This window comes from Phragmites australis, chromosome 8 (genome assembly GCF_958298935.1).
Source record: "Phragmites australis chromosome 8, lpPhrAust1.1, whole genome shotgun sequence".
NCBI classification, from domain to species: domain Eukaryota; kingdom Viridiplantae; phylum Streptophyta; class Magnoliopsida; order Poales; family Poaceae; genus Phragmites; species Phragmites australis.
In genome coordinates this window covers 571,718-631,123 of record NC_084928.1, presented here as the reverse complement: position 1 = coordinate 631,123, position 59,406 = coordinate 571,718, and the positions used below count along the sequence as shown (strand labels likewise).

Sequence of the window (59,406 nt, the reverse complement as noted above, 5' to 3'; positions counted from 1 at the left end):
CTTGTCAAATACTCGTAAAAAAGTTCAAAATTTTCTGTGAAAAATTATATTTGTTAAACTAAGTTAAATGCATAGTTTACTCTTTGCTAATCAAAAATCATGAAACTAATTTTGTTAGTCTTATTACATGATCCTATGTCTTTTAAAAATACATGAACTCATGAATTAGTTATTGTAACATGCATGATTGTGTAAATATGTTGCAACTAGATTAATTCATAACTGACCCATCACACCTCAAAAATTAGTGAAACCACTTTCATTAGCTTATTTATACTATGATTTACGTATAAAAAATAATAGTAGACATGAAAAAGTTAATTACAGCGTTGTTTCTTAACATATTCACTTTATGCTTGTGAACTTTGTAAAAATCATAGAGAATTTAATAAAACTTTAAATAAAGTGAAATCAATTTTAAAGATTCTCTTAAAATACGTTTTACACAAGAAAAATATGTGTTTACATGTTACACTTTTACTTAACATGAGTTAATAACTGAGCCGCACGCTTCATTTTTTTTTATTTTTTTTCAAACTTTCTCCCTATAGAATATAATGCAAACGACATTATTTTTGAAAAAAAATTTCACAGAAGGTCTTAGAATTGTGTCTAGTTTTTTTTAAGATTTTTTTTTCGAATTTTTTGAATTCAAATTTGGTTTACCGTTCGGTTTTTAAATTGGATCGGATCGAAAAGGTCGGTAACCGCGATTTTTGAACGGTTATCGACGTATTTGTGAACCGTGTCTGTAGCTCTTTCTGTTCGAGGACGGACGGACGGCGATGGAGACTGTGACCGAGTTCAATCATATCTTTTTTTTTTAACGTAAAGTCAGCAGAGGTGTAGTTTATATTAATAAGAAGAAGCACCGGACGGGTGGAGAGTTCAATCATATCGCACTTGCATTGTTAACCGCGTCTGCATGTTGGAAGAAAATGAGACGACTGGTCCGGGAAATAAATTCTATAAAACATTATTTAGAAAGATCTTTATGAGATTTTATACATATTATATATTATATGATCTAATAATTAGACAAAAAGAAGAGAGAGTGAGTATACATATGATATTATAGTGACGTGTTATTATAGTGGAGAGGATTTCTAAATTTGATTCCGAGTAACCGCGTTGCATGGGATATTTGCATCATCTATCGATCATTGCATGCATGGGAACGCAACAACGGCCGTCAGCCCTGCACCTGGAGGACGTGGGCGCCACACCAGAACATGCATGCGTCGGGTCGGCGCGCATTCGCAGGCGCGACACACGCCACGCGACGGCCGTCTCGTATTTTCATTTCATGGTGCACATGCTCGTGTCGGTGCCGGTGTCTCGATCTCAGCTGCGTCCTCACCTGGTGGCAACCGTTGCTCCTTTTTCTTTCGCCACCCCGCACTACTGGACATGACGAGCTACATAGTAAACGATGCAGGGGGAATTGAACTAGAAAGTCTGAACCTAATAGGAATCCAATCAACATTGGTGACGACGAAGCAGTAGGCGTCAGTAAGAGTGGTGACGACGTCCGGACAGGTGGTAGGCGTCAACATGTCCTCTACATCATACTTTTTTATCAAAATTTTCATAACTAATTTGATATTGTTTTGAATTTTGAGAGAATTGAGCATAATGTTTTTTTTATTGAGTGCCGTCCAAAAGTTTATTTTTGGTGGAGCTCTAATATGAATTAGGGATGGTGTTTATGTTATCGATACTACAGGATAAAAATCTCTTATACCGAGTTTACTATTTCTATTTTGTTTATATTTTCGTATTTACTTACTTGCAATATACCTTCTTAGATATATTGTAATCTCTTTTAAACAGTAAAATATATACACTAGATAAATCTAGAACACATTTAGATAGAAATTGATATAGGTTTATATTGTAAAGTTTTTGAAGCCTGTTAGTTTTAAGTATTCTAATTCATCCATCTCTTAAAACGTCACTGATCCCTTCAATAAGGATGTGTTTGGTTGATCGAACAAGGTTTCGTAGAGCTGCATCGTATAGTCTAGATGATGAGAAGTAGGCTAAGTTGAGTCATATGTGTTGAATAGAAGAGTGATTAGTTGGTTGTATCTGAGGCCGCATGAGTGGATGCAATTAGCTGATTTTCTGTTTGGTTGACTGAATATGAGGCTGCATGAGCGGATGAAAGAGTTTAGATTAAGATTGATTACTCGTATGAAGATATTTTTATGACACTAATAAGTGGGCTCACCTATATGATCAGATGTAGAGCCTATATCTGCTCATTCAGGATGAGGAGTGAAGCATAAATCAAGCTTCACTCCTCAGTCAGGCTGAGCCATGCATTTGCATGAGTAGATACAGGTAGTAACAATAGATACAAACGATCAAACACGCTTCTTCTTGAGAACTTCACTTCTCAGCTAGGCTGAGGCTATGCATTTATATGACTAGATGCAGATAAGAACAGTAGATATAGACAACCAAACACGTTTCTTTTTGAGATTATACGCATCCCCTCATGCAGGCTGAAGCTCATTCAGAAAACCAAACTGACCCTAGCATCTTGTCCAACTCCAACAAAGCCAACCCCAAAGGAAGAAATATCCCACCCACCAAACTCCTCAGGCCTTGTGGCTCTGGCAATGCCATCGCCACCATATCCCTCGTCAAAACCACCCATTGTTGGTCTGTTGCAACCCTGACCTCCCTCTAAATCCCATTGGCCGATGAACCATACCCTAAATCCCTAACCAAACCCTAGAATGGTCGACTCCCACAACTAATATGTGGTGGATGGTGGGTGAGGGAGCGAGAAGATGAGGTTGTCGTTGGTCACCACGTGTCACGCGGGGATGGGCCGCTAGCTGGCTTTTGATGAGTTTGAAAAGGAATTGTGGGTATATTGTACAACACTCTGGTCTTCCTAACGTACCTTAGACGTTAAAAATAAATTAATCATGCAAGGAAAGATTAGGTTTTATAAAAAGTGGACTGTTTTGGGTAACGAATTGTAGTATGATGAGCCACAAGAGGATAGGATCGTCATAGCGTATATTCACTTGAAAGTATTGTTAGGTTATTAAATTTAGGGAGTTTGCTACATGGTGAATCACGCTCTGAGTCGTAGCATAGGGCTCTATGCAACTTAGAAGCAAGGTTTAAGGAAAATAAATAAAATACAAAAAAATTGATAAATGCAATAAAATAACAAGACCAAGGAAATTATGCAAGTATAACATAATACTTTTTGCAAACAAAGGTTCCTAGACTTTCATCTAATCTAGAGATGTTATAGGACAGTGGAATTAAGCACTCTATCTAATTGCTAACACAAGGACAAAGTTTAAAACAAGCGTTCTGTTTCCAGGTTCAATAACAGTTACATTGTAACCCTGCTCATATGCTGCATCATGATCTAACCAACAGATTAAGGAAAACCTAGGCTACGACATTAAACGATGGTACATCACGATTCCTAGGTATCAATGATCAAGGAAGGCGAAGCATAGTCTTTCACACATCTGCGTCTCATCCCATCACACTAAACTTTGGACGACACCTGACATATGGGCCTGAGGAATTGTGGGGCTCTAAGAGCATATTTGGTTAACGTCTAAGTTTATTATAATTAAGATTAGACAAGTGTGATAAAGAAAATATCTATCATATTTGTGTTAAAGTTTGGTAAAAAAATAAATCTATGACATACGAAGCAAGAGAATAAAAAAATTTAATGAGCCACAATTATAATGTTAAATTAAAAACATGTTTAAAAATATATGGCACTTCTAACGCTGTGACATTGCAAGTTACGACGAACAACCAAACACGCCCTAGATCTCATTCAAGATGGCAAATGTACGGTCAGGATCGACCCTTCTATCGATTCGATAGTCTCGTTTCGGCAGACCCGGACTGCGAGCGCCATTCCCGTATCCGATGCTGTGCGCTCTCGCCACCGCGTCTCCTCCCGCCAAGCCCAACCCCTCGCATGCCGCCGCCGCCGACCACCACGCGCGCCTGAGGGCGGCGGCGGCACGCTCCGACCTCCCGGGCGAGCTCGCCGCCTTCGCCGCCATGTCCTCCTCCTCCTCTGCCCCCGCGGGCGCGCGCCCTGTCCTCCGCACCTTCACCGCCCTCCTCAAGCTCTGCGCCGCGCGCGCCGACCTCGCCACGGGCCGCGCCGTCCACGCGCAGCTCGCCACGCGGGGGCTCGCCTCAGAGTCCCTCGCTGCCACGGCCCTCGCCAACATGTACGCCAAGTGCCGCCGCCCCGCCGACGCGCGCAGGGTGTTCGACCGGATGCCCACCAGGGACCGCGTCGCCTGGAACGCGCTCGTGGCCGGGTACGCGCGGAACGGCCTCGCTCAGGCGGCGATGGAGATGGTCGTCCGGATGCAGGTGGAGGACGGGGAGCGGCCCGACTCGGTCACGCTCGTGTCCGTGCTGCCGGCCTGCGCTGACGCCCGCGCGCTCGACGCGTGCCGTGAGGTCCACGCGTTCGCGCTGCGTGGTGGTTTCGATGTGCTGGTCAATGTCTCCACGGCGATCCTTGACGCCTACTGCAAGTGTGGAGCGATTGAGGTGGCAAGGGCGGTCTTTGACTGGATGCCACACAAGAACTCTGTGTCTTGGAATGCCATGATCAATGGATACGCCGACAACGGGAATTCTGCGGAGGCACTGTCACTCTTCAAGAGGATGCTTGGGGAGGGTGTGGATGTGACGGATGTGTCCGTATTGGCAGCATTGCAAGCGTGCGGGGAGCTTGGGTATCTTGATGAGGCGAGGCGTGTCCATGAGCTACTTGTGAGGATCGGTTTGAAGTCCAATGTGTCGGTGATGAATGCGCTGATCACCATGTACTCCAAGTGCAAGAGGACTGACCTTGCTGCCCAGGTGTTCAATGAGCTGGGCAACAAGACACGGATCTCGTGGAATGCCATGATCCTCGGCTTCACACAGAATGGATGTTCTGAGGATGCAGTGAGGCTTTTCTCTAGGATGCAGTTGGAAAATGTGAAACCTGATTCGTTCACTCTCGTCAGTGTGATTCCTGCAGTTGCGGACATTTCAGATCCACTGCAGGCAAGATGGATCCATGGATATTCTATCAGGCAACACCTAGACCAGGACGTGTATGTCCTGACAGCGCTAATTGACATGTACGCGAAATGTGGGCGTGTTACTATAGCTAGAAGCCTCTTCAATTCTGCAAGGGAGAGGCATGTTATCACATGGAATGCAATGATCCATGGGTATGGCTCACATGGTTTTGGCAAGGTTGCAGTTGAGCTGTTTGAAGAGATGAAGGGCACTGGCAGGTTGCCCAACGAGACAACGTTCCTCTCAGTCCTCACGGCGTGCAGTCATGGTGGTTTGGTTGATGAAGGACGGAATTTTTTTGCTAGCATGAAGGAGGACTATGGGCTTGAACCTGGGATGGAGCACTATGGTACCATGGTGGATCTTCTTGGACGAGCTGGGAAGCTAGATGAAGCATGGTCTTTTATCCAAAATATGCCTACAGAGCCTGGGATTAGTGTTTACGGCGCAATGTTAGGTGCTTGCAAGTTGCACAAGAACGTGGAATTGGCAGAAAAATCAGCACGGAGGATCTTTGAGCTGGGGCCAGAAGAGGGGGTGTATCATGTCCTCTTGGCAAACATTTATGCAAACGCTTCAATGTGGAAGGGCGTTGCAAGGGTGAGGACTGCTATGGAGAAGAAAGGCCTCCAGAAGACTCCTGGATGGAGTATTATTCAGCTCAAGAATGAGGTCCATACCTTCTACTCTGGAAGCACAAACCACCAGCAAGCAAAGGAGATATATGCAAGGCTGGCTAAACTCATAGAAGAGATTAAAGCTGTGGGCTATCTGCCAGACACTGATTCAATACATGATGTGGAAGATGATGTTAAGGCCCAGCTGCTCCACACCCACAGTGAGAAGCTTGCAATTGCATATGGGCTCATTCGCACAGCCCCTGGCACAACAATTCAGATAAAGAAGAACCTTCGAGTTTGTAACGACTGTCATAATGCGACCAAGTTAATATCTCTAGTGACAGGACGGGAAATAATCATGCGCGATATTCAACGATTTCACCATTTCAAGCATGGTAAATGTTCATGTGGAGACTATTGGTAGTGAAGTGTTGAAGGTAATCTGAATATGCATTTTCAGATTAGGGGTTGGGTTTGCAATGACTAAATTGATAATTCTTTATGAAAATCCAATAATGTAGCATGAGCTGGTATTATTCTAATAAAAGTGAAATCTCTGGCTCACGATTTTGTTCCACATGATCTCAAAATTACATTGAAAATAGAATCATAGTCTGAGGTGTCCTTCAATTTGACACATCTCGAACATTTATCCATTTATTGGAGAGGACGTGCGAATTTAAGCAGCAGGATTGCATATCATTCTGAACGTAATTTCCAATTGCTATATAGAGAACCTTTACAGTACACCATGATACTAAATGGTGAAGAGTATCATTATTGTGATCCAACCGTCCATTTTAGTAGGTATTATTGTAATTATCTTGATACCCTTAGGGGTAATTACGTCATTGACTGACCGGATTTCGGACCTTCGCCACCCATCATCGACCGACTGACGGAGGGTGGAAACTCTAATAAATAAAATGAACAGAATAAGTGAAAGCTTATATGAAAAATAAACTAACATTTTGACCTTCCCTAATTAAATATATAATTTACAAGTTTATTGTAGTTTTTTTTCCGATCCTACCCTTATGATACCCATGATACTCTTTAATGATACCCATGATACTGATGGGCGATAGAGTATCATTGGGCTAATCTAAACCACCGGATGAAAAAAATAGACGGCATGCACTCATTTAGGTGTACTGTAAAAGTCCTCGCTATATAATCATATTGGAGTGGTAATGGATGAGTATGACAGTCATCTTTTCTTCAGTTATTACTGTGCTGACACTGTTGACTTCTGCTTGCCAGCTGTAGTGATGAACTCCACTGCCACTTTTAATGCATTAATAGATGCCAGGTTCATCAGGCTTGTTGACGACCATGTTGGTTCCCCTCCAGCCAAATCAGATACTCCCCGGAATACAATCACAGGTACGCCAGGAGATGTTGTTGTCTGTTGAAATAGTGAGAGAGTTCTTTTAGTTGCAACGCTATCCTTAAGTTACACGATTTTCTTAAAATGATGAACTGCAAATATTGGGAGATATATAAATGAAAACTATGAGACATATGATATGTTAAAACTCACCATAACCACTGCTGCGCTCTCCTCATCGACTGTTGACACCCCAAATTCTCTGAATAGGAAGTTCCTGTATTCTGCGTTGTCTAGAAACATGTCGGCTGATGATCCTTTAAGCCCATAGACAACTTGTGGAGTTGTCGGCAAGCAGAAAGTGTCATTGCATCTTTCAAGTTTGACCTGCAGAAATTTCACAATTAGTAGGCTATAATTTGTCATGCACAAATGTGTATTTGTTGTGCTACCGATATATAGTTTGTATCTCTCACCTTAAGTTGTTCTGCGATTTTGAACCATGCTGAATCTACAGGTAGCCAGAAAACTTCTTCCATAGGCTTACCCACTGAGTATAGCTCCTCATTTCTGAACTTCAGGGATCCGAGCAGGTTCTCTCCTCCATTTGGGACGTTATATTCTCCAAAGCTTAGTTCTGCTGATGACTCTTTTGTTGATCTGAACTTCTGAAATAGTCAGAAATACCATAAATCATGCTATGGGGTAAGTTTGAAGTGTTATATCGTTGATGCTAAATTTATGTGCAAATCTGAAGACTACTTCGAACTTGTGCTTCGAAATTATCTTCTATTCCTAAACCAGTTGTTTCTGGCTGCAACTGGTGGGATCTGATTTTATTATTGTAAGTTGTAACACAGAAAATCTTCACATATTTCTTAAAGCACTGATCAAATTCTCCACTTAGATCCAACTTTATTCACGGGCTTCTTGAGTCAACAGTGCAAAAAAAGTAAATATTTTTACTAGAATCCTGGGTTGAGAGATAATCGGATTCCAGTTGCTTTGCATCTATATGCGCACTTGCAGGTTTACATCTTGTTGGGGGAAAAGCTAATTCCAGTCAGAGGGGTACCTTCCATGTCCAAGCGCCTGTGTAAGCAACGAGCTTGGGGACACTGACGTCGCCAAACGACATGGAATCATTGGAACTTCCTGCTGTGCCATAATGAACAATTCCAGAAACGCTAAAGACATCGATGAGAGTCTGTACAGTGACAGCTGCGTTCAACTGGAAAATCAAAGAGGTAGTGGTAACAGGTAAGCATGAAGGTAAAGATATACAGAACGTAAATGCACGTGGGCTTTAATTTGAGTACCCTGCGTTGTCCCGTCAATGCGTATATAACATTCACACCTCGAATGCTGCCGATGTGAAACCTTCGTCCTGAAATCCTATGAGGTCAGATTGTATTCTTGAAGGGCCATCAGGAGACAAGAACACACCCAATGACTAAGTGAAACATTCTCTCATGAATTTGAAAGTGAACACAATATATAAGCAATTAAGCAGGATTAAGAAAAAAGAGACCTGTAACAACAGTTTAGTCGATCTCTTTTGAGGCAAGCAAGTAGTTATGTTATTTTTCTCGTGCAGTTATTTCTTTTGAGGCAACAGTGAAATTGCACAGGTAATAATGTAGTTGTCAATTTATCTGAAAGCATATCATCTTGAAGGAACGTGTGGTCTTCGTTAAGTGCAATTCAAGCTAATTTGCATTGTGACTAAGCATTATGACATATATATGCAGCTTCAGCTTTCAGGTAATATCGTACGGACTGATAAGCATGTGGATTGAAAATGGAGGACCCAGATTTACCGTAGAGGTCAACGAAGGGGAGGACAGGCCACGGGCTGAAGTAGCCGGAGGCCTGCAGCGCGGTGTCCTCGTCGACGTACGACATGACGAGCCCGATGGAGGGGCCTCGCCGGTTGACCCTGTCGACCCGCCAGCGCACGCGGTCCATCACTGGCTGCGCTGGTAGCGCCATGGACGAGGCCGCGAGCAGCAAGAAGAGCAGGGCCAGGGGCAGCCTCGTCGCACTGGAGAGGTCCATGGCCTTGCCTGGAACTGACCAATGGGGATCTCTCTGGTGCTGGAGGAAGGGACGAGCTGTCGAGGTTGGTGTGTTGGATTGATGCTTTGATGGAGTTCGTGATCCGCGTGCTTCAATTTATATTACTAACAAGATTGGGGTGGGTAAACAAATACTCCTTCCGATTACAAATGTAGATTTTTTTGACTTATATATAAGAATTAAAAAAAGTAAATTAAATAACGTTATTGTTTCTTATTTATTCTGTATTGAAAAAGATAACTCATTTATTTGTGAGAGTAATAGTATTTATTAAACAAGAGTAAGAAGGGAAAAAAAAGAGAAAAAATACATAGAAATTTGAGAATAACTTATATTTAGAGAATAGTTGAGGAGGTTAAAACGACCTATATTTAAAATAAGAGAGAGTATATGTTTTTAATAAATGTGTGATGTTACATGATTGCGTGTGTATGGTGGTGTGATCAGGGGCGGACCTAACCTAGAAATCGAGCAGTGGCTTGCTAGCTACAGCAACGCTAGAGCTATAGTAAAAAATATCTACAGTTCATTAAACTAACAAAAATGAGTGAGACCTGTGCTCCACTCGTATACTGCTAGGTCCACCCTGGGTGTGATTGTGTGCATGCGTCACAAGTTGAGAAATGAAAAACCCAATAACACATGCATTTTGGACCTGTTTGGTTGCTGCCCTCGTCAAAATGCCTGAGCAAAATAGCTGTCCGCTCAGGTGTGAGGAGCTTGACTGCTCAGGCACAAGGAGAAAGAAGCTGTTTGGTGGAACAGAGAGAGGAGGACTCTTGTCCGCTCAGGTGTGAGGAGCTTGACTACTCGGGCATAAGGAGAAAGAAGCTGTTTGGTGGAACAGAGAGAGGACTTAGGCACGGAGCTCAGGCGCTTGATTTCGGATGTCTGAGCCTGAGCTCGTTGCCTGAGTCTGGCAGCACATCAGAGCACCAACCAAACACTACTTGGGAGCTCTTAGGAGCAAGCTCAGGCCAGGCAAATTTGATGAGGTCAGCAACCAAACAAGCTCTTAGTACATTGATTAGTCTGTTTGGTACTGGAGATTGATGAAGCTCGTGATTCGCATGTTTTAATTTATTACTATAAGATTGGAGTGGGTAAACAAATAGATATTTTTGACAAGTGTGAGATGTTACATGATTGCGTGTATACAGTGGTGTGACTGTGTGCGTACGTCTAGCCGTTAAGACATGAAAAGCCCAACAACCCATGCATTTAGTACATTGAATTGTTGTCTAGTGCTGGAGATTGATGAAGGTCGTGATTCACGTGCTTTAATTTATTACTACAAGATTGGGTGAGTAAACAAATGACGTTTTTATAAGTGTGAGATATTATATGATTATGTGCGTGCAGTGGTGTGAGATATTATATGATTGCGTGTATGTAGTGGTGTGACTATGTGGTTCCATCAGTTAGATATGAAAAGCACAATAACCCATGCATTTAATACATTGGATTGTCTAGTACAGGTGATTGATGGAGGTTGTGATCCGCATATTTTAATTTATGACTACAAGATTAGGGTGGGTAAACAAATGGACGTTTTTGACAAGTACGAGAAGTTATATGATTGCATGTGTGTGGCGCTATATCTCTGTGCGTGCGTTCACGAGTTACAGAAATGAAAAGCCCAACAACATATGCATTTAGTACATCGGTGGGTCTGTCTGGTACTGAAGATTAATGGTGGTCGTGATCCGCGTGTTTTAGTACTACACGATTGGGGTGGGTAAACAAATCGAATGTTTTCGATAAGTTCCAGTGATCGGGTCTCCAGTTTTCAGCTGGCGCTGCGTGTGTGCGACTGTGGTAGTGTGAGTGTGTGTTTCTATCAAATAAAAAATGGAAGCTCTGGAAAATGAAAAGCCCACGATACATTCTAAAGCCCAACAATACATTCTAAAGCGACTTGTCTGATAAGAAAAGCCCATGAGTACATGCCGGCTTTCCTAAAAAAAAAAAAGTCAGTGGCAGCCGGCGCTAATCACGAGGCGAAACCGCAGCTGCTGCGACGACACGAATCGCACCAGCCACCCCGATCGAGCCGCCCGCTAGGGTTCACGCCTCCGGCCGTGGCGGCGCCGCCGCCGCCGAAGCCGCTAGGGGTGGCGCCATGTCCGAGGCCCTCATCGTCATAGGTAATCCAACCTCCTCCCTCCCCGCTGCTTCCTCCCCTTCCAACGTGGGGCTGCTCACTTGGATGGTGGGGGTATCATTACAGCGATGCGGACGTAGGCGATGCCGTTCGTCAACAAGTTCAAGCTCGTCGGGGCGCCAGCCCACGGATCCACGTTGGTGGTTTTTCTTTCCCCCCTTTTTGGCTGTACTTCTGCATCCATCTCATGTTCATGGTGGATTGATTACCAATCCATTCAATTAGGGCAATAGCAGCTGCCGACTAAGGGAACTGTTACATGCGAACAAAATTGCAGCCAGTTTTTTTTTTTTTGCTGTTATAATACTAGCTCGGTTCTGCATGGGTTGTTTTCATCTCTAGTTGCAATTTTCACGCATGAGCAGACTATTGTGTTGCCGGAATGAATGATGAAATAGCAATTAAGTTCTAGGCTTTGTTTAACAGGTTCATTAGACAATTAACCACCGTGCCATTTTGTACAAGACTGAAAAGTGAAAACCGTTGCTGGAAGATCTGGAACTAGGAAGATGATGTATTATGCTATCTTGCTTTATATCGCCCTTAGCTTGCTTACTAAAGTTAATACTATGCGATTGGGTGACATCCATTTTATTATTCCACAGCAACATATCTATACTAAACTAATGATATCCTGAAGCTAACACTATTATTCATTTGCTTTATGGACCTACAGATTTCCTAAAGGTGCCCCATGGATTAGGTACAATGGCAACTACAAAGGCCTCCACATTGACCTTGTATGGCCTGGAGAAGATCCTGTTCTCGGTAAGTTCTGATTCACCTGCTAGTTTCACCAGTTTGTCAAGATACGTCCTTACTACCCCTTACAAGGAGATTTATGTACTTTAATTGACTAGAGCTTCCATCAGTACAACATTTTTTAACCCATGTAATGTAACTATCTTTGGGGGCAGTCCTCCATCAATCAACTTCATTTCTGAGTAAGAACTGCTTTCTTTCAGGAGTGGACAGTGTCGGTGCGGTATCGGCAGCTCTTGCGACTTATGCTTCATTCAGACATTGAAGCCATACCTTATCATTAATGCGGGCATGCTGGTGGCTTCAAGGTAGCGTTTGACTGCATTATATGTTTGGTGCCACCATCTATGTACTAGAACTTTGCTGATGTTTGCCTTCTATATTCTGGTTCTATGCTCTATTTGACAATTTGATTGCTTGTGTTGTAGGTGAAAGGAGCAAGCATTGGAGATGTCTTCCTAGCATCAGATGTTGCATTCCATGACACAGGAGAATACCAATACCTGCGATTAGTATATGTGTTGTGGTGGGATTACATTCATTTTTTTGTAACAAACTTCATTTGTGTGATTCATTGTAGTTAGAAATTAGCAAGTCATTTATTTGCCAAACAATATGATAGTTTTGTCTAATGAATATTCAAAATCCAATCTACTTTGCTGACTAATCTTGCTTACCCTCCTGCACCATCATGATTGATTATTTAGATTTACCATGGATATCAATTGCTTAAGCTTGTGGATAGAATTAGATTTTTTTAATTTTTATTTTCATGTGATCTCTCCTCTAGCTATTATTGTTTTTTTGTCATTCTTTCTTCAAACTTCAGTTATATTAATAAGGACTTTTTTGTGTGTATATGCATAGGTTTTTGACATGTACAGAATCGGAGCACGAAAAACACTTGCAACCCCTAATATCGCGAAGGAACTCAATTTGAACACTTACACCAAAGCCAAAAGCTTTGGTGTAACTCCCGACTTAGTCACGCCAAGCTCCCTGGCGTGACCGAGCTGCCACGCTGGCGGTCGCCCGACGCCGTGCCACGCGGCGTGCCAACGTGGCAGACCTGTGTCGCGCCAAGAGGGTTGGCGCGACTCCGGTCACGCCACCGGCTTTGGTGTGACACAGCTGCATATAGGGGGGGCGCCCTGGCCCTTCTCTCCCCACCGGCGCTTCTTCGTCCTCACCCGAGCACGACCAGCACAGACGCCAAACGCGCCGCCGACGCCCCCTCCCTCCAATCTCCACCGATTTCGGGCCCAATTCGAAGGGGATTTCATGGGGAAGTGTCCTAGGAAAGAGGCATACGCGAGGGTCCCTAGGATCTTGGATGTAATTTCACATTTCAACCCTGGGACAAAGTGGTTTATTTCAACTAGTGGCATGATGGGCAGCAATGGTGGTGTCATTAAGCCGGTCATGCAGCCCGTGTTTTGGTGCTTTCCTCAATGCGTGGAGGCCTTCAAGCATTGTCGACCCGTGGTTAAGGTCGACGTCACTTTTTTGATAGGAAAGTACAAGGGTGCACTGATGACTGCTGTTGGCATCGATGCAGAGGGGGTGCACAGTTGATCCCCCTAGCATTTGCGCTGACAGAGGAAGGGAGGAATAGTAGTTGGTCTTGGTTCTTGTTTCTGGTTCGCCGTCACGTAATTGGCGCGGGGCGCCAAGTCTGTATGACATCGGATCGGCACCAGGGTCGTCTTAATCCAGCTAGAGAACAAATGGATGGTTACCCTCCTCTCGTGCACCAGTAGTGCATGCGTTATTTTGCTGCAAATATTTGGAGAAGACAGAAGAGCAAGGATGTACTAAAGAAACTGAAGATAATTTGCAAAGTTAAAGAGGAGAGACAGTTCGACAAGAAGCTTGTAGAATTGGAGAAGATATTGAACGAGCCTGCGACAGAGTGGTTGAAGAGCGAAATGCCTAATAAGTCCAAATGGGTGCTAGCGTATGATGCGGGTGGTTGTAGGTATGGAACTACTATTTTGTCGATCGGTGGAAGAAAGTACGTTTAGGACTTGATGCTGGTGAGGTGTGGGGGAAAAGCTATCGCTAAGCACCTCACGAAGCAGGAGGAAATATCTGCTACACAGGAGGCTCAGCTCTTTGATACAAGGAGCTATGTTTACAGCGTTAGATCCGCATTTCAGACCAACGTAGGGGGTGAGGGCTCCGGCGGTAGAATCTATAGAGTAGACTTAACTACAGCTCAGTGCACGTGCAAGACCCCGCAATTGCTGCATATCCCATGCTCTCATGTTATCACAGCATGCCGGATGAGAAGAGTGGACTACACATCTCCCGACTACTTGACCCTAGTGTACTCTAAAAGGATGGCTCTAAAGACTTGAGAGTCCACCTTCGAGCCTTTACTTGATGCTTCACAATGGCCTGATTACAATGACGATGAATATGTACCAGATTGTGGTCTACTGAAACAAAAGGCTGGGAGGAGGAAGAGAAAACGTCTCCGGAACGAGATGGATGATAGCAGTAATGATTATGGTGAAGACATGTATGAAGCTAGCGACTTTGATGAGACGCCTATTAAAATTCGTTGCTCTATATGCCACCGGTTCGGCCACAGGATGGAACAACACAAGGAGGGCTCGAAGAATAAGCTAATTCGTAGGAAAAAGAGGAATTCTGGAAGGGGGGCAGTAAATCGCAGTTTGGTAGAGGTGAACTATTCAATATCGTTTATTTGTTCCATGTTTAAATTTTTATGTGCCGTCAATTATATTGTTTGTTCGTTATATAATGACTCTGTCACTATTTATATTGCATGACGATGGCGCACCCCGACTACGCGCTCCTTGAGACGTTTTACGACAGGAAGCACCGAGCACACCTGATGGTCAACGACGGCGAGGTAAGATTTATCCGTATTGGTTGCATCTAAGTGCTACGTAAAATGCAGGTGTAAGCAACATTTTCAAATTACACTGTTCCTTTCAGGTGCTATCACCCTTTCGGATTCACACTCACAGTCCTCTCAGGTGGGATGAGAGGTACGCCCCATACGTTGGGTGCGTAGGCTTCTTGTCGTTGGCCAGGTTGGTCACGGCGGGGTTGCCGATGTTCGACAACGCAGCTTTGACTGCGCTAGTCGACCGCTGGAGGCCGGAGACACACCTTCCACCTCCTTTGCGGCGAGCTCACGGTCACGCTGCAGGATGTGGTCATGATTCTCGAGCTACCAGTGGACGGGCAGCCTGTGTGCGGGAATGTGCAGCCTGCTGGATGGAGAGACATAGTGGAGCAGTTTGTTGGTAGTAGGCCATCTGAGCCAGCGCAGGACGCGAAGGACAAGACAACTTCTGACGTCAGCTTTGCCTGGTTGGCTTAGAACTTCACGGAGTGCCCTAAAGATGCAACGAAGCAGGTCGTCGAGAGATACGCTCGCGCGTGGTTGTGGCATCTTGTGGGCGGGTACTCATTTCCGGACGGGAGTGGCAACACAGTCTTGTGGATGTCCTTGCCGATACTTGGCGAGCAATGAGAGAACATCGGATTGTATAGTTGGGGGTCGACCACGCTCGCATGGCTGTACTGGCAGCTATGTGATGCATGCAGGCGCAGTGGCGACCATGCCAACTTTGGGGGATGCGCGTACCTGCTGCAGGTGTGGATGTGGGAGTGGCTGCCGGTTGGTAGACCCGACCGATTCTCTTCCGAGATAGGTATTTTTATTTCTGCTTAAATTGATATTGTTTGTCATTATTTGCAAATGTGATATGATGCTTTTGAACTGTAGTTTTGGCAGTTCGAGGATGAGGGCTCGATGACGACCGTTGCTTTTCTTTAGAGGAACGTCAGGGCCGTGACTAAAAAAGTAGGCAGGCAATACCTCTTCTACACCAACGAGCTCGACTGCATCATGCAAAGGCGAAGGAAACACGACGTAATGCGTTAAGTACGGTACAAACCATGAGTCAATATGATGTATCTATCACGGATTACAAATACCATGTAGTTGTGAAGCAGGGCACGCTCAGGCTGGCGACCGTATCAAGTAATCTGATCATACTCATCTACCAGGTCGTCCTCATCATTGGAGTCCGGCAAATCTTCTGCTCCAACTGCAACTCGAGATGGCTTGATTGTCAACCTGGAGTTGTTGTGCAGCCACCTAAAGTACTCACGATAGTTTGGGCTCGGTTGGTCCACTGCACCAAATAGTTGTGGTGGAGGTCTCGCCAATCTCTAGCACCCCTTTGCTTCCTCCTGTCAATCCTGCAAGATGGCAAAATCAGAAACAAATGTAACCTCGCATAAACGATACATGAACCACGCGACAAGTGTTTTTACTCATTTGTGCAAAGCCACGGACGTGGGGGTCATGTCTGGAGGCGTACGCTGTAACTTTCCAAACTGCCTCATCACACGGTTCGGATAGTGCATTTCAACAATATAGAAGCAAACAAGCGGCAGAACGGACCGCCAATACTCCCTGTCCCATGTGCACAATGTGCTAAAACCCATTGCAACGATCTCATGCCGGTCATATGGCTCCCACGTCATCTGAAAATGAACGACAATGTCAACTGACATATGCAAGTATATGAAAGAAATAATGCACAACCAATTGCACTCACGTAGCTTTGCATGATGCAGTCGAGCTCGTTGGTGTAGAAGAGGTACCGCCTGCATACGTTTCCAGTAACGGCCCTAACGTTCCTCCAAAGAAAAGCAACGGTCGGCATCGAGCCCTCATCCTCGAACTGCAAAACCTATAGTTCAAACACATCATATCACATTTGCAAATAATAACAAACAATATCAATTTAAGCAGAAATAAAATTCCCGCACACAGGCTGCCCGTCCACTGGGCCGGCCCGAGGCACGGCACTGTAGGCACGGCCCAGGCACGGCACGGCCCGATTACCGACGGGCCGGGCCGGCACGGCACGACGCCACGGGCCGTGCCTGGGCCGAGCGCGCGGCACGACGGGCCGGCACGGCCCGGCACGGTCCGGCCCGGCACTATTTTCTATTTTTTTATTTATATTTTTAATTTTTTAGCTATTTTTAAATATTTTTTATATCTATTTTTAAATATTTTTTATCTATTTTTTATATTTTTATCTATTTTCTATATATTTTTTATGTATTTTTTCATTTTTTTATTTTTTTTATCTATTTCGGCCCACCGGGCCGACCGGGCCGTCGGGCCGAAATCGTGCCCGGGCCGGCCCGGCACGGCACGGTCACTGACGGGTCGTGCCGTGGGCCGAGGGGAAGGCACGTGGGCCGGCACGGCACGGCCCGTTACTGTAGATGGGCCGTTTGGGCCGTGCCGAGTCGGGCCCGTGCCGGGCCGGCACGAACGGCCCATTTGGCCATGTTTAATGCCAACATATTCGTGCCCTCTCCCGCCGCGGGGGCGGATGGAGTCCTAGCGGGACAATGAGTGGCTATGCTAAAACCCAACTAGTGGAACCCTAACCCTAGCCTGGATGGGGAGGGGGCGGCAGGGTCAGTGAAGTTCAATTCACCCTCCCGAACTTGTCTCCAAGTCTGATTTCCCTCTGAACTTAGAAACTAGAAATCATGCAGCTCTTAATTCTCTGAACCAGACAAGTTACCCCTGGACCATTTTAGAGTGTTTTTTTATCCTACATGGCAGCGGTTTTCACATAGTTGCATCTATGTCATCATACCATCATCCTTTTTCTGCATGATAGGCTCACATGTCAGCCCCTCATCTTTTTCCTCCCAACCCCTCCCCTCTCCGTTTTCCTTCTTCTACTGGCCGTTCGCCACGTCGACACCAACGAGTCATGCATTTCTTCCGGCTCCTTACCGTGCTCGCAATTCGCATTGCTGACCCCCGCCTACCTTACAATAGAGATAAGATTGGACTGAGCGCGCGGTGGTGGGTGCAGCCATCCCCCACAAGTTCGCGCTCATGTTGAAGACCAAGAACATCGAGCTCTTCGTTGAGGAGGAGGATGATGAGTATGCCAACATATTCGTGCCCTCTCCTGTTGCAGGACAAGGAGTAGTTGTGCTAAAGCCCCACCAGCAGAACCCTAACCCTAGCCCAGACGGGGAAGGGGAGGGGGCGGCAGGGTCAGTGAAGTTCATGGAGTGAATTTGATTTGTTCCTTTTTTATCGACATAAAATCCACTAAGTAAACTAAAATGCCTCCACATAATAGGTAGTTTATTTTCTTCCTTTGATATAGAGGTTAAGATAGCGTTTGGTTGGTTGAACGAAGTTGAATGTGATGGTATCGTTCTGAGACTGGATGGTCCTGGATGAGAAGGTACAAATAGATTGTTTGGTTAGATGTATGTGATGATACGAGAATGTGTTTAGTTAGTTGTATGAAATGAGATAACTTGTTACAAGATTCTGTTTGGTTGTCTGAATAGGTTGATGCTGGATGAATTGTATATGATGATAAAAATACAATATTATAAAGAAACTCACTTTTTTACCATATAATATAGAGCTGAAAATAAATTTAAAAATTAGTCCATCATATAAGAAGAATATTATTGATTTTTCAGATTTTTGAGAATTTATTTAAGGCCTTAACAATTATTAGAAGTTATAAAAACAGTTTTTTTTAAGAATTTTAGTTTTAATTGTACACAAATTTTTTGGATTAAAATAGTTTGCATATGGATTATAGAACATATGAAAAAAGTTTAGGATTTTTAGAGGAATAGAAGATGCTATGAGTACTGTTCATATGGTACCGACGCGATATCAGATCTCATTCTGCACCGTGCATGATTAAGACATTCAAATGCCAGGACTAGAGCTCTTCAGGGTTTAGGATTTAGGTAAATAAACGTGAGTGGCTTCCTACTGTCAGGGCATTGGTTGCAATGTTAGGTCTAACATCAAAGCACTTCAACTCAGAGCAGCTATCTTTGTGCTACTGCTAGTGCCTACTAGTTCTCTCTCTCTCTCTCTCTCTCGGCACAGAAGAGCTCCCTGAAATTGCCTTGTGGTCAGTCGTTTTGCATTGTCTTCGTTTCCCTTGGCTGGCCTGCTCAGCTCAGGTACTGCGACCTTTGGAATCTATTCTTTCCTCCATTTTCTTTTCAGTATCTCCTTTGTGTTTGATCCAAGGGAAACGCAGTCTGGAGCAGCATCTCAAGATTTCTTTTTTTTTTTTTTCACCATCTTGTTGAATGTTGATCACAAAATATTGATTTTTTTTTCTTCTGGAAACGAAGAACCCAAACCAACATTTTAAAAAGATGGGAAAATAAATGAGGAAGATTTTAGTTTGTTGTTACTCTTTTTCTTTCTAGTATACAGATAACAATCTTTGTGAATCGAAATCTCCAAAGGAAACCAAGAGCTCATATCATCCTTGCGCTTGCAACCAGTTCATGTTTGTTCCCACATTGATCCTTGCCAGATGAGATGCAGACCCCTGCTTGTCCGTCGAAGCAGCTTGAGGCCGGCATCAAACCAAAGATGGAGCCCTCCGAGAAGGACTCGCCACTGCTGCCGCCGCCGGCTGCGGACGATGATTGGGAGGTCACCCCTCTCTCCGGCAACCACCCCTTCTTCACCATCGTCATGTCCAGGTCTCAAGTTCAGAAGTCATTTCAGCTGGTACGCAGGCAATAAAATGCATCACTATGCCCAATCGAAATGCAGCTCAAAGAATGATCTCTTCTACTAATAACCGATCAATGCCTCCGTTGTTCTTGTTGCCAGACCATCCCCATTCGCTTCCTCCGTCACCTCCCGGAGGCGCGCGTGGCCGCTGTCCTCCACTGCCGCGGCAGGTCGTGGGCGATGAGCTACTGCGGCGACCTCAAGTGCAAGAAGCTCGGCGCGGAGTGGAGAGACTTCGCCGTTGACAACCGACTGCGGGTTGGGGACGCCTGCGTCTTCGAGTTCGTGGGCACTGAATCCAAAGGTGAAGCCAAGAACAACAACCAGGAGATGGAGATTGTGTTCCGGGTGCAGGTGCTCCGCGGGGGCCTGCCGGAGGAGGTCACCTCCAGGGGCGCTACCTCCGACGAGCCCCTGGTCATTGTGGACTAGAACTGCTACTAGTGTGGTAGTCAGAATAGTAAAAGGATTTCTTGCTGCAGCAGCAGAGGAGATCAGGAGCTAGCTTTTGGAGTTTGTTTGCTCTCTGCATCCTCCGATGATCTATGTATCGAGATTTAACTTTCCTTTTGCCACTCTTCAAATATCACTCTCTTCATCGTGCTTAGCAATTTGCTATTCATAGGAGTGATAGGACTGTGAACAATGGCACTGGAGAGAGAAAGGCTCCAGGCGACTCTTTGGGCCAATGTTGATCAACTAGTACGAACTCCACTGTGTTATGAAGAGCAGCATGTATGGGCGCTTTTGGCTTGCCTTGCCAGGTTAGATAAGATTTGGTGTGTTTGGTTTCGTTCCGTGGTGCCTTGTTGCCTGCGCTCGCCTTGTCAGCATGGGAGAACAAAAATCGCTCTTTGGCAGTATTGTGTTGTGTTAATCGGAGAGGTTAGTAGAAAAGCTCTCAAGCGATTGCCTTTGACTACATCTTGCATCCTGAAGAATGCTTTGACTTTAAACCTTTGAGTTGTATAGTTTTGACTTTTATTTCCTACTTTCCAGATCCTCTCCAGCGTTCCATGGGTGACGGTCAACCTTAGCTTCTTTCCAGGAAGACCACCACTCGAAACGACAGCATTGTGTTCATTTTCTTGTAAATTGAAAGAAGAGAATCAACTTCTATCTATTCATTTTTTTTTTCCAAACTTTGGAGCATTTTATGAAGTGGCCACACTACCTGTCCTTGACTCTTGGTGTTCAAGGAATAGCACTGTCAACACCGTGTGCTAATTGCTTAATTACCAAGTAAGTTCGAAAGTAACAAAATAAAATTGCTACAGGAGATTATATGACAATTAAGTTCTGAAAGCTATTTGCTTTGAACTTTTTCCTCTTCAAATGTTGTTTTGATACTTTTTAAGTAGATTCTATAGTTTCAAACTAAATGGATTTATGGATCAGTAAGCCATAGTCAACTGAAAACAAACTTGGTCAAAAAGATTGACCCAAAGACTAATCAACTGAAAATAAACTGTTTTGCTACGAATAAAGAAAATCATAAACCCGTATATTGAGCATAGTTGCTATTTTGCCACTCAAAAGAGTGGGCTCCAATTATTCATTACCTAATACATATGTCATTAACTCAGATAGTTCTTAACATACATTGCTAGTGGCAATTTTTGAGTAGCAAATTATTAAATTTTCAGTCGTTGGACTCAAGCTATATGTAACCTACAAAGACGCTTAGTTGGAGTAATTGATGATCATGCATCGTTATTGCTATCATACCATTGAATATGTCAATAACATGTGCGATCCGACCTCACTCACAATCGATATAGCCTGATTGTAATTTGAAAACTTAAGGTTTTACTATATGATATTTAAATGATCTAGGCTTCAAAACAAAATTCCATGTAGGATAGCAAATAGGAGGAAATCTATTTTTTTGCTCTCGGAAATGCTTTTTCATCATTAAAAAAAAAGAAAACTAAAGCGGTTTTGGGAATGGGGTTTGGTCTTGGGTTCTTCTTCCTTGCCGTTTCAATTCTCCTCCTGTCTTTGTGCCTTAACACCCAAGTCTCCCTCCATTCCATATATTCCCCTTCCCTTCCCTTCCCTTTCTCCACCATTAAACCTCTCATCAGCTGCGCTAATCCACTCCCTAGTCACCATCTAATCAGGATCCCCGGCCATGTCGATGGCGGCGGCGGAGGTGCCAGTGGCGGCGCCGGTGAGTACCGCTTCTTCCCTCTCCCTCTCTTTCTAGGTTCCTCTGGGGTAGGTAGCTGGTGGTTCTGGATCCGCCGTGCCGGAGCGCGACGCCGTTGTGTTCGTCCGGTTTTGCCTAGTCAATCGCCTCTCACCGCTTGAGTACGTTCGTCGCCGCTTGCCGCGGTTGGGCGGGATAGTGTGAGCTTTGCTGCCGATTAGGGTTAGGGTTTGGTTAGATCTGGGTTTGATTGGAGTAATCTTGTTCATATGTCGCCATCTCCATGCGCAAATCGGTGGAACTGGAACAAGATACGCGAGGAAGCGTGCGTGCTTGTAGCCGTCTTGCTCCCCCTTCGCAACTCGAGATCATGGAACCCGTACTGGTGGATACGAAACGTTGTGGAATAGGTTGACAAGGTTGCTGGGAATAGGCTTACTATGCTAGCTGATATCCATGAATGATCTGTAACCAGTTCTAGGGCTTTCAGTTTATTATGTGGTGCAGAAGCATGCTTAGAAGTTAGAAGATAGTCCATAAACGAGTCTATTTGCTAGCAATTTAGGCTTGCAATCTCTAAGATCAGTGCCTTGAATGAATGCCTGTTTCAATTTAGGCTTGCAGGATGCTTTATGAAACAAGCTGTACATCAATAGAAAAAAGAGTTGGTGCATATTCAGTTTATGCTAATATTAGATCTCTCACCATAATAAGCATCTGTAAGTTATGGACAAATAACTGGCCCGTTATTGGCCTCTAGTAGTCATTTGATATGCTTTACTTCCATATGGAAATTCAAATCGATTGGTGTGGCTCACGTGGTTTTCGTAAGTCTTTGTAATTGATATTCAGTTTATGCTAATATTCAAATCGATTGGGGTGGTTCATGTGGTTTCGGTAAGTCTGTGTAATTGATATTCAATTTATGCTAATATTAGATCTCTCACCATAATAAGCATGTGTAAGTTATGGAAAAATAGCTGGTCTGCTATTGGGCTCTAGTAGTCATTTGATATGCTTTACTTCCATACGGAAATCCAAATCGATTGGGGTGGCTCACGTGGTTGTCTTTGTAATTGATATTCAGTTTATGCTAATATTCAAATCAATTGGGGTGGCTCACGTGGTTTTCGTAAGTCTTTGTAATTGATATTCAGCTTATGCTAATATTCAAATCGATTGGGGTGGTTCACGTGGTTTTCGTAAGTCTGTGTAATTGATATTCAGTTTATGCTAATATTAGATCTCTCACCATAATAAGCATGTGTAAGTTATGGAAAAATAGCTGGTCCGTTATTGGGCTCTATTAGTCATTTGAGATGCTTTACTTCCATACTGAAATCCAAATCGATTGTGGTGGCTCACATGGTTGTCTTTGTAAATGATATTCAGTTTATGCTAATATTCAAATCGATTGGGGTGGTTCACGTGGTTTTCGTAAGTCTGTGTAATTGATATTCAGTTTATGCTAATATTAGATCTCTCACCATAATAAGCATGTGTAAGTTATGGAAAAATAGCTGGTCCGTTATTGGGCTCTAGTAGTCATTTGATATGCTTTACTTCCATACAGAAATCCAAATCAATTGGGGTGGCTCACGTGGTTTTCGTAAGTCTGTGAGTGCCTTAAGTGCCATAGGCTGGCTTACTTGACCAACCTGGCTTATGAGCATTAAATATTTACCAAGCTTAACTGGCATGATAGAAGAACCATCTGTACGTGGTGTAATTTCCAATTAGTGCATTTATTTTAATTTAACATTTTGGGCTAAGGTTTTACATCTTTGTGAGTGAAAATCTCAAGTTTGAACTAGGTCAGTCAACATGTCAAGGAAAACCCACGTGTATACCCCCTCAACTTTTTAGAATTTTTCTTATTTATGTATACCCATATGCACTCTATCTCCATAATGATCACTTCTTGGTTTATTTCCTTAAATACCTATACAAATTTTATATAAACTTTTATTACTTACAGGTGAGGACTGTGAAGGTCACTAATGTCTCCCTGAGTGCAACTGTGCAAGACATTAAGGAGTTCTTTTCCTTTTCAGGAGACATTGAACATGTGGAGATGCAAAGGTTTGTAAAATTAGCAAAGCATATCCCCAAAATGCTTTCTCCCTTTTTTTTGCATGTCTAAATAATCCTTTGACTGGCATTCTCATTAATTTGTTTCCTTTCTTTTTGGCAGTGGTGATGAATGGTCTCAAGTTGCATATGTGACTTTCAAAGATGCACAAGGCGCAGAGACTGCACTTCTTCTCTCGGTGAGTAATTGAAGGCCTTGGTGTGATTCAGTGGAGTTGGTACAATATTTAATTCTCTAATTTTCAATATTTTCCTTTTATCTTCAATTGAACTTCGACATCCTTCATCGTCAGTTTATCAGCATTTGTTACCAGTTCTGGATTTAAAGTCCCCATTTTAATCATTATGTTTGCTTATGATGGTTGATCACCATAGAGCTACAACTAAATGCTTTGCCCAAATAGAAAGTGAAAGTGAGGATGCTTTAAACAGTATTTGCAAGGAATTTGTTGTCAATATTATTTTGTGCTCCTAGAAAATTTACATCAATGCAATTCTATTTCGTTGTCACAGGGTGCGACAATAGTTGATCTTTCTGTCATCATTGCACCTGCTCCAGCATATCAACCACCCCCTACTGCCTCTGCTCCACCAATGGTATGATATGCCTCAATTTTTTTGCTCACCTTTTCTGTATTTTATTGCTTATGTGATGTTGTATCTTGAAATGAAACATGGTATGCATGTATTTATATGAGGAAATTTGTGTTTTCCGTTAACTTAGTCTAAACTATGCCATTGTGGTTTCATTCTTTGTAGTGTCATTGGCATATTTCTGCTTCTTAACTACAAATTAAACCAATAGGTGCAATGTACATTCATCCTGAGTTCTAGTTGACAAGCAGAACCTGTGATTTTTTTTTACATTCCATCAGTTGGTGTGTTGTTAAGTAATTTTGAAGGGATACCCACGAAGTGTCAAAATATAATTCATTCAGCATTGTTAAGAATTAAGGTCCTTCAGGCCAAGTATAATGGTGAATTGCACATCTTCATCTATTTGACATCAAGTTTCTGCCACTTCTGAGAATTATCTAGTGCGATTTTCATGCACCAGAAATACTTCCATGTTTGTCCAAAATTGTATTCATGACAACAAAAGGCATTCCTTGTTTTAGCTGTCAGATAGGCACAATTGCAGTATGTTTTTTGAATTTCGTAGATAATAATTTTGAATTGAATTCTGTTCCCAGAGTGGAACCAGAGTCCCAGTTGGTGGAGACAATGCTGTCCACAAGGCTGAGGATGTTGTCAGCACTATGCTTGCTAAGGGCTTCGTCCTAGGCAAAGACACCATTGGCAGGGCAAAAACATTTGATGAGAAGCACGGCTTCACATCCACAGCTGGTGCCAAGGTGGCCTCCATTGACAAGAAGATTGGCCTGAGCGAGAAGATCACTACTGGCACTTCCATGGTCAGCGAGAAGGTCAAGGAGATGGATCAGAAGTTCCAGGTGTCAGACAAGACCAAGTCTGCATTCACCGCTGCTGAACAGAAGGTGAGCAGCGCTGGGTCCGCTATCATGAAGAACAGGTATGTCTTCACTGGTGCATCGTGGGTCACCAATGCGTTCAACAAAGTTGCCAAGGCTGCCACGGATGTCGGGACAATGACAAAGGAGAAGATGGCAGCTGAGGAACAGTATAAGGGTTCCGGCCCTTCTTCTGGGGGCCGCTCGTATGCACCTATCCAATGATTATTTGGTGTGCTGTTATGTGCCTCAATGGGTTGTATTGGTGGATGTAAAACATAGATATAGAACAAATCAGGCCTCTGGCCATATGTTCATCGTTTCATCTGCTAACTTTCGTATTGCAGGAATGTTGTTTCTGTAGAACAGAAGATATGCTGGTGGTTACAATGTATTCCGGTGGTTTATACGAATCATTTTCAGACTGGTTCTGGTTGGAATTTGCATGAACTTTTTGGTTAAACTGTGGGAAGTTACTGTAATAATATGCTGGTGTTGTTTCCTGAACCAACATGTTATCGGTTCTGCTCAATAATCGTTTGCAGTGGATTCATGTGTTGGGTCAGATTTCTTTCTTTCTGAATGAACACTGTATCGGCTCTACTAAATCTTCATTTGCGGTGGATTAATGTGTTAGGTCAAGATTCAAAAATGCTAATTCAAAGCGTGGGTTTCGTTGTTGTATAGGTAGAGCAATGGCCTGGTTTATTGTTAGTTCGTTTCCTTTTGGGCAGGAATTGAAAGAAACGATTGACCTTCCTTACACGCCTTGGCTTTGCAGATCCCAGTTCTGAAGAAAAGGTAGCCGTAGAAATCAGCAACAAGCAAGTTCTTGTAGTATAGTGGTGAGTATTCCCGCCTGTCACGTGGATGACCCGGGTTCGATCCCAGCGCAACGGCACTTAAGTTTTGCTCTCTTTTTTCCTTTTCCCGCTTCAATTTTTTTGGAGAAATAATTATAGAAAAGTGATTCTGTGATTGAAAATAATTTTTAAGGTAAATTTACTGTGCTTTTTTTAACCTTTCCGTTGCTTAAAATATTTTGGAGAAATGATTATAGAAAAATGATTTTATGATTGAAAATAATTTTCTATTATGAAAAAATGAATCAAAGGAAATTGATTTTTCCAACTCTTATTATCTGATTCGAAATCAGTCTAGATTTCACTCGGGAGCTCTGACAAACAGACCATTTGCTTCTTGACACTTCCACAATGGTTGACGCTATGCTTTGAATCCACGAGGCCACCACAGCCTTATCCTCTACGCTCCGCCTTCCTCCCGACTCCAATCTACCAGGTGAATGACTAGCAGCTTCTCCTCTCCCGTTGTCCCCTTCTTCTCTCCTCACGTCGTTGGTGAGTTGTAGCTAGCGATTCGAGTTGTGGTTTCGAGGATTAGATGGACTGGTTATGCCGTGTTTCGTGGCAATTCGCCTGTCGGTTCTCCAGTTCAGTCGCATTGCCGAATAGTTTGATGGTTTTGGGATGGTCTATTGTTACTAATTGCTTGATAAGAGTTAATTCAGCCAAATGCTGCGGGCTATTAGTGCTAATGAATCTCCCAAGGTTTTGGATTGAAACTCTATTTATTGTACTATATTTCGTACATTAGTGTAGAAAAACTGTGTAGGCATACCCGTGCTTCTGTTGCATTAGGCCTAATGATGCGCTGTAACTGTAAATGAATTGACTGTTTATGGGGGTTTTGGGGTTCACCTCTTTGATTTGTTTGCCAGTGAATTCCGAGAGGTTGGGTGCTTGCTGTCTGTCGGCGCAATTTGTAGTGAAAATGTCAGGAATGTTATGCACGTTGGTGACCGTTAGGTTGCTTGAAGTTTGCCAATATCGTTGGGATGGGTGAATAACATCTATATTTGAAGGTTCGTGGTCGTGTGTGTTATTTCTGTTTGCGACTGAGTAATCTACCGGACGATTTGGTTTTGATTACACTTTGAGCTCTTTTACGATGGTCCATACTACTTATAGGTAGGAGATAGTGTAAATTTAATCCGACTGTCCACGTGATTGGATATTTCTGTAATTATGACAGTAGTATTAATATTTACCCATCATACTATTGAAGGGTACTGTAATTTTTTTATACATAATCCCCCAAATAATTATTCAACTAAATAATCAGCATTCAGGCTAATCTAAACATTAAACCTATGAATTTGCACGATATAACTATCATGCTATTTCTTTTTTCTCAAAGATACTCTTATACTACTCATACTACCTCTAAATAACAGGTAGTATTCTAACAAATCTAGATCATCTGATCTAAAAAATAGATGGCTCAAATTCAACTGAGACCACCGTAAATTTTTTCTACACTTTTACATTGATACCTCGATACATTGGCAAATATAATTTTTTTATTATTCCATCAAGAGATGCAAAATCAATCATTTTAGAAATTCTATTAGTTCATCCTCCTTTGTGTTCACACAAAAAATATATTAAAAGCTTACTTGAGTTAGTGCCTCAGTGGCATGTGGTCATCTCTTATCCAAATTAAGATATGCTTATGATAGTCTCTGCTTGCAAGATGTTTGGATTGTGTATATATTTCAATTGTTTTGTCACACTAATGTGATATCTGTTGCTTAGGTAATCATGGCTTCAACAGTTGGTGCCACTTCTACCGCTGGTCCATGGCAGCTCCAACTGGTAAGACATCTTCATTATCTTTGGTGTCATCTATCTCCACTACCAACCGGCCACGAAATGCGCGCCTTCAGAGGAGGTCCAACTTCAGAGTAAAAGCAGCGAAGGAGCTGTACTTCAACAAGGACGGTTCAGCTATCAAGAAGCTCCAGGTGAGCTTCACAGTTCTTGGACATTCTATTTTATCTTGGTGACATGTTGGTGAGCCTTGACAGACGCTAAGTAGTTGTTTCTATATTTCAGACTGGAGTCAGTAAGCTCGCAGACCTAGTTGGAGTTACACTGGGGCCGAAGGGAAGGAATGTTGTTTTGGAGAGCAAGTATGGCTCTCCTAAGATTGTCAATGATGGTGTTACAGTTGCAAAAGAGGTACATTGCTATGTTATCATGTCAATGAACCTTCAGTGATCAGCATTGCACTTCCTTAGAATTTGCATGGTACATTATCACCTATACTTTCATTGAAAAGTTTGCTTCATTCTGCAAAGTAAAACATCGTGCTAGCAAATTACACACCTAAGTATCATTGTTTGACATGTTTTTTTCTAATATATATGTCAGGATGAACATTATTAGCTGTTGTATGTAGTATACTTATGGTGCGCCTTCTGTTTTCATCATAAAAAGTGTTGTAGATATGATGTAATATTCTTACTGAAGAAGTATGTTCTTGAAGGTTCTGGACTGTCGTGGAAGTCGTGTTTAGTTTTAAAATCCGGGTGTAGTTTTTAAGTAATAGTTGTACTGCAGGTTGAGCTGGAGGATCCTGTTGAAAACATTGGTGGCAAGTTGGTTAGGCAAGGTGCAGCTAAAACAATTGATCTAGCTGGAGACGGTACAACTACTTCTGTGGTCCTTGCTCAGGGGCTGATTGCTGAGGGTGTCAAGGTACGACACTAGTTGAAACTTATTGGTACCTGTAGATCAATCATGGTTTTGTAAGCTAAATACTCATTTGCTCTTGTCCAGGTTGTGGCAGCTGGTGCTAATCCTGTACAGATTACCCGTGGTATCGAGAAAACAGCGAAAGCACTGGTTGAAGAACTACGGAAGATGTCAAAGGAGGTAAAACTGATCGTTTGGTTATTATGCTTGCAAAATTTTCTATCTCCGGCATTCTGGCCCTTAGTCTTACAAACATTTAACATCGCTTCAGTCGAGTCAGATGATTGGTGCATGCATTGTGTGTTATCAGTTCCATTTACGAAAGCATTTCCTGCTTCAGGTTGAAGGTAGCGAGCTTGCAGATGTTGCTGCGGTCAGTGCTGGCAACAACTATGAAATTGGTAACATGATAGCAGAGGCTATGAGCAAGGTTGGGCGTTAGGGTGTGGTTACCCTCGAAGAGGGAAGGAGTTCTGAAAACAATCTCTATGTTGTGGAGGGAATGCAATTTGATCGTGGTTACATCTCTCCTTACTTTGTAACTGACAGTGAAAAAATGTCAGTCGAGTATGAGAACTGCAAGGTAGCATTGAACTGCAGGTAGGGTGATCTCCCGAACCGGCTTGACGGGACGGCGAGGTTGGAGCGCCCGGTGACGGCGCGACGGCGTAGATGGATGGTGATCCGGTGACGACCTTGACGAAGACGACCTGGATGGCGATGAACTATACGGCCACGGGCTCAATGGCGACGCCGTGGACGACGACGGGCTCGATGGCAAGGATGACGACGGGCTTGATGGCTATGGCCTGGACGGCGACGGGTGAGGGCTCGACAGAGACAGCCTCGATAGGGGACCCAGGACACAGTCTGAAATTTTTTCATCACTCTAATTTTCAGGCAGCAGAGCAAGAATATGAAAACGAAATAGTGAGGATCGATTGCCTTGAGCTACCCACTTAAATTGATTGCTAAAAACGCTGGTGTTAATGGCAGCGTTGTTACTGAGAAGGTACATCTCGTCTTGTCATTTGATATACTGTATTTCATAGCGTGGATCTGAATAACATGGAAAAATGTTGTTGCACCAGGTTCTTTCTAACGACAACTTCAGGCATGGTTATAATGCTGCTACCGGCCAGTACGAGGACTTGATGGCTGCCGGTATCATTGACCCCACTAAGGTTTGTTGCCCTGTAGCTTTCCTATCCTTTTGCTTGAATACCAGTTAGTTGATCCTGCAACTTTATCCATCAATACTTGTATCTTACGATCGGTCTTCATCTTGTTTCCTATGCAACCACTTTGTTTGTTGATTCCATTGTTTTCTTATATATGACCTAGATCTAACTGAAATGAATAAGGCAACCTAGTTTATCCTCAATAGCTCAATTCTGTATTATAACCAGAAAGAGATCTACAAAGAACTCTGGTAACTGCCAAAGGTAAAGAAGCAGCAATGGCCGGAAGAGATGAACATAGTAGTCCTTGCACGTGGTTGACATTGTGATTGTTACTTCTCTTTTCCCAACCTTGTTTCAAGACTTCTTTTCTGAAACCAAACCTTGCTTTTTGGAACCAAACCTCCTCTCAAAACGGTGATGAGCTAAAGGCATCCATCCGTTACTGATGATGAACTGCATGCAGGTGGTGAGATGCTGCTTGGAGCACGCCGCGTCGGTGGCCAAGACCTTCCTCTTGTCGGACGCGTCGTCGGTAGTTTTGTTTTGAGATGATGTGTGCGATTTGTTGTACCACCCAAGGCGATAAGCAGCAGAAAAACTGTTGTCGAAATTTGTGATGTGATTGGAACGGCTGTCGAATTAAGCAGAAAATGCTGAACTTTTTTTTTGCAAGTTGTAGCATTTTTTCAAGCTGTAACTTGCCAGAAAAATTTGCTCTTTTTTGTCCTATTTCTGTGACTCATTGGGCCAGACCAATTTAATTAGCGAGTGAGCCCAGGCCCACGACAAAAACACGCTCCCTCCTCGCTTTGGTTGGTGCTTTGCTCCTAGACTGGACACTGCCACAACGGTCAAGATGCAATGGCTCTCGCTCGCCCTGCCCATTTAGGCCATTCCGCGATATGGATGAATTATATATGGTGTGATGAAATTCAATGGAGAACGTATCCATCGGTGTGCAAGCTACCCAATTTTCTATAGACAACTTACATATCCATCCTCTTATTCATATCTTATACATCATAGTACAATTTGGCCTTATTTCGACTAATTCATTCCTACATATTGACAAGGCATGAAGAAAGATAAAGAGGCTAATTCGATGTTTTATAGTTAGCGCAATGACCTGTTTTTTTTTTTTGGAATACGCAGGGGAGCTATGTATCTTTGAATTAAGATGGAAGAAATAAAGTACCATACACAACGACCTTAGTGAGGTCTAGGATCAGGAACATGATTAGTGGAATTTACAGAATGAAAGGAACAACCAAACGAAAGGCAAAGGCGCAAATTAGGTAACAAAGTCGACGGCCTGCAACCGATCCATCAGAATGGTGAGATTTCTCGCCCCAGCATCGCACTATTGCTTGATGTCGTCTCGGGTTAGAGCCTTCAGGGAGTCGATGGAGACACGGTGGTTCTTGAAGACGACAGTGTTTCGCAACAATCATATCCTTCAACATATGAGAAGTATTAGGGAATCAAGGCCTTTCCTGAATCCGCTGTCCACCTTCCCTCGGAGCTCCGTCCACCAGTTCATGAGTGTCAGGTCCGTTTGTGGTGCCTGAACGCCCAACAGTCGCCACCATGCCTGCCGCACAAAACTGCAGTGCTAGAAGGCGATCAATGGTTTACAAAATATCCAAGCTATTAGTGACATAGATAGATTGATAGATAATTGTCACTCCTGGCTCACCACTCTCCACCATGTGTCCCATCCCATAGATAGAAAGCTCAGCTCAAACTTCCCTTGCCAAGCTACACAAATCCAATCATCAGCTAGCTACCGATCGATGTCCCAACTATGCTTGTCTTGGCTAGTCCGCTCCAAATTAACATCATACATGTGTTGGATCATGCGACAAGCTAGGTAGCCTCTTCTTCTCTCCTTCATGGGCAATCAGTTACCTTAGCTTCTTCTTACCAGCCCTCTGTTCAGGGATGGCCAGTCACAATCTAGGGTTTAGGGAGGACCGGAGGAGTGCGCATCACTGTCATTCCATGCTTCTCAGCTATGTCTTTGACTTGGGCTGCTCCCTAAACAAGTGATGTTCCTGCGTGCTAAATTGGCCAAAAATATCTAATGTATCCATGTAGGATTGCATGATCTCAAGGATCAAAATCTGGCTGAAGCAACATCGTTTATTGGATACAGTACAGTTTGATATATTTCTTTTTCTTTCTAAAACTAATTACTGTACTTGTTAGTTCAATAATTCTCTTAGTATCATGACTTGCTTGTGAATAATGGCTTTCTCATCTGTAAGTATCGTGTACACGTGCTTGTGCTGAGGTACTCACAATGATATAAGGAAATCCATTTTCATAATAAAATGTTATCCAGGTACTTTAGAACCTCCCAATTATGTGGAATTCTAAGAAGGAAGGAAGAACTTCATCGCTGGTAATTAAGAATAAGGCATTCCTGCCGAGATTTCTTTATCCTAAATGACAAATTTGGTGATGCAAAGATGGCAAAGAAGGAAGTTGACTTTGGGGATTATATGTATAACCCCATGGAGAGCTTGCTCAAATGAGTTTAGCAAACAACAGTAGCATCCGGATCCTGTGGTTACAAGTCACACAGCATTGTTTCATTGAAGCACGCAAGACAATAAAGCAGACAAGGAAAATAGCAGATGATCCATTTCATTAAAGCACAGATGTTATGCGCAATGGTTACTGTTCACACATGTGAACAGCACCCATGACACTGTAGCACAGATTGAATTAGAACTATTTAGAGATAAGTTATGAGTTAAAATTGAACTAGGATTGTAATTTTCTCTCTATATATAAAAAGGTAGCCAGCATATCCTTATAATTAAGCAAGAAAAGAATTAATCTAAGCCTCATCTCTAATATTCTAAGTCTCCTCGATCTATAGTCTAATTCCTCCTCTAACAATCGAGATCATCTGCAGTTGTCACTAGCAACTGTAGAGAGGCTACTGTAGCTATAGTAAATACATTAGCCCCGATCTGAGTCGTTGGTTTCGCGATGGACGCGTCAGGTCCAGCAATACAATATTGCTACAGTACCAAACACGATTGCATAGTAAACCAGATTACTGTTGCTAAAGTTAATAGCAATTACCTACTGCAGAGTACTGCAGCACCAGACTCATTTTACTGTGCAAACAGTGATCCTCTGCATTAATCTATCATTAGTGCAGAGGATCCGGGTCCCTCCTCTAATGGCTGATGCCGTCTGGCTATCCTCTATAAATGTTTATCCCCCTAATGATCATAGGACTATAATATCTGGTATCAAAGACAACTAATCCCAACCTATGGCTTTAGCTACACTCTCATCTTCATTTGTGCTGCTATTGGTTTCGTCGTCACTAACCCCATGGGTGACACCACTGAGGCCATCCTTAGCGCGATTGTGCCCCGTAGATCTCACCGCTACAACAATCTGTCACAACAGATAGATGGGTGACCGCAAGCAGCAGTACGGGCAAGATACTTTGGATAACTTAGTTCTCTCATGTGATGGGATGCCGACGCTACAACCATTCGTCAACGTTAGGATTTTAGGGACTGTAACCATGACCGCCAGTTATAGCTTGAGGACGAGCTGCTCAAAAGGAGGGGTGAAATGTCATGTCCATCCCATTAGGGTCGCTATTTAGATCGGTCTATCGCATTTGTTATGTGCACGAATACCGTTCATGCACATAATCAGTAACAGTGATACTGTAGCACAAGATCAAAGGAGGTTAGGATAAATAAGTTTGTTTCGAGATAAGTTAGAGGTTGGATTGAATTAGAACTACTTAGAGATAAATTTGATAAGAGATAAGTTTGGAGTTAAAATTAAATTAGGATTGTAATTTTTTCTCTCCGTATATAGGGACAGCTGCCCTATCCTTGCAATCAAGCAAGAGAAAAATTAATTTAAGTTTCTCTCAATATTTTAAGTTTCTCCCTTAATCCTCTGATTTATCTCTCTCTTGCACTACCCTAGTCAGGTTCGACCAATTTGAATCCAACACATTAATATTCTAAATCTCTTCAATCTATAATCTAATCCCTTCTCTAGTAATCGACACCGCTCGACTATCCTCCGACGAATATTTATCCCCTAATGATCTTATGACCATAACAAACTCATAACGGAGCATATAAAGTACACCAAGTTATATATTCTTTTGGTATCTCAGAAGCTGTGTGAGACTATTTCAGTTTCATACTGTTGCTACTTGTTTGTACTGGATAACATAATGAGATAGCTTGTGCTTGTTTTCCGGTAGACACGGACACAGAGGTTCAGGATTCAAACAGTTTCTTACTCCAGACTGGATTCCTTCCGTGCTATTTCTAAACAACTGCTGTTGCCAATTGTACAGACATGCTCTGAGACAAATCAGCAGCACAGTTTTGGTTCATCTACACGCAGAAGCGTCAAGTTGACTTGGCATGCACAGAAAAAAAAAGGGTTGCTCTGAACTGAAATTGCGTCACCCATTAATTCAAGCTTACATGTATTTACCGGAGTTAATGAATGAAGTACATGGGTATATCGTGTCCATCTCGCTCCATGAACTACTCCAATTAACATTGCGACGTGATGATGTCAATAGCAATGAGAAATCCAAACCTCGTACGCAAAATCTGTACCATTTTAGCTTTTACTGATAATTTACACCGTCTCCTTAGCTCTGCATGAACATGAACCAAGCTATGACCAGATGCGGCAAACATCATCACACCGCCCCCGGTTTCAGTAAGGTGAAGTCAACTTATACATGCACAATGCAACAGAGCCCGGCTTCTCCTAACTACCTAGTTTAGATTATGCGACAAATTGCATGAACATGTACTGTGCATCGCAGGCAAGAAAATATTACCGATAAATAAAATTTATCGAAGGTCACCGGTAAACAGGGTTTATCAGATATACGGGATAAAATTCAAACAAATACCGGTAAACACGGTACATTTTTCCTACCAGTGTCCGCTGTAAACCAGGTTTACCGCTGATTTTTCGCCGAAAAAGTTCTCCATGATTCCAAGTTGAATATCTGAAGAGGAAATGAACTGCATCTGCCCTTCAGTCAAACTTGCTCTAATTTATATAACTATCTATTCATCAAGATCCATATCTAATTTATCCAAATCAAATAATGCATATTGATCTGAGTTACGTGTGACCCCGATATCGTCTTTCAAATAAAGGGAAAAAGAAGCATGTAATTAACCCGCCATAATAACATATATGATTTTACTGATGGACATGATATCTGATCTGTTTATTATCTGGAAAAATCTGATCTGTTTCCCATTGGACGAGCAAAATGTTCATCCTATGTAACCAATGATGTCAACACGAAGAACAGATCAAGGACAGGAGTAGCGAATTCAGTCTCAAACAGTCTTTGTTGACTCGCTCATAATATCATATCCTACTGATGGCTTTCTACACGTCTGCATTAGAACAGTATACGCTCCAGTTGGATGCATACAATTGTTTAACCAAAATAATTAATTGATCCGACTTAGATCCATGCCCAAATTGTCATTAAGAGATGATAAGTATGCTCTAATATGGATTGTTTAACATGTAAAATGCGTGCCGAGCGATACACGTGAAGTGTTGATTAAGATCTACGTAGAAACTTTGACAGAAGCCACACCAAATTGCAACAACTACGTACAGTTTGCCTAACGGTGACATGTGATGAATAATTGGATCTTGTAAAAGATTTGGTCCCATTTCTTTATCAGATTCTGTTTACTAACTACTACAAGTCTGCAATATAATATACTCATGTTGCAATTGTTTAATCTCTCCCTGTTGGTCCAGCTTAACTTGCAATTCGTAAGCAAGACGTGAGAAGTCTATTTCTATATATATATGCATATATATTAAAGTTGCATTAGACTAGGTTAAGAACCTTATTATGTTAATGATCCCCCAAGGCTGTACAACAGTTTACATATCCAAGGAATCCTGTTCCATGTTTCCATTGGTTGACTTAACCGTTTAGAATTTGGATCCTTTTTTGCTTCTAAAACTCATCACATCTGGCAGTAGTTAATTGCTTGATCAGGCTTGCAAGATGCGACCATGGATTGCCTAATTGTTGCAACTGAAGAAAATAAATGTGTCATAAATCGCCGTTTCTGATTTGTTCAAGCTTCGTGTGTGACCCAGTAGTCCTCAATGGAAATATGTTATCCTCAAAACTCATTACCAGATCCAGCAGAGACTTTTCTTTGTTTATGTTTATGTGTGCTTTTGGTTATGATTACAAACCAGAAACCTAATTCCCAATCATGGAGAAAAAGATAACATCCAAAGATATTATCAGTGGTCAGGGGTGGATCCAAAGGGGGTTGTGGAGGCTCAAGCCCCCTACTGGTTGGAACGCCATTGAAAGAAAGAGGTGGAGGTGGAGGTGGAGGAGGAGGAAGAAGAGGAGAGTCCCCCTACATTTTGCCCCTGCATCCGCCACTGTCAATAGTGTACAATATAACATAATTGAAAAGTTGTTCTGTCACATTTGCAATGTTGTTGCTTCCTGTGATACACATCAATAAACCTAAGGCAGTACAAGATGTCGATATCAGATTTTCTTATGGGAACGAGTTGCTCTTCAGTTGAGACCACCAAGCTCTTGCGCAAACGCAGAAGGAACATAAAGGAATTTTTTTTGCAAGAGAGATCTAATGAAATGTTTATCCTAAATGTTCTGAATCTTGATTCTGCAATCCTTCATCTGATTAGTAGAAACATAAGTTATACGAATCTAGGAACTGATATACTATTTTGTAGGATGTGTCATCATCTATAAGAAATTTTCTGTATATTAGTACATTATGCTATAGATTCTACGTTAACATATACTTCTATAGCCATGCATGAATTGACCAGTAGCATTCAGATTTGTCATGTAAAAGTTGAAAAAAGTATATGTTGCCGTCTCAATGATAATAATATATAACAGCAAGGCAACCATTGGCGTCTTCTGATGTCCTAGTGGCTAGATCTCTAGCTAGGTACTTGTATATCTGAATTCTACTGTGACATGCTTGCAAATTCATCCATTACCAAGATTACTTGCTGAAGCTACCGAAGTGAAAACAAAGTTTCTTCTTGTCACAACTACTAACATCATATCATTGAGAAACAAGTAAATATTTAATGAATATCCACACAAAAATATATATAATACGAGTACGATCATATTAGAGTTACTCTCTCTCTTCTGAACATATCTGCAAGTATACACGACAAAACACATCTTTATAAAAAGATGTTGAGTAAACACATGACAATATCGAGTAACTTCTTCTGAACATGTCTGCAAGTATACACGACTGCCACACAAATAATTGGCAGCATACTAGTTTGCCTCTTTCATCAGAATCCGGGGTGAAATATTTAACAATTCACAATTCCAAGTTAGCAATCGCACCAAATCATATTATATAGTTTGGTTAAACAAGAGAGGCAATTATAAAAACCAGGTAGTTGAAGGGAAGCATAATCAACTAGTCCGCTTCACGCAGCAATGCTAATGGAAATCATGACAGATGCTCGCAGTTTAATAGGCTCTTGACAGTGATAGTGGTGCTCGTGGTGACGACGACGACGTCGAACGAGATCTATTACTATATGTATATACTATTCAAGCATATAGATCATATTATAGTCTGCACATGATTGGTTCATCCTGACTGAAACCTGGTAGCTGAAACTTCTACAGGTATGGACATGTGCGTGCATGCCCACCATAACCGTTTTGGTTATTGTAACCATGCACATTGGCACCGTCAAGAAGTAACTTCGCTTATTTGTTACTCTCGCCCATAATCATAACTCAGATGGTTTCACATTTCATTGATATGAGTGACATCATAATCAAATAGTCAATCTTTTCAACGGAAAATTATCAATTTATTCCCACATTGGGCGGCTGATGATGATGAAGTCATATATAAGAGGGAGGAATCGTCTTGCACACAAGTGTCTCCCCTGATATATCCTCTGATTTATGTTCTAAGCATGATAATTTGTACAAGGTGAAGCTGTAGTTAGTGATTTCTGCATATATAGCACAATGTTAAGCTTTCTCCGTACTTCCACTTCTGTTTGTGGTCTCTCAGGTTTAGTAATGTTCAGCATATCGCCATATATCCATAAAGATTGGCTGATTAGTTTGGTCAGGAGATTCAAGACAAGTTTTGGGGAAGGTCCATGCAAATTTGATCAATCAATATGCCCCTACGTCGCTCCCTAGAGCGGCTCGGGCGGCCCCTCCATCCCTGTGCCGCCACCCCTCTCCCTCTTTCCCACATCGCCGCCGCCTGAGCAAGCCGTCGAAAGCCCACGCGGCTGCAAGGACGGTGGCAGCAGGGCCAAATCGCGACGTTCGACCTCAGTGGTGGCGGCATGAGCTTGAAGCCGTCCAGCGATGGGTGTCGAGCTCATCAAGGCGTTGGCCCACGGTGGGCGCAAGGGCGTCAAGAGGGGAAGGAGTGCGGGGGTCTCCCGGATCTGAGAGTTGGTGGCGCCCCTTGCGTTTTTGCTTGGCTGTGGTGGAGAAGGCGGCAGGCTGAGCAGCTCTAGCGGGTGGCCACTGTCTGCACGTGGGATGGACAGATCTACCAGCTGGGTGGCCGGATCTGTTCATTCGAGGGGGCGACATGGTGTTGGCATCCACGCTCGGTGGCTGGTGTAGAGAAAATGATCCTATCAGGTCATGATTGTAATTTTGATGATTAATGACAACATTGTCAATGGACTAATATATTTATCAATAATATATATTAGTAGTTCTCATTAATGCAATACATAAAGAAGTCACCAAAATCGGGACAAAGTTTGAGCTGAATTGGACCAGTCCCAGGAAAAATAACTACACCAGAAGATCCAGTGTTACCGGAGTTATACACACTAGAGCACTTTCCAAAAAGATGGAAAATTTTGTTGAAATCAGATTGTACTCACCAGATGGTCCGGTGCTCAGGACTTTGTACAAACCGGAGTATTCCTCCCGGGTGTGTTATATTCATCAGATGGTCCGATGCTCAGAAGGCTATATACACCAGAATATTTTCACTCAGAAGAGGAAAATGAAGACCTCACTGGATGGTCCGGTGATCAGAGTACTACACACCGGAAGCCTACACCGGAACATTTAATAGAAACTGTGCAAATAAGGGAATGCAAGATTTTGACTCACCGGATGGTACAGTGATGAAGAAGTTAACACACCAAAGTGTTTTCCAGCAAGATGCCAAAGCCTCAATAGAAAATGAAGATCAACACACTGAAAGGTCCGGTGATCAGAGGGTCTACACACCGGACTAATTGCACAGAAAAGAAGTGGCTCGGCTTGGCGCAAGACAACACACCGGATAGTCCGGTGATGATAGTAAAGGATACACTGGACAATCTGGTGTTCATAATGTATTTGAGTGGGGTTTCAATGGCTAGTTGTTGAAGGTGTATTCACCGGATGATCCGATGCTTGTACTACTATTGTCACCAGATCATCTGGTGTTCACAGTAAAGTTGAGACATTGGGGCAACAGCTAGTCCGCGGGGTTGAGACTATAAATACCCCTCCACTTAGTCATTTGAAGCTGCTGGAGTCCAAAGGAAGCTCATACACACTTGAGAATACATCCAAGCCACCAAAGTGCTTAAAGTATTCACCTAAGAAAATTAAACACATAATTAGAGAGTGGTTAGTGCTTATAGGCCTAGAGAGAAGTATTGCTAGGTGATGCAACCTAGAGAGTGGATCAAGAAGTGATCCAAAAATCATGTATCGAGAGGTACATTGGTGTCTTAGAGTCTTGTTGACTCGCCGGTAACTTGTTGACCCTCTGACTTGGTGTGGAGCGGCGACAAGAAGATTGTGCGGGGACGCAGAGGCCTTTGTCTTTGTGACTAAAGCTCCAAAGTGAAGATGACGTATAAGTGACCGGAAGAGATGTTAGTGGTGAGACCTTGCCTTGGTGGTTTGGTGACTCATCATGCTTGAGGTATTGTCATAGTGATTTGGTAGCTCAAGAGCCGTGACTGAAGAAACTTGGTGACTAGGAGCTTATCCATTGTGGAGTTCCAACATGGACTAGAGGTGGCTTGTGTACTACCAATACCACGGGATAAAAATCCCTTATGCCGAGTTTGCCTCTCTACCTTATTTATGTTTTTGTATCTACATACTTGCAATTTTACCTTGCTAGAGTGTGTTGCAATCCTCTTGAATAGTAGAGTAGACACACTAGATAAACATAGAGTACATTTAGATAGAAATTGAAATATGTTTATCTTGTGAAGTCTTTGAAGCCATTAGTTTCTAAGTATCCTAATTCACCCCCCTCCCCTTATGATGTCACCGATCCCTACATCTGGTCCAGTGCGATGGTGTGGCTGCGCGAGTGACAGTGGACACACGAGGATGACGACCGACCGCACGTGCCAGTTGACGACAGCTGTGCGCGGTGGCCCGAGGGTGCAGTGGAGGTAGCTGCATGGTGGCTAGACGACGCAATGGAGTGCAGTGGAGGCGGCCATGGGGCTTGGCGACCTGTGGCTCAGTCATTGCCGCAGCGCATGCCAATGGAGGTCGGTTGGTGTTCAGCGTGGGTGCATGATGTTGGGTGGTGTGGAGGGTTTCAAGTGAAAGCCTAACTTGGATCTACCGATGTGAGCGATGACGATGCTCTTGGGTGTCGTTATCCTTCATGAATGTGTCACTATGAGATCCCTATCTCCCCCAGCCCGAGAGGATCCTCTGGGTGAAAACCCTGATCTCTTTTGAGATCGGGGAATCACTACTAGAGAAATCATTTGTACAGACGGTTCGGTAACCCCGTGCGGGACGCTTTTTTGAACCGTCTGTGGAAAAGAGTATGTACAAATAATTAGTACAGATGATACTAAATTGGAACCGTCTGCACTAATCATTTGTGTAGATAGTTCTAATTTTTAGAGCCATATGTATAAATGATTAGTATAGACAGTTCCAATTTAGAACCGTCTGTACTAAGACAAAAAATACCAAAAAAATAAAATTATGACCCAATTCATTAGACAAATACTTTTGCTCTAGGGTAGAGCATTACTCTAATGATCAGTTCTACCTAGAGTAACACACCCTCCTGCACTAGAGTACAAAGCATTTGGAACAATTAGTTGAGTGAAACCAGAAACCACTTTCGTAAGATTGCATGACTAACTGCTTCAACAGCAAAGCCAAACCAAACACACCCACATTCCACACCGAAGGAAACTCCATACAAAATCACTAACAACAAAAAACCTAAAGCATTCTAACCTCTCAATGATCTATCGCATTCGCTACCAAATTGTAAAGTTCTTTGCAATGCAACAATATGAAGCTAAACTATGTTCTCTAAGAAAAGAACAAGAAGTGAATGTGCCGCGGAAGGGAAAGACGGTCTCCCAGATCCTCTCGACAATATCGACGGTGTCAACATCGAAGTAGGGCTTGTACGCCGCCACAGAGAACATCTGGAACCAGCCGCCCTGCCCGGCGTCATCAGACCTTGCGTTGCTGCCTCTGGCACCGCCACTGCCGCCTCCTCCCCCGGGTTTGGATGAGAAGGTGTTTGCGCAAAACCCAAAATAGCCAAGTCAGATCCGAAGAGAAACGCAACGGAACACAGGGGAGACTGTGAGATCTGACCATCGGTGTCGGTGGGTGGGTGGTAGGCATCGGAGATCTTGCCCCTAGCCTTAGACGATGGGAACGTCTAGAGTTTAGAGTCGGTGAACCTGATGGTCGGTGGGCTGACCCCATCACCGCCTATGAGGAGGGGCCAGTGAGTGAGGCGGTGCCACGTGACAAGGAAGGGTGCGTGCTTCTGGGACAAATCTGGAGGCCTTGGGGTCATCGAGGGTAGAGTACCCACCACCTGACATCATCTTCGCCGGCGACGACGACAAGGCAGATATGTTTTGCAGCGGGAAGGACGGGTGGGAAGGGGGGTACGCAGGCCGGCCGCGTGAACAAGGGGTGGATCCGTGGACGGTTTATGTGCGATCTCGCATTCTTGCTGAGGCTTCGGCTTTCTAGGGTTCTGTCGAAGGAGGGAGAGGAGAAGGGATGCATAGGAGGTGAGACAGAGGAGGGAAAGGAGAAAGGAGGCAGAGGCGTGGGTTAGAGAAGGTTCTGGGACGGTGAACGTTACGTGTGGGTGCAAGCAGGACGCTCCAGTTTAGTTCAGATGGTTCCAACCGTGTGGGTTCAAGCGGGACACTGCATGTCAGTTCAGACGGTTCCTAAATGAGAACCGTCTGTATTACTAGTACAAACGATTCCTAAATGAGAACCATCTGTACTAAAGAGTCCTACTTCATGGGAATTACTCATCATCATTTTTTCAAGCGATTCTAGTTTGGAACCGTCTGTGATACCCTTTTCATAGACGGCTCTGAATATCCGTCTGTATAGAGACATCCCACTAAATCATTTCTGTAGTAGTGAATGGCGGTGCCCTTGACGCTATGTCCTCCGTTGAGGCATTGCCTTGGAGCTCCCTGCCCTACGCTGGCTAGGACTAATGTTGAGATTGGTGGCGATGAGGTTCAGGCTTGGGGTGATGATGAGGCTTCTACTTTCTTGGAGTTGTGCTTCATGCTTCATGGCTGGCGGTTGACAAGCTTGGGTTGATCGTGTTGGTGTGGAGTCGGAGATGCTTCGCAATTAGGGTGCGATGAAGCTTGGCAATGATGGCACGTAGTACATTCTCGAGGCTATTTTGGTGGTAGCTGTGGTGGTAGCTGTGCGTGGGTGCAATGATATTGAGGTCCGTCGTGAGAAGTTGGAGCAGCTGTGTTGCTATTGTGATGAGCTTGACAACGATAACTTATGTCAGACTCCATCATATGTAGGTTGTTAGTTTGTTTTAGCAGCATGTTGTGGTGTTTGGTTTTTATTCCTACTATTGAATGAATAAACAGTTCTGCTGCTTTTCATAAAAAATAAATAAATATATATGGCTGTATGCAGTAGACCAAGTGAAAATTGCACTCTGTTCAGATTTCTCTTCTTCCTTGCAGTTCAAATCTTCGAAAGCCAAATGCCATTCCAGGTGTCCCTCTATCTAGAACTCAAAATTCTGAAATTGCACATATTTTTTTTTAACAAATAATCACTGATCTTTTCTTTGACATAGACGGAATCTCGAGAGATGGTTACAAAGGTATGTGTACATTTGGAGCAGCTGGTTAAGAAGCTCTTTACCCGGTATGGATGGGGGTCTAGGTCTCGGATTTTTAATCCACCATCTTAATTTTACTCATTTCCAATTTTCAGTTTCCACTGTTTACCAGAAATTCGTGTGATTTTTTTTTTCACCATCCTCCTCCTTTTTCTTTGTTTTTTAGGTTGTGTGCATCTTAGTTATGTAAAAGTTGGAATTGAACTCTCATGAGATTGTATCATTTTAATATAATAATGAGAGTTAATAAAAACTTTCTTTATCAAAAAACAGTATTGTGATGTGTACATGTCAAATGTTCTAACCAATATTCCTTTTTGCTTGTGGTATTTCTGGCCACTGCTCACAACCAAACTGGTATGCATGTGGACCACAGGATCATTCCAATTGCACAACTAACCTTCTCAAAAGGCCTTAGTGTGGAAGTACACAGCTACTATACGTCCTCCTTAATACTACCAAAAAAATATGGAGGGAGCAAACTAGCTATCACATATGCGTACATAAGCCACTTATCATTTACAACTTTTTTGTCCTGATAGAACACTAAATTTTCAAGAAACTGATAGCTGGACCCACACCCTATAGGCGTATACATATTCTTGTCGGCAAAATTTGAAGTGGCCACGTCTTGCAGATCTTGGAAGAACTGAAAATGCAGCACTTGGCCTTTATTATATGTTTGATGTACAACGCCTAATCAACTACTGTGTATATACTAGTCATTGGTCTACGTGCGGTTGTCAGCCAGGAGCTGCGAGAGGCAGTCGACGTGCATGGTGAGCAGCGTGCTGCGTAGGCGGGCTCGCGAGCCAGAGGTGAAACGCGGGACTAGGATTTCTGTGAGTATAACACATGCAAGCGGAGTAGTAGAGATTGAGTGGCATAAAGTAGGTAATTTCTGCGAAGCGTAGGAGTAGTTTGCAGTACTAGAGGCAGGATGTACTACCTGGTATGAGAATCACTACGTATGACGGAGAGCAAACTAATAACTAATTAATTTGACAATAAAATAAATATCATGTAGCTAAAAAGTTTACAACATTGCTTTGTGCAACTGTGACTTAATTTCGTGCTGTTGTACTCGATCGGTCAAAAAGTTGAAATGTGACAGCCATATAAAAGCATCTTGACCAAAAAGGATGCATGGATAACGGGTCAAGGCACATGATTTATGCTTTTATAACGACGAATTGTTCTTACATGCATGCATGCGGCCGGGCACTATAACATACAAACAACATGCGCACACCAAGTGAAGCTAGCATAGGTGGACAGACCATTCGAAGATGCATAGATTGCTAAGGAATTGAAGTGGACAGATGGTAGATATTCAATGTTGAAAATTTGGGATGAATCCATCGATCTCTAGTAATTGTCAACACTGACAGCTGGGCTTTATTAATTCTTCCGTGCATATATATACAGATGAATCGTGTGCGCACAGTATTCACCTAGACACTTAGATGTAGATAGGCTATCACCACGTGACTAGCGTTTAGGCTGTCTAGATGGTGACTAAATGGTCTAGATAATTTTATATTATAGTAGTGAAAATGTAAATAACTCCGGTACCTTGTAGCAAGCTAGCAGTAGCATGCAACAGAGTACACAAATAAAGTATAGCACATATAAGTAGTAGCAATACAGGCAATAGAGAAAAACACACAAGCCGTACCACGTGAGTAGAAAAGAGATCTAGAGGAGGAGCACATATTGGGGAGTAGAGCAAGTACATGTCCACATTGGAGGAGCGGGCAAGCAGGGAGTTGATGTTACATTATGAGTTTTAGCATATAAATTAATTTCAAAATTCACTCCAAATTAAAAAAATTCTAATCATTTGAACCAATATAAAACCAAGAAATATATATTTGAATTGTATATATACTTATGTATGTATTAAAATATATTATTTGGGCTAAGTATTCCAAATAGCACCAAGATAATTTTTAAATTAATCCCTGCTTTAAATTGGTTCATATGCTTCAGTTTGAGATTTTTATGGTTCTTTGTGTGGAGATTTGAATTTGAATATCTCTCAAATTTAAATCTACTCTTAGATTCTATTCAGCTCAAATCTAATTCTAATTCAAATCCCTTGATTCAAATCATCTTAGGAAGCTCAAGACAAATCATAATTCAAATATATTTATTTGAAATAATCCTAATCCAAAGTCAAATTCAAATTCAAATCTCTTATTTAAATTTAATTCCAAAACCAATTTTCTTTTCCTTTTTCTTTTCTTCCTCGGGCCGGATTCTTCTCTCCTTCTCTGTTTTAGCCCAAGCACTAGCCGGGCTGGGCCTCTCTTCTTCTCCTCTCTCTTCTCCCTGGTGCGGGCCAGCTAGCCATTTTCTCCCGCGTGCGCTCGGCCCAGCTCCCATACTGGCCCGCTCCCACGCGCGCTCGCCCGCCGCTTGGTCGTCCGCGTGTCCATGCATCGCCCATCTGCGTCGCGCCCGCGCCTCCCCCCTTTCTCCTCCCTCCAGCACGACGTGCTCGTCACCAGCTACCGTTTTCCCCTCTCCGAAAAATATCCCGCACGCCCGACCGGACTCCACGATCTCCGCTCTCTCTTCTCTTGCTCTCTCTCTGCCCCATGCTCGCGCGCTCATATCCTACCATCGAGCGACTCCTGTGTCCACGATCGTGCGTGGATGGCGCAGAGCACCCATGCTGTGGGAAATATGGTGGGAGCCACTCAGCCACCTCACCACCGTGTTGCCACCGTCGATCGCATGACTTCATGCGCTGCACCGTCTTGTCATGCTCCCTCTCCCTCTATAAATAGAGCCGTTTAGTCTCTCTCTCTCTCTCTCTCTCTCTCTCTCTCTCTCTCTCTCTCTCTCTCTCTCTCTCTCTCTCTGTTTCCCCAAATCTCCGCCACAGCTCATGCCATCGCACCATTCTCTCCATCGCAACTCCGTCGTCGCTGACCTACCACCACGTGATGCCGAGGAACCTTAGGACCTTGTCGTTGTCCTGTGTCATCGTCCCTTTGCTGGAAGCCCAACGGTAGCCCGCCCGCGTCAATAGCTGAATAGCGCCGCCACCGCCTCTTCGACGGATCACCAGCCGCCGTCCCGCCCCTCGCCTTCTTGCGCTCGGTGAGCCTCCTAGTCCCCTCGTGCGTTCGCGTAGATAGCATGTTGCCGCCCTGAGTCCTTTCTTGCCCATTTTGCCATGCGCCACTATGTGTTGCCTTCCGCCACCGTGCTTTTGCTCATCGTCGGCGTGCTGGAGCTCCATGTGTATAACCAGCCTTCGTGCCGTGTTGCCTAGGGACCTTAGGCCATGTTTCTTTGCAGGTTGGCACCTCCCGGTGCAGGGGAGGTGCTGCCATTTTACTAGCACCACTGCCCTCTCCTTCGGCTGCCGTCTGGTGCTGTTCTCATCGTCGGTCACTGTTAATGTGCCCCTAGACTTGTTTCTTGTAGTGCCTAGGTCGCCGACGTGAGCTTCCCGTTGAAGAACTCCGGCGGGGCGCGTCTCCGGTGAACTCCCCCGTGTGCGTCGTCGTGGATTCCTTGCCGCATGCCATTTCTCCCTCCCCTCCACCGATCGTGCCCCCGCGCGCTTGCGTGCTCACGCGGCCCAACCAAAGGGCCATAGCTCAGCCTGGACGAGTGGGCCAAGGCTCGGCCTAGTGGCTGGCTGGCCAGCCTGGTTGGCCCAGCCGCCCAGTGGCCGCGCCCCGTGGGCCGACCCAGCTTCCACGCATATAACCAGCCAGCCCAACCTGAGTGGGCCAGTATTGTATAGCTCAATACTGTGCAGTCCAAGCCCAGTTCGACCCATACAGGCCCAAATCTAGCCCAATCTGAGGCCAATTCGGCCTAACCAGTTACTATTCATACGGGTCCCACCGCATTACTGTTCATGTGGGCTCAGGTTACTATTCAGTGGGTCCCACCTATGAATAGTGCTATTTCATAATTTTTTATTTTAATTTTTGATTAAATCTTTCGAGAGCCATAACTTCTCCATTTTGGCACCGATTTCAATAATTCTTTCATCGAAATTCTTCTAAAATCAAGATCTACTCATTTATCACATTGTGATATCTATTGGGGCTCATTTGGATTTCCATTTGGTGTTATTTGATTCTTCTCTTGTATAGCTATTATTGATCGTAGTCGCAATTGCAGAGAAATCAGAGTTTTCGAGTGCTACGCGGGAAGTGTCGGGAGCGAGGAGGATCCTGACTACAACCAAGAATTTGAAGAGAACTTCGAAGAAGTCAAGTCCTATCTCCTTGATCATATTGAACCTATGTTTTCAAATAATCTACATGATCAACTTAAAAGTGGACTTATATCGTATGTGCTATGTATTGCACTTTTACGAACTACTTATAGTAGTTAATCCTATTAAACACTCTCCGTGCCATAAATGTTATCATCTAAAAAATATATCACCCTAAGATTACCTGTTGTTATCTATATTAATGACAGACAACGTCTTGATATCTAGCATGTTTAGGATTGAATATGTCTCCTCGGAGACATCACTTTTAAAACACCTCTACTCAGAGATAAGATTTATTGTTATCAATGATAACTCATATACCATGGATCCATGATAGTTATGAATTCCGTGATGGTTGTGAAATCCTTGATGTCATGTGGGATATGGTGGGAGATGTGTAAAAATAGGTGAAAACTGTTTTGGCAGGGGCAGGTGGAGTAGTACTCTAGACGAGAATGCTCTTGGTGGATTGAGTTACCTTTGTGGTATTCATTGCTGGGGACCGAGTCATTTCAGAGCCATATCATAGCAACTCCCGTGCAACCATATGTCTTGAATGGGCCGGACTTGACTTCTCCTTCACCGAACTGAGTTGAGCATCATACTATGAGGCTGGGAGCAGCGAGCAGTCAAGTGACCATATGTTCCTCTATTTGGAGGTTGCTAGTACTGACCTAGGCTTAAAAGGGGAACTGGCCTTCAGTACATGGACTCTGGTGCTTGTGGGTAAATCTCGTAGAAAAATCCGACAGGAAAGGTGTTTGGAGAGTCTTGGTATGATTCGCTCCTCTGCTTACAACAGTTGAAGGCTGAGCATATCGTATGGGTAAAATTGTACAACCTCTATAGAGTGTAAATCTATTCGAATAGCCGTATCCACGGTCATGGACAAGCGAAGCGGAACCTTTTTTACTAGACTCTGGTGCGTGTGTCTTGATGAGTGAGTGTGTGAACTAGATGTCCGTATCATGGGGTTGCTGGTTAAATCCGTCAGGATTTGTGTAGTACTAGAGGTACATCAGATGTGATGAAAGGTACTGCGGAGTGAGGTGTAACCCCTCCTAGGACCAAAAACCCCCCATATATAGCTTGTTACCTGGATTTGAACTATTTAAACTGTTTTAAAGTCAATCATAGATGATACAATTGAATACCTGCATAAACTATTACGCTTAAAACTATACCGTAAAGCCTAATCTTTGAATCACCCCTTTATGCATCTATCAAACCTTTGAAGTAGTATAGGGCATGTTGAGTAACTTTCATACTCATTCTTGCTGTCATTCAGATAAGGAAGCCGATGTTGATTTCACCATAGGTGAAGGCAAGGATGAAGAATAGTCTTAGAAGTCGTGCCTACACCATAAGCTGCTTATGGTTTGGGCTTTTGCTTTCCGTTGTGTTTTGTTGGCCTCTCAGTCAGGTTTGTAATATATAGTATGGTTTGTAAATCTTTGTACTCTGAACCATAATACTTATATATGAAGTTTGACTGTGATACTACTATTGTTATACTGTACGTATCAGCTACTTAATCCAGGGACTGATACAGGAGGTAGAGGAAATCCTGGGTTCGGGGTCTTACAATTGCAGAGCAGAGGGACGATAGCTCAAGTGCAGGCGATGGTGTAGGCATGCAACTGGTGACACTGCATATGAGACAAAGATGGCAGATGCCAGACGGGGAATGATTTCGGTATTTGTGTAGGAAATAGTTTGGCGGGGCCAAAATTTCCTCCCATACGGACCTGCCACACACCAAGGGTCTATATTGCCAAGACAGCAGACTAGTCGTTCGCGTAGCCACCTAGTCACGTCTAGGAACAGTCTAGCTCCACCGACTAGGATGTCTTTTACTAAAGTTGACCATCTAGACGGTCTAAACGTCTAGAGTTGCATCTATCTCTGAACTGGACGTTTGAGCCTTCAACTAGTGTCTAGTCGTCAGACAACCATCTACACGAACATTGCATGCATATATATATATATATACATATATATATATATATATACATACATATATATATACATACATATATATATATATGCGCGCGTGCATGTGTGTGTGAAAATTTGATCCATAACAGAGTATATATATAGATCATCAACATTATTTGAATTAATCACTTGAAAAGTCAAATTGCCATGCGTTGTGGGTAATAGTAGCTAGTACAGTACTAAGTACTCCCATGCCCACATGCCCGTGCAATGCAGATCAAGTCCAAAAAATGGTGCGAGTCAAACCATGCATGCATGCACAAGTAGGACGCCCGCGCTTTTATTTTCTCTACGAGTATGAAGTTTCGTTAATCAGCTAGCTAACTAGATCATCACTTGGCAATTGGCAAGCCCGGTTGGCGACCACACAATCCATGTGGGTCCCACACGGCTGCGTCCACGTGGGCCCGGGCAGCCTCCAAACCCCTGACATGTTGTGTCGTGTCGTCCCGGATCAAATCAAAGTGAGATGACCAACTACAGTACTTAGATTGCGCGCGTGCGTGCGCCTAGAGCTGCGAATTGGGCTGCCCGTCGTGTCCAGTGCCATTTACTGTCATGCTTATTAGACATGATGGAACTATAGTATCGTATAGTATCGGTATGAGTTAACTTAGAAAGGTTTAAATATGGTTTTCAGCATATCGTATTCTCGTCGTGTCGTGCTGATTCAGTACGACTCTGCTCTATATTATCTGATAATATTTATATATTTATCTTTTATTATCTCACATTTGTATCTCTTGTACTCATACATCTCTCATGCTTTATATTACTTGATAATATTTATATATTTATTTTTTACCATCTCACATTGTCTCTCATGCTTACATATTTATCATTTACTGTATCTCTCCAAATAAATATGATCTTACCGTCTCACACTTTGTATTAAAGAGATTAGAGAATAAGTAAAAAAAATAGTCAAATATATTATGTCGTACCTTTTTTACCACGCTGAATATGAGCACCACCTAAACCATCGTGTCATGCTAACACGAGCACAACCTAAACCATCGTGGCATATCGACACGTCCACCGTACCAAAGTACCAAACACAGCACTCTCATATTCGTACCATACTTACTGATCCCACTTAAAATATTTCATAGCGTATCAAGCTTTGGGCTATACCAAAAATCGTGCCGTGGGACACCAGGGAAGGGAAGGGAACAGGTAGGTAGTTCCTGGTTATTTGCGCCTTGTTGGCCGTCACACGTGTCAGCTCACACGAACCTAATTCTCCTCTGCCTCCTGCCCACGTGGCCACTCCCTGTTCATGCATCTGTCTGTCATTTCAGTGCCTCAACAACGCTCACTACCGGAGACAGCTTCTTTGCCGAGTGCCTCAGGCACTCGGCAAAGGACGATATACACTCGGCAAAGGCTTTGCCGAGTGCTACACTCGGCAAAGGACGCTCGGTAAAAAATTTGTCGGCAAAGACCTCTTTGCCGAGTGCACTTTATCGGGCACTCGGCAAAGGCTTTGCCGAGTGCAATGCCATGACACTCGGCAAACAGGCCATCTTTGCCGAGTGCCTGTGAATCAAACACTCGGCAAACAGGCCATCTTTGCCGAGTGCCTCACCTTGGCTCTCGGCAAAGCGGAGGCCTCTTTGCCGAGTGCCTTACCATGGCTCTCGGCAAAGCGGAGGCCTCTTTGCCGAGTGTCATGGCCATTGCACTCGGCAAAGTGACTGAAAACAGCCTTTTTTATTTGTTTTTGACATCCCATCCAAACAAACAGATATATATATATATATAACAAACATCACCAACATCACATATATATCATCAACAGCACATACATATCACCAACACCACATATATATCACAAACATCACATGTCTCACAATATATAACAAATAAGTTCACAAGTAATCCAAGTGCTCCATCATCTACAACCATAATTGCAAATAGAAGTACCATTAACAACTACAAGTATCATCACCAAGATGGTCAATGAAACTGATTTGGTGAATGATTCGCTGAAGCATGAGGATCGTTCGATGCCGCCGATTGATTCTGCACAAAGGAGAAGAGATTGCATGTGTGAGACAAGATAAATATATACCATACATGAATAAAATTTTCATACTCCACTAGGTTTGACCGTAAGCATGAACATACAAACTAAAACATTTATACTCACAGGAGTAGAATAGTGAGGAGGTGGAGGTGGAGGTGGAGCGAATAGCGAAGGTGGCGGAGTCACACCCGTAGCGGCGCCAATGTACTGAAGAATCTCCACCATCCTCCGCTGATCGGCCTCCATCGTCGCCTGCATTTGCTCCCGTATCCTCCTCTCTTGTTCCAGCTGGGCCTACAATATATTCACCCTAATGTTACAATAATGCAAAGGAAAGGTATGAAAAAACCAATGAACGACGAATAAACCAGAAATAACCTCGAGTGCCTCCACCCGGTGGTGTGAAGTGTCCTTCCGAGGTCGTATGGCCGGGCTCGTGCTCGTGCTGCTTGCTCGAATCTGGGAGAGACTGGGAGTAGCGGCCGAGTCGATTGCGCCGTCGCCAATCCAGTATCGCCCATGCTTCTTGCCTCCTCCCACCCTCATGACGACTTCTCCATCAAGGTCCTCGGTGCTCGGATCGTACTCTGGCCCATGGACCTCCCTTGCCATCGATGTGTACTCACTAAGGCGGTTGTGGACGGTCGCATTGCTGTACGCCTCGGGCCCGTCCTCCGGGTTGTAGTCGACGTCGGACGTCGCCTTGCCCTTGTGGGCCATAGCAAATGCCTTGAAGATGGAGCAAGGCTGGCCACCATGTGACGCCGACTGCGAGAAAAACAGCAAGATGATTAGAAATCATGCAGAATTGAGCGTTAGAATAAATAAATGAATTCGCGTACCCATGTTTCTGCGTATCCGCTGAGGTTGCGGCTGCCTTGATGGTGTGCTACACCTGGCATCATCAAACGCCGCTCCCGGCACAAGTTGTGCGTCTCCTCCCACTCGCGTGAGCACCACTTGTCCACCATCTGTTCCCAGCACTGGGGATGCGCGGCGCACCAATAAGGAATCATCTACAGGCCATCAAGATGAAATTAAGCCTACTTAATCTCAAAAGGAATCAGTATTAATGTTCTGTATTTACCTGCAGGTACTGGTCCCGGGTCAGCGTCATGGTTCTTGCGTCCCTTTTGGTGACCTTCGTTCCAATGACGGTCCCGTGGTAAGTTACGACGGCCTGGATGCGCGCCTCGTAATGCATGTCCACGACGAGTTTTTTGCAGCATTTGGTAGCCACCGCATCCGCCCTGGCCTCATGTCCGTCCTGGCATCTAAAGAAATCCTGCATACAAACACGATGTATCCATTCATTATTTAAAGAATGTCCAATAAATACGATGTATTGAGGAATGTAGTGCGAGGAAGACTTACCCACAGCTCTTGCTTCACCCGCTCCGCCTTGTTGTTGAATACCCTGTGGGCCCGATCTGCAGCATCGGGGGCGGCGGCGTAGTGGTCAAACGAGTAGGCCGGCCCCGTCACTCCGGCGTACTCAACCAGGCCAGGGAAGTGCTCCTTGCACAGAAGACCGAGGATGCCATTGACTTGGCGTGTGTGAGCACCTCCACTCGCCACAATCGTCCAGTTCCTGCCCAAGTGATTAACAATCGTCCAATTTCTATTTTGATATTCAACATATCATATAAAGTAGTGATAACATCTAAAGTTACTTACTTTTCCCCCTCGGGTCGAATCAGCGGGCGTCTCTCACGAGGTATCGGTCGCTGAGGGAGGCTCGCGGGACCTCGCAAGTAGACGCTGGACGAACTAGAGGAAGCGGAACCCCCTGCTGTCGCCTCCTCCAGCGCGTCCTCCTGCGCCTCCTCCTGCGCGTCCTCCTGCGCCTCCTCCTGCGCGTCCTCCTGCGCCTCCTCGGCGTCCTCCTGGGGCACCTGCTCCTCCTCCTCCTCCTCACGCGACGACTCCCTCCTGCGGCTGCTCCTCCTTGTCCTTCGGTACAAGGACGTTAGCTTCCTCATCCCACCGCCCACCATCTTTGTTCAATCACCTGCAATTAAAAAGAGTAAACCAATAAGCACAGATAAACAAGAAGTACTTAGAAAGAGATGCAAAATAAACAAAACGTAATTACAAAATAACATAGTATTACATGTATTAGAAATAATCTTCATGATCGGGATTAGCTGGATCATAAGTCTCATCATCACTATCAATCATGTCGAAATAATCAACACTATCCGAATGAGCAATGTTGCCATTGTCATTGTCTAAATGTAATCGCTCAAGCATTTGTAAGTCTTTCACATTTTGCACCTCATCTCCAACGTCCTCTTCAATAACCGTTTCATTGTCTACTTCCATTCCGATCGCTTCAGTTAAGTCTATCTCAAACCTCCCTTCTAGTCCCTCTTCTTGAAAGAACTCTCCGTCATATGTGTTTGGGTCTAAGTTGTAATCTTCATCGTTTGGGACAGGCACTTTACCGTGTGGCGATACCCTGTGCACAATATCCCAACCCTTAAGATGCCTTATGGTTTGACACGCATATGGGAGATAATAAACTTGCGTGGCCTGTTGGGCCACAATATAGACATCGTCTCCTGGTAAGACAGAATCCTGTCGAATTTCGACTAGCCCAAGATTACAATATGTCCGCCTCGTTACTTCAGGATCAAACCAATGGCATTTAAATATGACGGGATTAAAAGGTTTGGAACCATGAAACTTGAGTTCGTATATTTCTTCAATTCTTCCATAATACTCGACCTCATCAACGCCGGGCGTAAAAACTCCGGAACTTGTGGTTCTTCGATTGGGCCGACTCTGCTCGTAGCTTGTTGTGCGAAAGCGATATCCATTCACGTCATAACCAGAAAATGACCTGACCCTATAGGCAAAGCCATCGGCAACCTGTCTCAACTCGGCACACATAGACGCATCCCTCTGGCCCTGCAAGCTCAAGCAGGATACATCGTTATATTATTCGCACGTACGAGTAACTTGGAATGTCAAACTACGTACGAGCTAAATTAGACGGTACCTTCCGTTTGAACCAAGAAATGAAATCGGGCATTCCATTTCCCGCACCCTGTCTAAGAAGGGTATCTACCTGCTGCGGGGTAGGATCCCTTGATTGACGCCAGAATTCATCCAGAAATTCCCTGTACCAACGAGAAACAAGGGGGTTGGATGCAGAATAGTGATGGCGTATTTAACAAGTTCGTTGAGAACTTACTGCATGTACGGTGCCACTTCGTCAAGGTTGGTCAACACGTATAGCATGATATGGCGCCACTCTTCATGATTCAAGGTCTTGGGGGTCGATGCACTTGCGCTTCCGAGTTGGCCTCGGAAAAGGCTGAGGTTCGATTCATTTTCGCCAGCATTGTAACGAGGGGGTGGATTATGCACGCTAGGGAGGTGGTCACCATAGTATGTTGTTGTGAAGTTCGCCACCTCCTCCAGAATGTATGCCTCTGCAATGGAAGCCTCGATTTTGCATTTATTTCTACATTTCTTTCGAAGAACCTTTAGACATCTCTCGATTGGATAGCACCAACGGCCCTGCACGGGCCCCCCCATTCGTGCCTCGTACGGGAGGTGCAAAATCAAATGCTGCATCGGATTGAAGAAGCCGGGTGGAAATATCTTCTCCAACTTACAGAGCAACACAGGTGCCATTCTTTCCAAGTCAGCAATCACGGTCCGAGATAACTCCTTGGCACAAAGCTGGCGAAAGAAATAGCTCAACTCTGCTAGCACTAGCCAGACATGCTCAGGGACATAGCCCCGAACCATCGCCGGAAGAAGCCGCTCAATCCATATGTGGTAGTCATGACTCTTCATCCCTAAGACTCGCATAGTAGATAAGTTCACTCCCCTCCTCAGATTAGCTGCATACCCATCAGGGAACATTAACGTCTGGATCCATTCTAGTACTTCCCTCCTTTGAGGCTTGCTCAAGACAAAATCGGCCTTAGGCCTTCTCCATGTCTTGCCGCGACTAGGAGGCTTCATATGTTGGTTTGGTCTATCGCATATCGTTGCCAGATCCACTCTAGCCTTAACGTTGTCCTTTGACTTGTCAGGAATGTCCATGATTGTTGCCCAAAGTGCCTCGGCAACATTCTTTTCAGTGTGCATTACATCAATGTTGTGTGGAAGGAGAAGGTCATCAAAATAGGGGAGCCGAGTCAAGCCCGACTTATGAGTCCACATATGTTGCTCACCATATCCCACAAAACCACCTTCTGGATTGACCACGAGACCATCTATCTTTTCACGAACCGTGGCACCAGTCATTATCGGTGGTGCAGGGTCTGTCACTACGACACCTTTCGTAAAGTTCTTGATGTCTCGTCTGAATGCATGGTCAAGAGGGAGGAATTGCCGATGTTTGTCGAACGATGAATACTTGCCACCCTTCTGCAACCAAATGAACCTCAGACCTTCCTTGCATACTGGGCATGGGAACTTCCCGTGAACACACCAGGCGCAGAATATCCCATACGCCAGGAAGTCATGCAGGGAGTAGTGGTACCAAACATGCATTTTGAAGTTTTTCTTTGTAGCTCGGTCGTATGTCCATACCCCTTCCTCCCAAGCACGGACCAATTCATCAATCACAGGCTCCATGAACACACCCATATTATTCCCCGGGTGTCCAGGAATTATCAACGACAAGAATACGTTCTGTCGTTGAAAGCATATGCCGGGGGGGAGATTGAGGGGGATAACGAACACGGGCCAACATGTGTATGGGGCAGCCATCATTCCATAAGGATTGAACCCATCTGTTGCCAGCGCAACACGTACATTACGAGCCTCTTTAGCTTTCTCATGATGAATGCCATCGAAGTGGGTCCATGCTTCACCATCGGATGCATGTACCATCCTGTCAGGATTGTATCGTTTGCCATTTTTGTGCCATGTCATCTGTTTCGCGGATTCCTCGGTCATGTATAGCCGTTGGATCCTCGGTATGAACGGAAGGTGCCGTAGGATTGTCACGGGAATGTCAAGCTGCCTCTTCTGGTCATCACCAGAATCTACCTCCAGGAACCTAGATGATTTACACTTTGGACAGTACTTTGCTTCCACGTATTCTTTCCTAAATAGGACGCAACCCTTCGGGCAAGCATGTATCTGCTCATACGGCATCTTAAGTGCACGAAGGAGTTTCTGTGACTCGTGCATGCTCTTTGGCAGAAGGTGACCCTCCGGAAGCAGGCTGCCAATAACTGTCAACATACCATCGAAGGCGTCTCGACTCAGGCTATACTGGGACTTCAACGCCATTATGCGTCCAATGGCATCCAGTTGAGAAACCTTTGTCTGGCCGTGAAGGGGTTTCTGTGCCGCGGCAAACATGTCGTAAAACGCCTTTGCGGTTGCCTCTGGCTCCTCCTCCGTACGTCCTTCAGCGAACTGTGCCTCGTGATAGTCATTTAACATGTTTGCTACCCCGGCCTCAGCATCATAATCCTCGACGCGTGGCCTCACCACCTCCTCTCTCGTACGATCGGCTTCACCATGGTAGACCCACCGGGTATAGTCTGCCGTAAATCCATTCTTCCAAAGATGTTCCCCCATTACCTTCTTCGTTTGTCTTTTCCTGTTTGCACATTTGCTGCAGGGACAGCAAATTTTACTCGCTCCTTTAGCAGCCACGCCAAACGCCCGTTCCAAAAAAGCATCGGTCTTGTCGATCCATTCATTGGTGACCTGACCCTGACTTGCGCGGCCCGTGTACATCCACTCACGGTCCTCCATCCTCTAACATATATAGCGGCGAGTAATATAAACATCAATTGCATCTACACGACGTTCCTACTATCTTATAGGTGAGGTTAGGTCCTAATCCCACACGAGGATCCGTAGATGAGGTTAGTTTCCATTCTCTACTCCTATTCGAGACAGAATTTCGGCAGCACCTCCCCGCTGTTCTCCAAATACACGTCCTGCTAGGGAGAGTGTGTATCCGGAGAACAACAGGGAGATGATGCCGAAACTCTGTCTCCGATCGGAGCAGATCATGAAAACTAACCCCACCTACGCATCCGCGTGCTGTCCAAAAAACGTGGACAATTCAAAACAGATACGGTTTTAGATATGCAAATATCTGCATATTTCCAACCGTATCTCTTTCGAACGGGAGACGCCTAACTAGGTTACGTGATCTACAACATGATACGGAAAGATGGGTTATACCTAGGGTGGCGGTGGAGTCAGGCGACGTGGTGCAGGCAGTCTCGCAGCGCCAAGGAAGGCGATCGGGGTCACCGAGGTACTCCGGCGCCGCTCCGACTGGCTCTTCTCTGCCAAAAAAGAAATATAAAACTGTTAATACAAAATTTCGGCAGCACCTCCCCTGCACGGTGAGGTTTCCAAAACCTGCAACAAAACCAACGGCACGATAGCCGACATGCACATATATATGAACGGCACGATGGCCGACATCCACAAGATTATATCCAACCGCATATATATAACAATATCACAACCACTCCTACGACTACTTTGACTACCACCACAACTACTTTACCACTACTACTACCGCAACCATTAGTAATACTACGACGACGATGGTATGGCATACCTAGTGATACGGAAACGTCGGGAACGTGACAACGACGACCGGAGCGCCTCCTCCTCCTCCTTCTTCTTCCTCCTTCCTCCTCCTCCTTCTTCTCTTCCTCCTTCTTCCTCCTCCTCCTTCTCTCCCTCCTTCTTCCTCCTCTCCTTCCCTTCCTCCTTCTTCCTCCTCTCCTCCACCCCCTCTCTTTCCTCCTTCTTCTTCCTCCTTCTTCCTCCTCTCCTTCCCTTCCTCCTTCTTCCTCCTCTCCTCCTCCTCCTCCTCCTCTCTTTCTCCTCCTCCACCGGCGGCGCGTGGCGGCGGGCACGGCGGCGCTGGCGCAGGCGCAGGGGCCGGCGGCGGCGGGCGAGGGCGGCGCGGGGGCCGGCGGCGCAGGGGCCGGCGGCTGCGGGCGCAGGGGCCGGCGGCGGCGGCGCAGGGGCCGGCGGCGGCGGGCGCGGGCGGCGCTGGCGCGCTAGCGGGCGCGGCGGCAGGGGCCGGCGGCGCGGGCGCGCTGGCGGCCGGCGGCGGCAGGGGCCGGCGGCGGCGGGCGCGGGAGCGGCGGGCGCGGGAGCGGCGGGCGCGGGAGCGGGCGCGGGCGGCGGCGGCGGCGGGTGCGTGCGTGCGTGCGTGTGTGCGGGCCGGCTGGGCCGGGTACTTAAATCCCTGCTTTGCCGAGTGCCCCCGATCTGGCACTCGGCAAAGAGGGGTTTTTTAAAAAACATGTGCAAATTCTTTGCCGAGTGCCCCCGATCTGGCACTCGGCAAAGAAAACCGGGATTTTTTTTAAAAAAAAATCAGGGTCTTTGCCGAGTGCCAGAAGTCTGGCACTCGGCAAAGACCCTCTTTACCGAGTGCCAGACTTCCGGCACTCGGCAAAGTCCCTCTTTACCGAGTGCCAGACTTCTGGCACTCGGCAAAGAGGGTCTTTGCCGAGTGTAATTTTTTAACACTCGGCAAACCCTAATTTTTTTCCCCCCTTTTGGCCTCTCCAAATTTTTTCTACGGTCCTCATACAGTACCTGGTACTCCATGTTCCAATGTGGCACATTTCTCGGATTTTTTCTATATTTCTTTAATTCATTTCAATTAATTGAATTTTCTTGGATAATTCAAATTATAACTGCTAGTCATTCGAATAATGAAAAAAAATGAATGGAAAAATGATATTCATGTTATTTAGTATATTGTGAGACCGTATCCAGGAACATAGCACCAATTTCGAATATCAAGGTCACGAAACATGACCACGAACTTGCGATCGAGTTGTTTTTAA

At 44.2% G+C, this 59,406-nt stretch overlaps 5 protein-coding genes and 1 pseudogene across 10 annotated transcripts; 5 read left to right on the top strand and 1 right to left on the bottom strand.

The window, feature by feature from the left end:
- Positions 1 to 3,870: 3,870 nt before the first annotated feature.
- On the top strand, positions 3,871 to 8,288 carry LOC133926107 (pentatricopeptide repeat-containing protein At1g11290, chloroplastic). Of its 4 annotated transcripts, none has more exons than XM_062371873.1 (3): positions 3,871 to 6,148; positions 6,975 to 7,097; positions 8,071 to 8,288. In XM_062371873.1, the coding sequence occupies exon 1, from the start codon at positions 3,925 to 3,927 to the stop codon at positions 6,133 to 6,135; it is 2,211 nt and encodes a 736-aa protein (XP_062227857.1). In that variant the 5' UTR covers positions 3,871 to 3,924; the 3' UTR covers positions 6,136 to 6,148; positions 6,975 to 7,097; positions 8,071 to 8,288. The 4 variants fall into 4 exon arrangements, with proteins under 4 accessions (XP_062227857.1, XP_062227858.1, XP_062227855.1 ...); XM_062371874.1 differs by having other exon boundaries at positions 8,042 to 8,288; XM_062371871.1 differs by having other exon boundaries at positions 6,975 to 7,746.
- LOC133926108 (bark storage protein B-like) lies at positions 6,192 to 9,247 on the bottom strand. Of its 2 annotated transcripts, XR_009911056.1 has the most exons (7): positions 8,862 to 9,247; positions 8,361 to 8,428; positions 8,117 to 8,272; positions 7,518 to 7,709; positions 7,255 to 7,428; positions 6,888 to 7,119; positions 6,192 to 6,442 (listed from the first exon to the last, which is right to left on the bottom strand). XR_009911056.1 is itself a non-coding variant. In XM_062371875.1 (6 exons), exons 1-6 carry the CDS (start codon positions 9,097 to 9,099, stop codon positions 6,940 to 6,942), a joined length of 1,008 nt encoding a protein of 335 aa, XP_062227859.1. In that variant the 5' UTR covers positions 9,100 to 9,211; the 3' UTR covers positions 6,744 to 6,939. The 2 variants fall into 2 exon arrangements, 1 of the variants encoding a protein (XP_062227859.1); XM_062371875.1 differs by lacking the exon at positions 6,192 to 6,442 and having other exon boundaries at positions 6,744 to 7,119; positions 8,862 to 9,211.
- Positions 9,248 to 11,098: 1,851 nt separating this feature from the next.
- On the top strand, positions 11,099 to 15,952 carry LOC133926109 (5'-methylthioadenosine nucleosidase-like; annotated as a pseudogene).
- Positions 15,953 to 18,404: 2,452 nt separating this feature from the next.
- On the top strand, positions 18,405 to 20,357 carry LOC133927830 (B3 domain-containing protein Os06g0112300-like). Of its 2 annotated transcripts, none has more exons than XM_062374217.1 (3): positions 18,405 to 19,075; positions 19,452 to 19,640; positions 19,746 to 20,357. In XM_062374217.1, exons 2-3 carry the CDS (start codon positions 19,500 to 19,502, stop codon positions 20,076 to 20,078), a joined length of 474 nt encoding a protein of 157 aa, XP_062230201.1. In that variant the 5' UTR covers positions 18,405 to 19,075; positions 19,452 to 19,499; the 3' UTR covers positions 20,079 to 20,357. The 2 variants fall into 2 exon arrangements, with proteins under 2 accessions (XP_062230201.1, XP_062230200.1); XM_062374216.1 differs by having other exon boundaries at positions 18,408 to 19,075; positions 19,441 to 19,640.
- Positions 20,358 to 21,620: 1,263 nt separating this feature from the next.
- On the top strand, positions 21,621 to 25,868 carry LOC133926106 (binding partner of ACD11 1-like). Its single transcript, XM_062371870.1, has 5 exons — positions 21,621 to 21,819; positions 23,777 to 23,880; positions 23,993 to 24,068; positions 24,403 to 24,486; positions 25,083 to 25,868. Exons 1-5 carry the CDS (start codon positions 21,781 to 21,783, stop codon positions 25,584 to 25,586), a joined length of 807 nt encoding a protein of 268 aa, XP_062227854.1. The 5' UTR covers positions 21,621 to 21,780; the 3' UTR covers positions 25,587 to 25,868.
- A 670-nt stretch (positions 25,869 to 26,538) lies between these two features.
- LOC133926105 (chaperonin 60 subunit beta 1, chloroplastic-like) lies at positions 26,539 to 30,098 on the top strand. The gene is made up of 8 exons (XM_062371869.1): positions 26,539 to 26,660; positions 27,977 to 28,185; positions 28,277 to 28,402; positions 28,784 to 28,921; positions 29,003 to 29,098; positions 29,259 to 29,741; positions 29,819 to 29,930; positions 30,010 to 30,098. The coding sequence occupies exons 2-6, from the start codon at positions 28,021 to 28,023 to the stop codon at positions 29,358 to 29,360; spliced, it is 627 nt and encodes a 208-aa protein (XP_062227853.1). The 5' UTR covers positions 26,539 to 26,660; positions 27,977 to 28,020; the 3' UTR covers positions 29,361 to 29,741; positions 29,819 to 29,930; positions 30,010 to 30,098.
- The last annotated feature ends 29,308 nt before the right edge of the window (positions 30,099 to 59,406 follow it).

What these genes read in the sequence shown, in the direction of transcription:
- LOC133926107 (XM_062371873.1), top strand. Translation starts at nt 3,925, where the DNA reads ATGCTGTGCGCTCTCGCCACCGCGTCTCCTCCCGCCAAGCCCAACCCC.
- LOC133926108 (XM_062371875.1), bottom strand. Translation starts at nt 9,099, where the DNA reads ATGGACCTCTCCAGTGCGACGAGGCTGCCCCTGGCCCTGCTCTTCTTG. An exon ending in CCCCTTCGTTGACCTCTACG is followed by an intron (nt 8,429 to 8,861) that starts GTAAATCTGGGT and finishes ATAGGATTTCAG; the next exon opens with GACGAAGGTTTCACATCGGC. An exon ending in AGAGCGCAGCAGTGGTTATG is followed by an intron (nt 7,120 to 7,254) that starts GTGAGTTTTAAC and finishes CTATTTCAACAG; the next exon opens with ACAACAACATCTCCTGGCGT.
- LOC133927830 (XM_062374216.1), top strand. Translation starts at nt 19,446, where the DNA reads ATGCAGACCCCTGCTTGTCCGTCGAAGCAGCTTGAGGCCGGCATCAAA. An exon ending in TTCAGAAGTCATTTCAGCTG is followed by an intron (nt 19,641 to 19,745) that starts GTACGCAGGCAA and finishes TCTTGTTGCCAG; the next exon opens with ACCATCCCCATTCGCTTCCT.
- LOC133926106 (XM_062371870.1), top strand. Translation starts at nt 21,781, where the DNA reads ATGTCGATGGCGGCGGCGGAGGTGCCAGTGGCGGCGCCG. An exon ending in AGGTGCCAGTGGCGGCGCCG is followed by an intron (nt 21,820 to 23,776) that starts GTGAGTACCGCT and finishes TATTACTTACAG; the next exon opens with GTGAGGACTGTGAAGGTCAC. An exon ending in CTGCCTCTGCTCCACCAATG is followed by an intron (nt 24,487 to 25,082) that starts GTATGATATGCC and finishes TTCTGTTCCCAG; the next exon opens with AGTGGAACCAGAGTCCCAGT.
- LOC133926105 (XM_062371869.1), top strand. Translation starts at nt 28,021, where the DNA reads ATGGCAGCTCCAACTGGTAAGACATCTTCATTATCTTTGGTGTCATCT. An exon ending in GTGTTACAGTTGCAAAAGAG is followed by an intron (nt 28,403 to 28,783) that starts GTACATTGCTAT and finishes GTTGTACTGCAG; the next exon opens with GTTGAGCTGGAGGATCCTGT. An exon ending in TACGGAAGATGTCAAAGGAG is followed by an intron (nt 29,099 to 29,258) that starts GTAAAACTGATC and finishes TTCCTGCTTCAG; the next exon opens with GTTGAAGGTAGCGAGCTTGC.